The 72,089-nt window shown below is 37.4% G+C and overlaps 2 protein-coding genes across 2 annotated transcripts; both read right to left on the reverse strand.

Annotated features, from left to right (window-relative positions):
• Positions 1-22,868: 22,868 nt before the first annotated feature.
• On the reverse strand, positions 22,869-23,857 carry LOC120359255. The gene has a single exon (XM_039456084.1). The coding sequence runs from the start codon at positions 23,472-23,474 to the stop codon at positions 22,881-22,883; it is 594 nt and encodes a 197-aa protein (XP_039312018.1). The 5' UTR covers positions 23,475-23,857; the 3' UTR covers positions 22,869-22,880.
• A 241-nt stretch (positions 23,858-24,098) lies between these two features.
• On the reverse strand, positions 24,099-24,820 carry LOC120359077. The gene is made up of 3 exons (XM_039455379.1): positions 24,736-24,820; positions 24,512-24,648; positions 24,099-24,428 (listed from the first exon to the last, which is right to left on the reverse strand). Exons 1-3 carry the CDS (start codon positions 24,818-24,820, stop codon positions 24,099-24,101), a joined length of 552 nt encoding a protein of 183 aa, XP_039311313.1.
• Between the last annotated feature and the right edge of the window lie 47,269 nt (positions 24,821-72,089).

Here is a 72,089-nt window from a genome sequence, read left to right on the forward strand (position 1 = left end):
TTTTCATATATCCTACTCTTACCTTCTTTCCTTTTCTTCTATTCCTTTCTGCTTCCCTCTTTATCCACCACTCTACCCTTCTCTCTTTTTCCGTCAAGTCGTCCACGATCGACTCCTTCCTATCCCTCAGCTTCATCTTTCCCTTCATCACATCAATTTTCTCCCTCACACTCGCTAATCTCACCCATACCCCTCCCCCCTTATCTTTATCTTTATTCCTTATCCTCCTCACCCCTTCCACTCTCGCTACCTCCCCCGTTGCCTCCACTATCTTTTCAATCTCTCTTTTTAATTCCTCCTTTCCCTCCTCCTTTACTCTTACTCCCTTTATAATTATATTTCTTTTCCTCTTCTCCCTTTCCCTCTTTTCCCTTTCTAATTCTAGTCTCCTCATCCTTTCTTCTAGTTCCTTCATTTCACTCTTTCCTCTTATCTGCATCTGCTCTATCTCTTCCCCTTTATCCTTCTCCCTTCCTCCCGTCACCTTCTCCGCCCTTCCCCTATCTTTCTCTATATCCTCTACTCTTCTCTCCAAATTGTCTACTCTTTTCCTCATTTCCTCCATCCATTCTCTCATCTCTTCTCTACCGTCCCTCAATTCTCTCAATTCACTTTTCATTTTTTTAAAACCTTCCCTCACCTCCCGTAATATCTCCCTTAGTCCTCCTTCTTCTTGTCTTACCGGCGATCTCTTTACCATATTGCTCCTCTTAAAGATTTCTCCCTTCTCTACTCTTGTCTCCTTCCCCTATTCACCCTTCCTTTTCTCTCCTCTCTTCAACAATTCTAGCAGTGGCGCACTGTTTGATCTTTCCCTCATAAGACTTTTTGCCTTGCTCGGCCTTCCTACTCTTCTCTTTTCCTCTCCATTCCCTTCTACTTCCTTTTCCCTCTCTTTCCCTCCCTTCTTTCCTTCCTCCATCTTGTCTTTCTTCTAACCTGTCAATTTTCCTATTTAAAAAAATTTTTTTTTTTATTTACATATAAGATATTTACTAGAAAAAAAATGACTCTTTTTATATTTAAGATTATCACTTTTAATCTAAGAAAACAATTCAATTAAGTTTAGAAAACGTAAAAATACCAAATTATATGTTAAGATATTATATTGGATACTCAGGAGTTACTCCAATTCAAAATTTCCCGCGACTGCACTTACTCTCTCCTGCTATGCTTTTCACTTCTACCGCCCGATGTCGCTACCCTCCCTCATTTCTGCTTCCTTTCTATTCTCTATACCTGCTCTCCCGTCTAACCTCCAAATCCCGTCCCAACCCTACTATCACTCTTGTCTCACTATTCCCTTACCCCTGCCCTATCCCTTATTCTCCCAATTCCACCTGCTACTTCTCCGTCCTCTCACCCCCTCACACTCCAATCCTGCCCTTCTTCTTCTCAAAAACACAATCTCATCAAACACACCTTACAAACACACGACTATCACTCTCGCTACCGGAAACGGAAGTCTAAAATTCTCAGTATTTAAGTGCCTGAACGATCACATAAAAGTTATGCCCAAATCTAACATAATTATAAATTTATAAAAATGAACCCCAAAATTTTGACCGTTAATCAAAATTTTTTTATAAGACATAAATTTATGTACAATCAATTATCTAAACAGTCCCATAGAAATAACATCAAAATTTTAATTGTTTAAACCCCTATGATATAACAATGATGAAATTTTTACAATGACAAAGGGAGTTATGTATTGGCATCAATACTGTTTTACCTTCTCTAGAAGTACATATTAGTAATACTCGCTCATATTAATAACCATTATAAATTTTTAATTTGTTTAAACAAAATATTGATTTACAATTTTTATAAATTTTACCATACAACTTCTTTTGACCATCTGAATCTAACTATACACCTTTTATTTTGATCAAAAATAATAACTTTTTTATTTATTTAAATAAACAAATTATCAAAAATCCAAAATGTACGTTTGAAAGGCCTTCCATAAAAACGATTTTCGGAATTGGTCTGAACTCTTAATCTCTAACTGTTCCGGAGCTATGATTTTTTGAAAAACTCACCCCGGAACCACCCACAAAATGCACTCCGTAAGAAAGGAGGCAGGGCCGATCTTTATAAACATACTTCCGAACTTAAAATAATTTTTTTTCAAAATCACCTCCTCTGATTAAAACCACCCCCATAAGAAAAATCACCCCTTAAATAATTAATAACATCCCCCTAAGTTTCAAATTTTTCCGACAAATAACTTAGAAGTTACCAATTTTTGAAGTAAATTATTTTATATACCTTACTTTTGGGACACCCTATACATATATAATTACCTCCATGTCAAGATTAAAGGTTAAATAAATTATTAAATTTATTAAAATCATAAAATAACTCCGTAGTTCAATTCTCGCGAAAATAACCCTATTAGTTTAAAAATAAATCCATTTAACATTTTAAAATTATTAACAATTGATACTGACAAAACGAAACTACTATCAAAAACTTTGAAGTAATAAATTGTACTTAAGAATTAAATTTCATCTTTCTAACTCTAATAGTTTATGAGGAAGAAAAATTTCAATTAAGAAATATCATTAATTAATAAAAATTATTAATTATTAAAATTAAGGAATAAAATTATTTTCTAAATTTTTAATATCGCAAATCATACCCACAGATTTATTTTCTGGTTTTTATCCCGTAAAATACGCAAGAATTAAAACATCAAAGATTTATTGTTTATAAAAATCGCTAATTATTAAGTTGAAAAAATAAAAATATTATTTTACTACTCGAGACCAAAAGTTATTTTAACGATTTAAATTTCATGTCTTTAGCTCAAATAGTTTGGACGTAATCCAAAAGTTATCTAAGAAACCTAACGAATTTTTATTGCAAAAACGGTAACATATGAAAAGGTTGCGCTTATACCCTTTATACATATGGACCTAACGATCATCATACATTTTAGAACGGAGCTCTAAGTGACTCCAATTTATTATAAAAAATTCCGTTAATAATAAAACTTTAATTGTTTATAACAACTAAACGGTTGCCCCTACAACTTTGAAACATTATTAAAAAACAAAGAGCTTAACCTAAAGAATGTTGTCCTAAGATTTCAATTTTTTTAGACCAATAGTTCTGACAATATAAAATTTCAAACTTTCACGTTATACGTATGCTTCAGTATGACAAGATGGCGGATACACAGGTACACGAGAAACGCAAAGCCTTATACCTGTAAAATATGAACTTTTCCAATATAACTCTCATTAGATTTCTGCTACGGTCAAATTAAAGACAATATTATTTCATTACTAAAATTTTAATTTTATAATTTTCACTTGAAGGGTTAACGATTAATTCAATTGTTAATTTAAAATTATTGCATAAAGTGTATGTCGAATAAGCTGCAGATCGTTGAAGCTATAAGAACTTGCCAAATTATATAAAATCGAATAAAATAGTCAGTCGTCAGGACGAATCTCATATAATACATAATTAATTATTAAAAATTAAATAAATTTAACAATAGTTTACCTAATAAACAATTTTTATGAATAAACGTTCTTTGCTGAAAAATTAACTATCTCGTAAAATAAAGAGGGAACGTTCGGCATAAAACTCGCTCTTCACCTTAAAATACATCTACAATATGTCACTTTGCTAAATTAAAAATTTATTACAATTAAACCCTTCACCCCCTAACCACCAAACTTGAATACGATTTAGGATAAACATTCAAAAACACGCTTGCAAAATTTCAAGAATTTTTATGTACTAGTTTAAGAGTTATTAAATTATAAAATAAGAGCAACATAAAATCACTTCTCACAGTACGCATATATACTCACACATACACGCATGACATGTAAGTGAGAACCTACTACATGGACAAGTCAAATAAGAAACTTTTTAAATAATGCATATTTAACATTTTTAATACGGGCATATACGAGGTGTGTTCAAAAAATACCGGGAATTTTCGTTTTTTGAAAAAAATATTTATTTATTCGTCTACATTAATGTTGTCGCCTTCAAAATAGTCACCATTAGACATTATGCACTTATGCCTGCGCTTCTTCCAATCCCCGAAACACTTCTCAAACTCGATCTTTGGGATAGCCTTTAGCTCTTTAAGCGATGCGCTTTTAATGTCATCTATGCTTGCAAAACGACGGCCCTTTAAGGTTCTCTTTATTTTTGGAAATAGGAAAAAGTCACACGGAGCCATGTCTGGCGAATATGGAGGCTGGGGCATCATTACAGTATTGTTTTTGGCCAAAAATTCACGAACAAGCAATGAAGTGTGAGCAGGTGCATTATCGTGGTGCAAAAGCCATGAATTGTTTTTCCATAAATTCCATAAAAAATGTCATGGCATGAGCCAATTGATATGCCAGCATCATCAGCGGCTTCTCTGATTGTGATTCGGCGATTGTTCATAACCATTTCTTTCACTTTTTCGACGTTATCATCGGTTCTTGATGTACTGGGGCGTCCATGGCGTTCGTCATCTTCAACGTCTTCACGGCCATCTTGGAAACGATTATACCACTCGTAAACTCTTGTTTTACTCATAGTAGACTCACCATAGGCCTTTGTTAACATTTCACACACTTTGTTACATTTTATGTTATTTTTTACGCAAAATTTGATACAAATTCTTTGATCCATTTTTTTCAGAAACGAAAATCGCCGAGCTCATAAAAACACGTGTAACCTTAGCAGCTGCCAAGGACAAAGTAAACAATGAATACAGCTCAACATTTCAGCATACTTCAGGGGCATGTATACCAACATAAACAAAAAAAAAATTTGACTGTCGGGCTCTCCAAACCCGCGAAATTTAAAAATTCCCGTTAGTAGAATGTATAGGCCGGTTTAAACTATGGGATCTCAGGGGGGTGCGGGGAAGGGGGGCAATATTTCGGGTCGCGCGGGGGGGTCTAACCGGCGATAAGGTCCCTCGGGTGGACCAAACCGGGTGGAAGAGGGGGAGGGGGGGCTTAAAACGGGGGCACGCGTGTAAACCTAACCGGTAGTTCTGCGTAATCAATGTTTATATAAACAGTGATAACGATTCGAGGACCATGTTCTTGACCGACACCTTTGAAATGTGTCGCGTGGAGGCAACTACTGACCATTTAATGTAAACATGGACCATGTACTTGTCACTCTGTTTACATAAACATAATAAATCACACCGCGAGGAGGTGTGTATGACTGTATTTTGAAATCGGAAATGTCTGTCATCACGAGAGGGATAAGCGATACGATGACGAATATTTTGTGGGGTGTGCGCGGCTATTTCCGCGGGGCCCGCCGCCGCCGCCGCCGCCGCTGCCACCCGCTGAAGCTCACGCATGCGCTCTTTCCGTCCCTCGCTCGCTCGCTCGCTCAATTTTCTCGTACACGGTCAAGCATGTGCTTGCGCGTTTATTCTCCCCACCCGCCCGTTTGTTTCTTTCACGCGCCTCCTTAATGTCTACTATCTCGCATATTATTTACTAAGAAAATAGGAAACGATGGATAAGGATAGATTTTCAAATACATTTTAAAGAGTTTTTTAAAATCCTATTTTATTGTTCATGTAATGCTTCGTTCACAATAGTATCAATAGCGTAAGCTATTAATTCACACTCAATTAGTGAATTTGTATCGTAAGATCTGTGCAACATACGTATCGCTTCGCGTTAATTCATGATACAATTCAAGCGCAATAAATTTACTAAATATTTATATCTTTCAGTGGCTGTAATCGTGTTTTGATAAGAGCGTACAACACATGTGCTCGACACAATGTTCCAGGTTGAATATAAATAACATAGTTGCAGGTTTTAGGTAAATACAAGCATCGCGCAACGATAATTTAACAATATTTTCTTCCCGCAGTTATACGAGTTGCACGCAAAGTTCGTGAATCGTTAACGATGATGATGATGATGATGCTTCTGTTAACTGGGCGAGTCGCTCAATATCCACACGTCTCTCGACTAAAGCTTTCCATGTTTTATAAGGTAGAACAATCCGATTGCCGCGCGTATCGCCAATCGACATTTCCACAAAGCAGGAAACAGGTCCCACCATCATAGCAATATCAATCCATTTGTAGGATGTTAAGGTTAGCGGGAACCTTCTACCCAAAATACGCGGCGTATACCGCGATTCCAAAGACGTGCTGAAAAAAACGGAGAGATGAGTAAAACGTACAATAAATGTATAAAACGTAATTTAAATGTAAAGATATTTACGATGTCTCGCATGATTCAGTCTGGATTGGAACGTAATAGTTTGCCATTGTTTATACCGAGAGAGAGATGCGTTGTCTCAGAACCGTTCAAACGAGCGACTGATTCAAAACTGATTATAAATTGCGACGTTTGCAGGAGGATTAAAGCTTCTGCAATTGTAAAGGAGTGGGGGATACTTTTCCCCTCTATCAAACAATTTCATCATCATCGTTATCGCTCGAACGTGTCACGACACGTTTTCGCGATCTGGCAACGTTGTACATGAAACGTGAAACATGACGTACATAAAACATGACGTACATGAAACATGACGTACATGAAACGTGAAACATGACGTACATAAAACATGACGTACATGAAACGTGAAACATGACGTACATGAAACGTGAAACATGACGTACATAAAACATGACGTACATGAAACGTGAAATATGACGTACATGAAACGTGAAACATGACGTACATAAAACATGACGTACATGAAACGTGAAACATGACGTACATGAAACGTGAAACATGATGTACATGAAACGTGAAACATGACGTACATGAAACGTGAAACATGACGTACATGAAACATGACGTACATGAAACGTGAAACATGACGTACATAAAACATGACGTACATGAAACGTGAAACATGACGTACATGAAACGTGACATACATGAAACATGACGTACATGAAACGTGACGTATATGAAACGTGAAATATGAAAAAAACGTTAATCTAAACATGAAAAACGTTAAACTAAACGTGAAAAATATGAAATAACGTCGGAGAAACGTTAAACTAAACATGAAAAACGTTAAACTAAACGTGAAAAAAACATGAAATAACGTTAAACTAAACATGAAGAACGTTAAACTAAACGAGAGAAACATGAAAAAAACGTTGGAGAAACGTAGATGTAATGGAGGGGGGAAAAAAAACGTATCTCGTATATTACGTATGTTTATTTGTGCAATTGTGTCCACCAATTGTAAAGTTTGAATACATTTTGTAAAGCACAATGTTTATTCGTACGGTGTTGCCCACATTGAAAAGTATTAGCATCATCTAGATTATTCAGATTATCAACGTCTTCGTAATCCACATCCAGGCTCTCGATGTATGCGTATTCTCGCCGACTGTCCAGAATCAATTCTCCCAGCCATTCTCGTTTCTCAAGTCCTTTGACGTATACAATCTCCTTGTTGTCAAAATTTTCATTACCCAATACTGCAGTTGTAATCACTTGTCTTGCTTTCCGGTATGGAACCACCCCGTCGGTGCCCCATCTTAGCCCATGATGCATGGCAGTGAGCCAGGAGGCGCAAGATCATTCGGATTTCATCAGCCAATCCCATGGCTGGGGACTGTCAAAGATAAAATGCGCGAGAACGTTTCCCCCTCTAAGAGCAGCAAATTCTTTTACGCGCCGAAATATGAGTTCATCGAAGAAAACAATAAGCTCCGAGAGGCGACGAATTGTCGAAGAATTACACGCGTCAGCTAGACGCAATTTTCCTAGAAGACGTGTTATAATCAAAGGACTCAACGATCTTTGACAAGCTGATATCGTCGAGATGCGTCCCTATTCAAAGTACAATAGAGGTCATAATTACATACTTACCGTCATCGATGCGTTGAGTAAATAAGCCTGGGCAGTACCGCTCAAGAGCAAGGCCGGGCGCGAGACGGTTGACGCAATCGCCAAGAGAATTCGAGAGAGCGGAAGATGCCCGAAAAATTTGCAAACGGATATGGGAAAGGAATTTTATAACGCCGATGTGCAAAAAAGTCTTGAAAAAGCTTGTCATTAATCATTATTCTACATATTTGGTTTTAAAAGCATCGATAATAGAGAGATGGAACCGCACACTTAAGAACGATATGTGGCGTATGTTTACACTTAACGGGTCGCACAATTGGGTCAACGAGCTGCCGCGTCTGGTGTCGGATTACAACAACCGCAGGCATCGTACTATCGGCATGCGACCAGTCGACGTTAATTCGGAAGTTGCTGAAAAACTCCTGGGCACTGTATACTCTCACATAAAAATCATGGGACCCGCGAAATTCATACGTTCATGCGTTGATAAAATTCCATGCAAGCAAAACTTTCTTTAAATAAATCTAATATAAAATCACAGTAAAATATTATAAGTAAAAGCTCTATTTGAATAGTAAGAACTTCTCTTTCTTTTAAACATTCTACAATCACGAAATTACAGTAATAATCTTAATATAATATTATTAAAAATTAACTACTATTTTATTAACAAATCACAGGAAATTTTAAGGTATAACAAAAATAAAAGATGTATTTCACCACCAATAATCGTGTGAGCCAGGAAATAAATGAATAAATATCTCCATTAATTTTTAATCGAATTAAGTAATATATCTACACACATATACACGCACACATCTTTACGCCTATACATGTACAAGCAATAGACAAGCTCCTTTAAATAATAATTTTGCATACTTCCTACCTATACCCCTCAAAAGGCAATATCTTTTTACGTTCAGATTTTAAATTTCGTTAAAATCTATCCGCGCGTTTGAGAAATATAAATTTTTCTTTCTTTAAAATATTTATACATTACACATGCTGCATGCAGTGAAGAAAATCAATAATCTTATTTACACGTGAAAAAGATTCAATTATAAGTCAAAAACTATTAGATCCGGAAACATGAAAATTTACACTCAAGTTCCTTTTAACATTATAATGCTGAATACTAAATCTCAAATTTTTAATTTTATTAGTTTTGAAGATATCGATTTTTAAAGATCGATAATTTTAACACGTAACTTCCATAAGAGAACACATTTAAATTTTTAAAATAATAAATCGCCGGTAAAAAGATGATAATGACGTAACAACCATAATTGTACTATAATAATACATACATTTATTTAAATTCCACAACTCTGTATCAAACCGTTTTCGAACAATTAAGATTTTTATTTTGCGCTCCTGCTATAAGAGTGAGAGAGACGCACTTATGCGTAAACCTATAGTGAAAATTTAATTTCTTTTCCATTTAATTATTCGAAAACTATCAGCCACATTTTTACAAGATTGTACACCTAAGCTAATTGAGCAACTACCTTTCTACTAAAATTATTGTCTTTACGAAATTTTAACTAGAAATTGTTAACAACAAAATTTACTGTTTTATCACAAAAATAACGGAAGATGTCAAAAAGCGACCAGTTTAGTAGATGCACCTTATTTTCCACAACAGGGTGATCTAGGAAATGAGTTGTCAAAACTTCCGATTTATTATTTTAAAATTCGAAATTCATTATAATATTCACACGTACAATACACATGTAAGAGGTTTCACCTCCCCGCGCCTATAAGCTAGCCTATATAAGCGAGCTCTGCGGAGCGTCTTCTCATTGACGGGTGGGATTTCGAGTGAGTAACATCTAATTAGCGCATTGACGGGGGAACTTCCGAGAGCGTAACATCATTGACAGCTCAGTAGTGCATTGACAAGGGAACTTTCGGAAGAGTAACATCTAGTTAGAGTCAGTGTGATCTTTATATCTTGTATTTTACCTGTCAATCCGGTACGTTTATACGTGTCGTCAAACTCTGTTAACATCAGTGCGGAAATTTGTACGCTTTTAGAGGTGATCCGTGGAGTCCTGCACTCTCGAGCCCACCTCTAAATTGCTTGTAATATCGAAGTGAGATATAAAATTTTGTGAACTGAACTTTGCAAATTTTGTTGGCGATCCTTCTTTTCCTGCATTCCGTGTACGTTACTACAACTACAATAGGTCTGAATACTGCATCCTCGGCAGCTGAAAATTTTGGAAAACCGAGGTCTCGCTGAATACACTCCTTTATACAGAGGATCTGATAATTATTATATACGAGGATCGACCGAAATTTACAGTGGGTCTGAATACTACATGCTTGGCAGCTGAAAATTTTGGAAAACCGAGGTCTTGCTGAATACATTCCTCTATACAGAGGATCTGATAATTATTATATAGGAGAATCGACCGAAATTTACAGGTGAGTACAACCTCTTGTTAATACATATGAATATACAAATTTCTGCAAAATAAATCAACATCTAAATCTTGAAGCGAAATAAATTAATGAATAATTTGAATTTGATTACCAACCCATTTCTCCAACATTTGAACATGCTAATGATTTAAATAAAAGGAAGTTGCTAATTTAACAATTTATATAAGGTGTCTCTAAATAACCAGAATTTTGAATATTTTGAGTTGAAGAATTAAATGCAATTACTTGATCTGATCCGATTCCTACCTTCTGATATGATAATTAACAATGATTTATTTGATGATTAATATACCGAGTGTCTAAAAGATAATAACAAAATGTTTTATTAAAGAATAAAATATTAGAATTTCTAAGATTCGAAACTTGAATGAAATAAATTAACTACATGTTGATTTATTTTTATTGTGAATTTAATTTAACTCTCCCATGTAACTGGTCATCTTTTATCCAATATTTCTCTGAAGTACAAAATTTAAAGTGAATAAAATTAATTAAATTAATAGATACTTTTGACTTTTTACAATATTTTATACCATTTATGGAACTAAATCCAGTAATTAAATAAAACTTTAATTGAATAATACTTGACAATTCTTTCATCGAAATAATTTCTTTTATTAAGACGAATAGAATTACAATCAGTACATCTTGTGACCAGTCAATTCCCCCAATTGTGCATGAATTATAAATTGTGCATGAAATATTGAAATTGAGTTGAAGCTATCATAATTGGGAAACCGCGCGATACCCTTATTGCGCCGAATAATTTCGACAAGGGCTTTTGAATAATATCTCAAGTGAAAATACCCCTTTTTTTATTGAATCTATACGATGAGATAATAAATTATACATAATTGAATAATCGACTCTAGAGATAACGCTCTTTCCTAATAACTCTTGCAATATAAAATATTTTATAATAACGACATCATGAGGTGAGTCGAACAAATTAATAGAATATATTACATGAATGAGAGGAAATAAATATTATTACGAAAGCTTCGACAAAATACACTTTTGAAAAATTTGTGATATTGACTTGAATATCAATTTGCTATACATGTATTGTGCATTTTACTTGTGATCATTTATTGAAACTGACATATTAGACAACGAATCGATCTGAATGTTACAATCTGTATTAAATCTGACCCTTGCAATTTGAATTTAATTAACCATTATCACATTTCCCTCGGAATTTTGAATTGTGCTAAAGACTAGAATCAGTGACAAGTGAAAGCGATTAAATGGTGAAGTGACTTGTGAAATTTTAATTTTGAAGGACGCTCCCCCGGGACGTGAAAGCATCAGAAACATAACTATTGAAGTTTCCAACGCAAATTGCAAATGAAATGTTATCTGTGCGTTATCTAACGTGTTTTACGTTAAAACGCGTCAAACAAACGTTGATCTGCATCAGAAACAAAACTATTACAGTTACCAGCACAAATTGCAAATGAATCGTTTTCTATGCGATATCTAACGTGTTTTACGTAAAAACACTTCGAACAAGCATTGATCTGCATCAGAAACATAACTATTAAAGTACCCAAGGAGAATGGCAAATTAATCATTATCTATGCGATATCTAAAATCTTTTACGTTAAAACGCCTCAAACAAGCGTTGATCTGAATCAGAAACGAAACTATTGAAATTCCCAGCGCAAATTGCTAATGAATCGTTATCTATGCGATATTTCACGTGTTTTACGTAAAAACACGTCGAACAAGCGTTGATCTGCATCAGAAACATAACTATTGAATTTTCCAACGCATATAGCAAATAAATCGTTTTCTATGAGATATCTAACGTGTTTTACGTTAAAATGCGACAAACAAGCGTTGATCTGCATCAGAAACATAACTATTGAAGTTCCCAGCGCAAATTGCAAAGAAATCGTTCTCTATGCGATATCTCACGCGTTTTACGTTAGAAACATTGAACAAGCGTAGATCTGCATCAGAAACGAAACTGTTAAAGTTCTTAGCGCGAAATGCATATGAATCGTTATCTACGCGATATCTCACGTGTTTACGTTAAAACGCGACAAACAAGCGTTGATGTGCATCAGAAACATAACTATTAAAGTTCCAAGCGCAAATTGCAAATGAATCGTTATCTATGCGATATCTCACGTGATTACGTTAACCGAGTCGAACAAGCGTTGATCTGCAACAGAAACGAAACTATTGAAGTTTCCAGTGCGAATTGCAAATGAATAGTTATATATGCGATATCAGACTTGTTTTACCTTAAAACGTGTCGAACAAGCGTTGATCTGCATCCAAAACGAAACTATTGTAGTTCTTTGCGCGAATTGAAAATGAATCGTTATCTATGCGATATCTCACGTGTTTTACGTTAAAAACCATCGAAAAAGCGTGGATCTGTACCAGAAACGAGACTATTAATGTTCCCAATGCGAATTGCAATTGAATCGTTGTCTATGCTACATCTCACGTGTTTTACGTTAAAACGCGTCGAACCAGCGTTGATTTGCATTCAAACGAAACTATTGTAGTTCCCAACGCGAATTGCAAATGAATCGTTATCTATGCGATATATCACCTGTTTTACGTTAAACTGCGTCGAACAAGGGTTGATCTAAAACAAAAACGAAACTATTGAAGTTCCCAGCGCGAATTGCAAATGAATCGTTATCTATGCAATATCTCACGCTTTTTACGTTAAACTGCGTCGAACAAGCATTGATCTGCAACAGAAACGAAATTATTGAAGTTCACAGCGCAAATTGCAAATGAATCGTTATCTATGCGATATCTCACCTGTTTTACGTTAGAAATCTTCGAACAAGCGTTGATCGGCTCCAAAAAAGAAAACTATTAAATTTCCAAACACGAACAGCAAATGAATTGTTATCGATGCTATATCTGACGTGATTTACGTTAAAACGTGTCAAACAAGCGTAGATCAGCATCAGAAATGAATCTATTGAAGTTCCCAACGCAAATTGCATGTAAATCGTTACATATGTGATGTGTCACGAGCTTCACTGTTAGAAAACATCGAATAAGCGTTGATCTGCAACAGAAACAGAACTATTGAAGTTCCCAGCGCAAATTGCAAATAAATCTTTATCTATGCAATATCTCACGTGTTTTGCGTTAGAATCCTTCGAACAAGCGTGGATTTGCATCGGAAACGAAAATCTTAGATTTCCTAGCGCGAATTAAATATGTATCGTTATCTATGCGATATCGGACATTTTTTTACGTTAAAACGTGTCAAACAACCGTTGATCTGCATCCAAAACGAAACTATTGTAGTTCCCAACGCGATTTGCAAATGAATCGTAATCTATGCAGTATCTCACCTGTTTTACGTTAATCTGCGTCGAACAAGCGTTGATCTAAAACAGAAACGAAACTATTGAATTTCACAGCGCAAATTGCTAATGAATCGTTATCTATGCGATATCTCACATGTATTACGTTAAACCGCGTCAAACAATCGTTGATCTGCATCAAAAATGAAAGTTATGTTATGTTAATAAATGTAATACACGTGAGATATCGCATAGAGAACTTAAAAATTTAAAATGATTTTTGAGAAACGCAATTTATTGGGTTTTAATGCAGATCAACGCTTGTTCAATGTTTTTTAAGATAATTGAAGTGAAATATCGCATAGAGAACGTTTCGTTCAAAATGCGCGTTGAAGAACGCAAAATTTGGTTATTTTTGTTGATCAACGCATGTTCAATGCTTATTAACATAATAAACGTGAAAAATCGGATAGATAACGTTTCATTTAAAATACGTGTTGAAAAACGCAATTTATTGGTTTTTACTGCTGATCAACATTTGTTCAATGCTTTTTCACATAATACAAGTAAAATATTGCATAGAGAACGTTTCTTTTAAAATGCGCTTTAGATAACGCAATATTTAGGTTATTGCTTATCAACGTATGTTCGATGCTTTTTAACATAATACAACTGATATATCGCATCGAGAACCTTTTATATAAAATGCGCTTTGAAAAACTCAATTTATTGGTATTTACAGCAGATCAACGTTTGTTCAATGATTTTTAACATAATTAAAATGAAATAACGCATAGAAAACGTTTCATTCGAAATACCCGTAGAAGAACGCAATATTTAGTTTATTATTGTTGATCAACGTATGTTCAATGCTTTTTAACATAATACAATTAAAATATTGAAAAGAGTACGTTTCATATAATATTCGCGTAGAAGAACGCAATCTTTTGGTTATAACTGCTTTTCAACGCTTTTTCAAGGCTTATTAACATAGCACGCGTGACATAACGCATAGAGAACGTTTTATATAAAATGCCCTTTGAAAAACTCAATTTCTTGGTATTTACTGCAGATCAACGCTTGTTCAATGCTTTTTAACATAATTGAAGTGAAATATATCATAGAGAAAGTTTAATTCGAAATGAGAGTAAAAGGACGCAATATTTTGGTTATTATTGTTGATCAACGAATGTTCAATGCTTAGTAATATAGTACTCGTGAGATATCGCATAGAGAACGTTTTATGTAAAATGCGCTTTGAAAAACTCATTTTATTGGTATTTACAGCAGAACAACGTTTGTTTAATGCTTTTTAACATAATTGAAGTGTAATATCGCATAGAGAACGTTTCATACAAAATGCGCGTAAAAGAACGCAATATTTTAGTTATTACTGCTGATTAACGCTTGTTTAATGCTTATTAACATAATACACGTGAGATATCGCATAGAAAACGTTATATTCAAAATGCGCGTTGTAAAACGCAATTTATTCGTTTTTAATGCCGATCAATGTTTTTTCAGTGTTTTTTAAGATAATTGAAGTGAAATATCGCATAGAGAACGTTTCATTTAAAATGTGCGTTGAAGAACGCAATATTTTGTTTATTTTTGTTGATCAACCCATGTTCAATGCTTATTAACATAGTAAAAGACAGATATCGCATAGAGAACTTTTCATATGAAATGCGCGTTACAAAACGCAATTTATTGGTTTTTACTGCTGATCAACATTTGTTCAATGCTTATTAATGTAATACACGTAAGATGTAGCATAGAAAACGTTCAATTTGTAATAAACGTTAAATAACGCAATATTATGGTTTTTACTGCAGATCAATGCTTGTTGAATGCATATTAACATAATACACGTTAGATATTGCAAAAAGAACGTTTTATTATTATGCGCGTTTATAAACGCAAATTATTGGTTTTTACTACTGATCAACGCTTTTTCGATGCTTATTAACGCAATACACGTGAGATATCGCATCGTTAACGTTTAATTCGAAATGCACGTTGAATAACGCAATATTTTGGTTTTTACTGCAGATCAACGCTTCTTTAATGCTTTTTAACATAATACGAGTGAAATATCCCCTAAAGAACGTTTTATTTTAATTCGCGTTATCGAACTCAATATTTTGGTTTTTACTTTAGATCAACCCTTGTTCAATGTTTTTTACATAATACGAGTGAAATATCGCATTGAAAACGTTTTATTTTTATTCGCGTTATAGAACAAAATATTTTGGTTTTTATTGCATATCCACGCTTCTTCGATGGTTTCTAACGCAAAACGCGTGAGATATCGGGTAGATAACGTTTCATTTGAATTGTGCGTTGGGAAAAGACAATAGTTTTGTTTCTAATAAAGATCAACGTTTGTTTGACGCTTTTTAACGTAAAACACGTGGGATATCGCATAGAATACGTTGTATTTGTGTTGCGCGCTGTGGAACGGCAATAGTTTTGTTTCTTATACAAATCAATGTTTGTTTGACGCGTTTTAACGTAAAGCATGTAAGATATCGCATAGATAATGTTTCATTTGTGTTGTGCTCTGAAAAACGCAATAGATTCTTTTCTCATGCAGATCAACGCTTTTTCGACGCTTTCTAACGTAAAACACGTGAGATATTGCATAAATAACTATTCATTTGAAATGCACGATGAGAACATCAATAGTTTTGTTTCTAATGCAGATCAACACTTTTTTGACGTTTTTTACGTAAAACACGTAAAATATCGCACAGATCATGTTTCATTTTAAATGCGCGTTGGAGAACGGCAATAATTTTGTTTCTAATGCAGATCAATTTGTTTAAAAGACTTAGAAAATCTTGAAAATCAATTTTCAAAAATTTTCCCCTTTCCAATTTTTCTTTTCTTAAAGGACTTAGAAAAATTACGAAATCAATTTTTTAAAGTGTCCCTCTGTCAAATTTTCTTTTACTCAAAAGAATAAAGAAAAATAACGATAAACAATTTTCTAAAGAGTTCACCTGTCCAGTTTTCCTTTTGCTTAAAAGGTTTAGAAAATTTCTAAATTAGCAAATGTCGGTAACCCACATGTTGGTAATCTTTGTCTATAATCTCTGTTGGTTACCACCCTGTCGGTAACCCATGTCGGTAACTTCCCTGTCGGTAATCCCTGCCCGTAACCTCCCTGTCGGTAATCCCTGTTAGTAACCACTGTTGGTAAACCTTGTCGGTAACTTGCCTGTCGGCAATCCCTGTCGGTAACCTCTCTGTCGGTAATTTTTATCGCTAATCTTGGTCGGTAACCTACTTGTTGGTAACTCCTGTTAGTAACTCTTGTCGTTATTTTTTCTGTCGGTAATCTCTCTGTCGGTAATTTGTTTTATTAACATTAAAGCAGGTGTGACGTTCGGCGACGTTTAAAATTCTTCTTTCCCTCTCTCTTTATGATCAGCAATTGTTTTCGCGAATAACTAACTATTTTTTTTTCCTTTGTACGTTATTATTGTTATGTTATTGCAACCATGAAAAGGCCAAACTAGAATTACGAACGTTTAGTAGCAAGATATCAACTTCCGAACAAACTTTGTTAATATAAGGACAAGTAAGAGACGTTAATAATTACACATCCTCAAGTTAGTACTAACAATAAGGGGGAGCTTTCCAATAAGACGACACAGCATGGCACTGTGTCACACTGTGTCACACGGTAAGTGGGTGCTTATTTTAACACACTTAACTCTAGAGACCGTTAGAGTGAGCCTATTGTTACAATTATACCCTATAAGTTTCTCGGAGATAAATGCAGTTGTAAATTTTCAGTTTTTATATATTCATGTTTAAGTGGCATTATTAAATTATAATTAGAGGTAAGTATAAAAAATATAAAAAATTACAAAAAAAAAATACTTTTTTTTATGGAAGTAGTTCGCGTTCCATTATCGATAACAGCAGTAAACTGGAATAAAATTAATTAACTGTTTACCTTTGCTATAACACTGACAAATTGCTTTGTCTAAATAAAAAAAAGCAATTTTTTTGGCAATAACATTTTTGTGATATATTTAATATTATTTCTTTTGTTCTATTATAGGTATGGATACATTTTTGTAATATTATATATTATTATTACTATTTAAAATAGATGAATAGGAAAGGAAAGGTTATATTCGGCTTAACGGAAATTGTGTCAATCAGCAGCAGCAGCAGCAACAGCAGCAGCAGTTCTTCAGATAGTAGAGATGATAATAAACAATCAGATATTTTATCTGATGACAGTTGGGTAGAAGGAACAATTAAAGATGACTCAATATTCTTTTCATTGATGCAGGGTTTAATATTTGGCAATCGTCGAAATTGTGTCCAAAATTATGTGCATCTTGTAGAATCATGGACAAACATCAAATTTCAAGAGCACTTGCGATTACGTAGAAATACAGTATATCAATTAGTTGGTAAACTAATATTACAATTTAATAGTAGTATAATAGTAATAATAATATATAATTTATTAATCGTATTCATATCAATTATTCTATTGTAATTATTTACTTATTTATTTATTCCATTGCAGATGACATACAAGAATTTGGATTTATTCCGTAGAATTCATTTGGTATGAAGCCAATCACAACAAAAGTGAGCGTTTTTATATTTCTTTAGTTTATGGTCAACACCGAACCCTTAAGAACGATTGCAGATCGTTTTGATTTGTCGATTTCTTCTGTATTTTGCATTGTTCGTAGAGTTGCTGCTTGGCTTTTAACAAAATTAAATGATGTTATTAAATGGCCGCAAGGACATAATATAACGACAATATCTAATAATTTTTTTTTGTTAAAAAATATTCCAAATGTTATAGGAGCAATTAACTGTTCTCATATACGTATTGAAAAACCTCCCGATAACGAAAGCCATTATTATAACCGCAAAAAATATTTTTCGTTGAATTTACAAGCAGTTGTAGATTCTAAAACGAGATTCACTAATGTTTACCGTAGTGAACCTGGTTTATTACATGATGCTCGTGTATTAAGAAGATCACCATTACATTCAATTGCAAGCAGAGAGCAAGAAAGAGTATTTCCTAATAATACGTTCATACTCGGTGATTCAGCATATCCTTTTTTGCCATGGCTTGTTCCTCCGTTTCGAGATAACGGTTATTTAACCCCTCAACAAAGAGAATTTAATTATCTACATTCATCAACTCGCATGAGTGTTGAAAGAGCATTTGGCTTATTGAAGGGAAGGTTTCGCAGAATAAAATTTTTCAATTAATATAAAACTATTAGTTTTGTAACTGATATAACGATCGCGGCATGTATAATTACTGTATTAATGCAAATGATGATCTTGAAATAATGGAAGATGATAATGAACTTATTGTCAACAACAATCATGATAATCCTAAGGAAAATATTCCAAATGAAATTGCACAAGATCGTCAAATGCATTTATTTAACGAATTATTTCCAGAAATGTAATTATTATATTTTTATGACATACTTATTTATTAGCCTTATATAAAAGTTGAATGGTAAATAACGTGAATCTTTTATCGAAACTAAGCACATTAAATCAACTGTACGAAATAAATGTATCAAAACGTAAAAGAAAAAATTTGTTTAAGAAGTTATTTTACGCATTGTACGTTGCACCATTTTCAGTTAATCCGAATCACTGTCTTCTTGGTTTCTTACTTTTTCGCCACTCCTAAGTAACTTTTTAAGTAAATTAATTTTTAATTTTTCTACTTCTATTAAATCTTCATGTCTACGTTCTTTCGATTTTAGTTTTTTTTCTGCTATTTCTTTTTTTAACTGAAGCTGACGTTTTTTTACATTGATTACTTCCACTTTGCTTTGTAGCAATTTTTTGTGCCGCTTAGTTTGTTCCTCTTCTCGATTTTTGGTTGTTTTCAAATAATCTAACTACTGTGTTTGTAACTCCATTTTAGTTTTAGCAAGAGTCGAGCCAATGCTGTTGTAGTCTTATTTGTTAGCTCAATTATGTCAGCAGGTGAAGGTATTAATTACAAAGCTTTGTTAACAACACGTGTCTGCTTTATTGTTCGTCGTGCTCACATACAATGCTGCCAACCTTACTCGATCGCCGCGCACGTTTCTTAATCCTTAAGACTAGTTTCCACTACATCCTCCTTTTTCTAAATTGTTGGTTTTATAATCCTAGTCTATTTGGTCGCTTAACAACTCTCCCGCTTCTTGTCGTTACTACATTTCTGTCTCTTACTTCCCTGTCGTCTGAGTTTACATCTGTGTCGTTAGACATCGATTCGCCACCTGACGCTGTATCATATTCCGCCTCTGAATCGCTACTTATTTCTATTGTCTCGCCTTCTACTACTTCTTCGTCGCTATCTTCCTTTTCTATTTCTACATAACATTTTTTCAGCTCTGTTTTCTTCTCCTTTTCTGCCTGCTTAAACAAACTACGTTTCTGTCCTGTCTCATTATTCTGTATATTTTTAATTATTTTAATGAATACTCTATTTCTGACAAACTCAGATCCGTTATTTGTTTTTACAACATATGTCCTATCTCTGACTTTTTGCACTACAATTCCTGGTATCCATTTCCCTTTTGGTTTTAACTGTACCGCTACTTTTGTTCCATTTTGCAGTTCTACTAGGTTTTTTGCCCCTTTGCTATTAAAATATCTTTGTTGATTTAGTTGATTATTATCTAACATTTTGTGATATCTTTCCTTATTTATTATTTTAGGTTCTAAATCTCTATTGCTACCTGGAATTGTAGTTCGTAATTTCCTACTCATTAATATTTGTGCCGGCAAAAAGTTCTCGGCAACAGTCATATTTCTGTAATACAATAACGCCAGATATATATCTTTGTGATCCTCTAACACTTTTTTGAATATTTTCTTGGCTGTTTGTACATTTCGTTCGGCCATACCGTTAGACTGTGCTTACGTAGGAGAAGACATCTCGTGGGTGAACTCCCATTCAGTGGCAAATTTCTTGAACGCTTGTGATGAGAACTGCGGTCCTCCGTCACTTATTACTATTAACGGTATCCCATGTCTCGCGAACATAGACTTTAAAATGTTTATAACTTTGTGACTACTAGTGTCTTCTCCTAGCGCTTCAATTTCTATGAACTTAGAGTAATAATCTATTACTAGCAAGTATTTTTCCCCTTGCAGTTCAAACAGATCGCATCCTACTTTGTTCCATGATAACATTTTTATTTCATGTGATTTTAACTCCTCCGAGGTTTGTGAATTTGCATATTTTATGCATAAGTGACACGACTCTATCATTTGTTTGATTTCATTATTCATAGTAGGCCAAAAGACAGATTCTTTTGCGAGATACAAGCACCTTTTAATTCCCATGTGATTGTAATGAATTTTATTTAACATTTCTTTTCTTAATTTCTGTGGAATGACTAAACTACACCCTTTAAAGACAAGATCATCGTTTATCGATAATTCCCCTTTGAATTTTGCATATGGCTTTAATTTGTCCTTAAGTTTCCTATGATTTTTCGGCCATCCTTCTATTATGACCTTTTTTAGATCTGTTAATTCTTCATCTTCCCTCGTTTTATCTTCAATTTCTTGTAACTTTTCTTTAGTGACACTTAGTTCTGATACAATAAGACATACTTGTGCTTGTATTTCGTTGTCAAATTCTTCCTCTGTTTGTCCTTTCATATACGCGCGTGACAAAGTATCAGCTATTATTAATTGTTTTCCCGGTTTGTACTTTAAATCTATATCGTATTTCTGTACCTGAAGTAGCATACGTTGTAATCTCGGCGGACATTTACTTATTGGCTTTTTGAATATGGAGATTAGCGGTTGGTGATCTGTTTCAACTACAACTTTCTTTCCGTATATGTATTCATGAAATCTATTTAAACCGAAACATATCGCCGCCATTTCTTTTTCGATCTGCGCATATCTTTGCTGCGACTCTGTTAATGCCTTGGAAGCATAGGCGCACGGTAAATTATTTTGTAGCAAAACTGCTCCTACTCCTGACTTGGAACTGTCTACTGACACTACTGTTTCTTTGTTTACATCAAAGAATTGCAACGCCGGTTTCGATATTAATTTATTTTTTAAAGCTTCTAGGGCCTTTTCTTGTTCCGGTCCCCACGAAAAAAGTACCTTTTTTTTTAAGAGATTTCTTAACGGTGCTGTTTCATTAGAAAAGCTTGGTATAAATTTGCTTACGTAAGTTAGCATACCCAACACGCGTTGTACATCTTCTTTACTTTTAGGTGTTTGCAATTCTTTGATAGCTGTAATTTTACTTTCATCTAGCGCAATTCCTTTCTCACTTATTATATGTCCCAAGTACTTAATATTACTTTTGCCGAATTGACATTTACTTAAATTAAACTTAACTTTATTTTTCCTTGCTGTTTCTAACACTTTTTTTAATCTCTCATCGTGTTCCGTTTTATTTTTACCATAAATGATTATGTCGTCTATATAAATATCGCATCCCTCGCAATCTTGGAAGATCTGTCTGAACCTTGCCTGAAAAACCTCTGGAGCAGACTTTATGCCGTATGGCAGTCTAAGAAACTTATACCGTCCATACGGTGTACCGAATGTGCATAATTTTGAGCTTTCTTCGTCTAAAACGATTTGATAAAACCCACTAGTTGCATCTAGTGTACTGAACACTTTGGCTCCTGCTAATTTAGGTGTGATTTCATCTAGTGTAGGAATTAAACAGTATTCACGCTTTATATTATTATTTAGATCCTTTGGATCCAAACAAATTCTTAGACTGCCATTCGGTTTCCGGGTTATTACTAAGGCATTCACCCAGTCTGTGGCTTCCTCTACTTTTTCTATTATTTTACCTTTTACTAATTCCTCTAGGCATACTTTTAGTTTAGGCAATAATGTAAGAGCTACTCTCCACGTAGGGTGAATTACCGATTGTGCATTCTCTTTTAATTTAATTCGATAGGGCCTCTGAAGACATCCTATTCCTGTAAAAATCTCTCTATATTTATTTGTTAATTCCGAGTAATTATTATTTTCACATATGCTTTCTACTTTCTTTATAATATTTAATTTCAGACACGACGATAGACCTAAAATCGCTGGCGTATTTGTCTTTACCACAAAGAAATCTAGTTTGAGAATTTTGTTATTCTTTTTTACATTTGTTGTCAAGACGCCCATTACTTGTAATATATCACCTGTATACGACTTGAGTATTGTTGCGGTCGGACTAATTTTGACATTATTAATACCTACCGACTTTATATGTTCAATCGACAGTACGTTACACATTGCACCTGTGTCTATTTTGAATTTTATTTTATCGTTATTAATTTCTAACTCTGTGTACCACGCGTTCTCCGTTAATCGCTCCTATAAATAGATATTCTCTTTTGTTGTGAGTTGTAAGAGTGTCTACCTTTTCCTCTTTCTGTTCAATTTCATTTACTTTTTTATTATTTTCTTTACAGACTACTGCAAAATGATTTTTTTTATTACATTTTCCACATACTTTACCGTACGCCGGACAGTTATTTAACTTATGACTTTTGCTGCACCTCGTGCAGTTATTAATTATTTTATCTTTGTTCTTGTAGACACTTTTACCTTTCACCTCCTGTTTTTGACCTTTCGCTTTTTGAGTTTTTATTGTATTTACAGCTCCCGACGTTTCTCCGACAGCTTCCATTTCCTTGCTTTGAACCTTGGCTTTCTCCAACACTTTGCATTTGTGTATGGCCTCCTCTAGGGTCAGCGAGTCATCCTGCAGCAGCTTTTCCCTTATTTCGTTGCTTTGGACTCCACAGATGATCATGCATTTGATTAGGCTGTTCTGTAGGTCTCCCAGCTTACATCTTTGAGCTTGTTCCGTTAATTCTACGACGAACTGCTCTAGCGACTGCCCTTGCTTCTGTCTCAGCATGAAGAACACGTATCTTTCGTACGAGAGATTCTCCTTGGGAAGGAAATGTGCTTCGTACTTCTCCAGAAGTACTGATAATTTATCTTTCTCATCTTCCGATAGGGTGAAGGTTTTGTATATCTTGAAACTTTCTTTACCTATATAGTGCAAGAGTTGTGCACATTGAGTTTCTTGTGGCTTCTTTGACACTTCCGACGCCTTCAGATAATTTTCAAATCAGCTTCTCCACATTTGCCAGCTTTCAGCAACATTCCCCGTCATCCTCATGGGGCTGATGCCTCTTGCGTCTCCCATCCTGCTCATGTCCACGTCGGTGCAACTTTCCCGCTAACAAGATGCTTCTTTTTTAAGTTATGTCGTCCCTGTTCTTCACCGTTTGCCTAATTTTTACTTTCTATCTTTGGCTATACTTTTTTATTTTTTACATTTACTGCGCCATGTTGTAGTCTTATTTGTTAGCTCAATTATGTCAGCAGGTGAAGGTATTAATTACAAAGCTTGTTAACGACACGTGTCTGCTTTATTGTTCGTCGTGTTCACGTACAATGCTGCCAACCTTACTCGATCGCCGCGCACGTTTCTTAATCCTTAAGACTAGTTTCCACTACAAGTGCCATGTCCTGGTCAAAGCCTTTTGACGACTGGTCGAGATTTATGTTCAATAGTTGAAGTATTTGGTCGATTATTTTCATCATTCTTTTTCTGCCGCTTCTGGTGATTTGACAGACTTTCATCAACATTCTCTCTTTTATCGTTAGAATTACTGTCTAATAATATCTTTGATGAGACTGTATGAAGAGCTCTGGCTTCTTTCTCTTGACCTAATATTTCCTCCAACTGGTCGTAAAATTCAAACGACATGTGTGCCCGTCCGGATTTTGCATTATTGTCCACGCATTCCTTATATTTTTTTATGAGCAAGTTAATTTTCCACCTTACTTGATCATTAGTTACCTGTAAAAATAATTAAATACTTAAATATGTCATTCAATGTTCTTAATTAGGATGATAGAAAGGAAATAAAGTTGAATATTTACCTTTATACTCAATTCTTGCAAGCCTTCGGTTATCGCAGTCCATATCTTTGTCTTTTTTTTTGCATTATCAGTCTTATTCAAGTTCATTTTATATGAACTTAAGAGAGCTAGCGTTGATTGTTTATTCCATATTACATCTAAAAAAAATAAATCCCAAAATATGAGTAATATATGACAATTGTGTTAATTAATTAAATTCTATGCAGTTAAAAAAATTAATATACTTTGCTTGCTGACAGAGTTATTTATGTTTTCTTTTTCTGATGTACAGGATATTTCATTCATATGCATCACTGCATAAGGCATCATGTTTGGCTACATATGGCAAAAAAAGTCCATTTACAAATACTTTATCCAAAATTTTTTAAATCATATACTTACATTGATTATTTTCAGGACATGATTCTAATATGAATAACACATTATCGTCATCCATGTATACGTCTTTGTTGATGAAACACTTGTGATTAGGGACTGCATCCCAAGAGGAAATTGTATTTTGACAATGCTTACAAATTATAACTATTTTGTTAAGATTAATTTTTATTAGAAAATAAAACTGAAGTCTATTCTCTGTTTTTTGTTGTCAATTGTAACTTATAACCTTAGAAATGCTTTCTGTACAACTCTCTAAACATGAAATTTCTATAAATAACAATTTTATGTTTAGAATGTGGCAACACTGATACACACGACACGCTAAAACTCACTTTTATTTTGTGTCGTATTGTGTTTCACCGTGTCGTAGTTGGAATACACTGTGCCCGACACTGTGTTACACTGTGTCTCATTGTGTCATTGCTGGAAAGCTCCCAGGATCTCACTAGTGACTCTTAAAGTATCCCTCTTCTCTTCTGACACAACTAAAACATTAAAATTTCGACGGAAGATTATTTAGACCTGACATATTTTTCACAATTAGTTAATTCACCTAACTACAAAATGACGAATCACCTTTATGCAACAAATTTCAAGAATTGCGCCCTAAATCGTACATCCGCATGATAAAATAAACATTTGTATCCTACATTAATTACATAATATCACACTCTGAATATAATAAACATATTCCTATATCTCTAATTCATACCATTTTCAACAAAAAATGAGGTGCTACTCAATTTGACCTATTAACCCCTATCATTGATATAACAATTAATTCATGGTATCATGTCCTCTTGACGGTAATCATAAAATTATGCGTGTATCCGATACCGTTTTTGAAATCCTACGGGCCCTTAAGAACCTTTGCATGTAAACATAAAATCAGAATTAGACATAATATGATATACGAGCAATTATCTAAACAACCAACCGAGAAATTCATTAAAAAATCGTGGTTGATTTTCAAATCGTTATAACTCAAAAACTAGCTATCAGAAATTAAAATAATTTATACCATCATCTTAGTTAAGTCAAGTCATTTATCAGATAGAACAAAAATATCGAACGACCTTGAAATTTTGATGTTGAGGTTGATGTTGATGTTGATGTGTGTGACGATGTTGATGTTGATGTTGATGCTGATGCTGATGCTGATGTTGATGTTGATGTTGATGTTATATATTGACGTTGATGTTGATGTTGATATCAACTTGTCTCTAATTGGTCGATTTTCAGATGCTTATATTTCGGAAACTAACCGTTAGAAAATTGAATGAGTCACACCACCGTCTTAAGTCAAGTCAAGGACTATCAACTGACATCAACTTGTCTCTGATTGGTCAAATTTCAAATGCTTATATCTCGGAAACTTAACGTCAGAAAATTATATGAGTCACCGTCTTTGTCAAGACAAAGGCTACATGATTCTGATCGGTCGATTTTCAAAATCCTTGTATCTCGGAAACTAGCCAGAAAAATAAATAAATCATACCCCTACCTTAATTAAGTCAAGAACTACCATATGAAATAGAAATCTCGGACGACCTTAAAAACCAAAATTTTTGAACTTTTTTAATTTTTGTTTTTGCATCATGTGCGCGCTAATTAAACAAATTTTGTGCACCTCATTCAAATTCAATCCAACCAACTGTTCACGAAATATTACCTAATTTTGGAATTGACTATATATATATACATGAATCTTTATCACCACCCAAGAGGTTGCCATTTGCCCTTGTCTAACCACCCTGATCCACGTATTTAACTATCCTAGTTCTTCAATAATTAAACTATCTTTGTCTAACAATATTTAACCTTATCTGTCTATCTCACATTGAGAGGGGAGATTAAGGATAGAAAGAGACAACCCTATAGGAAAGAGGTAAATCCAGACTCATGACGCACAAATTAAAAAAAAGACAGCATTATAGACCGTATGACGAAAAGAGTGAGACAAACATATTCAAAAAATTTTTGGAAGCTTTTTCACATGAATAAGTTAATTATAAATTACAAAAAAATATTGGCACATCAAGAAAAAGGCCTTTTCCATGAGGTATAATTTTGGTTGCATATAATTAAACATTAACAATGATAATTAAACATTTTCATTTTTCCAGCAAACTATAAGGAATTAATAAGGAATTAAGAAACCCAAAAACGACAGCTATATGCGCCATGCGTCTAACATACGCTTAACGTGTGAAATAAGTTATAAAAAATTACGTACTATTTTATATTAATTTTTAAATATTCTATCGATCTTAGGAATGCCGATCATAGGCTAACTCAGACTGATTCACGCAAACATTTATGATACGTGATACGCACGCTGTCGAAACTGGCACCTCGTAAATCACCTCGACATAAATATTGCCGATACGTGACTTAGCGGATCAAAGCAAGCCGCATATGCAACGCTCGACTTTGATTACATTATATATAAATATTACTGATACGTGACATTGGCTAGGTGACACTCAAACATCGTATAACAATTTAATTACCTTAGTCTAAATCTGTGCAATACGTGACCAAACGTGCTCAGTGAATAGTAGCTTTGTTCAAACACTTACTTAGACCCACTACCAAAGTAAGAGGGGGACAGTTTATTTCGATTTTTTGCCGCATTCACTTCGGCAGCAGAGCTTCCGTGGAGAAATACCCGAGTTGCTCTGCTAGACTTAGAAATTTTTCAACCGTGTAAACCTAGTGTGAGAGTATACGAATATTGGTGTCACTTTGCTGCAACGTCGAACCTCATCTTGACCCCTGTACGCCTGAGCTGCATGGGTCTTACTGCATCTGCTACGTACATCAAAGACGGGAGCAGTCTTGGTCAGTCTGTTTCGAGATCGACTGGCTTGTAATAAGTAAGTTAAAATAATTTTGTGCACTTACACGCGACTACAGTTCTACACTTATAACCACCCTGCAACTGAATCACTTTTGTATACAATATTTTTAAAGATTTATAATAAAAAATTAGAAAAATCACGAAAGTCAATTTTCTAAAATGTCCCCATGTCCAATTCTTTTTTTGCTTAAAGGAATTAGAAAAATGACAAAAGTTAATTTTCTAAAATGTCCCCCTGTCTAATTTTTTTTTTGCTTAAAAGATTTAAAAAAATAACAAAAGTAAATTTTCTAAAGTGCCCCATATCCAATTTTTTTTTGCCATCCCAGCAGGTACCTTCAAAACCCAAAGAGAAAGCAGCTTTCTAGTCCACTACTGAGGTAAGAGGACTTGAAAAATTGTCCCCCTCCTGGGACGTGACAATATTGATTCTAATGTAAATCCACGCTTGTTCGACAATTTTGTACGTAAAACACGTAAAAGATAGAGAAGATAATGTTTCACTTAAGTTGCACGCTGGAAAACGGCAATAGTTTTGTTCCTAATGCAGAACAACGCTTGTTCGACGCTTTTAAATGTAAAACACGTGAAATAAAGCATAGATAAAGTTTTATTTAAAATGCACGCTGAGAACATTAATAGTATTGCTTTTAAAGCATATAAACGCTTGTTTAAAACATTTTACGTAAAACACGTAAGACATCGCGTAGATAAGGTTTCCTTTAAGTTGCGCATAAAGAATGTCAATAGATTCCTTTCTAATGCAGATCAACGCTTTTTCGACGTTTTTTAACGTAAAACTCGTGAGATATTGCATAGATAAACATTCATTTGCAATTCGGGCTGAAAACATCAATAATTTTGTTTCTAAAGCAGATCAACGCTGGTTCAACGCGTTTTAACGAAAAACACATGAGATGTAGCATAGATGACAATTCATTTGCAATTAGCGCTGGAAACTTCAAAAGTTTCGTTTCTGTTGCAGATCAACGCTTGTTCGATGATTTCTAATAGTAAACACGTCAGATATTGCATAGATAATGATTCATTTGCAATTCGAGCTGGGAATTTCAATAGTTTCGTTTCTGTTGCAGATCAACGCAGTTCGATGGTTTCTAACGTAAGATATCGCATAGATAACGATTCATTTGCAATTTGCGCAGGGAACTGCAATAGTTTCGTTTGGGATGCAGATTAAAGCTTGTTCGACACGTTTTAACGTAAAACACGTCAGATATCGCATAGATAACGATAAATTTGCAATTCGCGCAGGAAACTTCAATAGTTTTGTTCCTGTTCCAGATCAACGCTTGTTCGAAGATTTCTAACGTAAAACACGTGAGATATCGCATAGATAACAATTCATTTGCAATTCGCCCTGAGAACTTCAATAGTTTTGTTTCTAAAGCAGATCAACGCTTGTTTGACGCTTTTTAACGTAAAACACGTGAGATATCGCGTAGATAACGATTCATTTGCAATCCGCGCTGGGAACTTCAACAGTTTCGTTTGTGTTGCAGATCAACGCTTGTTCGATGATGACTACTATTAAACACGTCAGATGTTGCATAGATAAGGATTCATTTGCAATTAGCGCTGGAAACTTCAATAGTTTCGTTTCTGTTGCAGATAAACGCTTGTTCGAAAATTTCTAACGTATAACTGGTGAGATTTTGCATAGATAACGATTCATTTGCAATTCGCGCTGGAAACTTCAATAATTTTGTTTCTAAAACAGTTCAACGCTGGTTCAACGCGTTTTAACGTATAACACGTAAGATGTAGCATAGATAACAATTCATTTGCAATACCCGCTGGAAACTTCAATAGTTTCGTTTCTGTTGTAGATCAACGCTTGTTGGAAGATTTATTACGTAAAACACGTGGATATCGCATAGACAACGATTCATATGCAATTCGCGATGGAAACTTTAATAGTTCCGTTTCTGTTGCAGGTCAACGCTTGTTCGATGGTTTCTAACGTAAAACACGTGAGATATTGCATAGATAACGATTCATTTGCAATTTGCGCTCGGAACTTCAATAGTTTCGTTTCAGATGCAGATCCACGCTTGTTTTGACGGTTTCTAACGTAAATCACGTCAGATATCACACAGATAACGATACATTTGCAAATAGCGCTGGGAAATTCAATAGTTCCGATTCTGTTGTAGATCAACGCTTGTTCGATGGTTTCTAACTTAAAACACGTGAGATATCGCATAGATAACAATTAATTTGCAATTCACGAAGGAACTTCAATAGTATCGTTTCTGATGTGGATCCACGCTTGTTTGACGCTTTTTAACGTAAATCACTTGAGATATCGCATAGATAACGATTCATTTGCAATTCGCGATGGGTACTTCAATAGTGTCGTTTCTGTTGCAGATCCACGCTGGTTTGACGCTTTTTAACATAAAACACTTGAGATATCGCATAGACAACGAATCGTTTGCAATTCGCCCTGGAAATTTCAAAAGTTTCGTTTCCGATGCAGATCAACGCTTGTTCGATGTGTTTTAACGTAAAACACGTGAGATATCGCATAGATAACGATTCATTTGCAATTCGCGCTGGGAATTTCTATAGTTATGTTTCTGATGCAGATCAACGCTTGTTTGACGTGATTTAACGTACAACACGTGAGTTATCGCATGGATAACGATTCATTTTCAATTCGCGCTGGGAATTTCTATAGTTATGTTTCTGATGCAGATCAACGCTTGTTTGACGTGATTTAACGTAAAACACGTGAGATATTGCATAGATAACGGTTCATTTGCAATTCGCGCTGGGAATTTCAATAGTTATGTTTCTGATGCAGATCAACGATTGTTCGTCGTGTTTTATTGTAAAACACGTGAGATATCGCATCGATAACGATTCATTTGCGATTCGCGCTGGGTACTTCAATAGTTTCGTTTCTGTTGCAGATCCACGCTGGTTTGACGCTTTTTAACGTAAAACACGTGAGATATCGCATAGACAACGATTCGTTTGCAAATCGCCCTGGAAACTTCAATAGATTCGTTTCCGATGCAGATCAACGCTTGTTCGACGTGTTTTAACGTAAAACACGTGAGATATCGCATAGAAAGCGATTCATTTGCAATTCGCGCTGGGTACTTCGATAGTGTCGTTTCTGTTGCAAATCCACGCTGGTTTGACGCTTTTTAACGTAAAACACTTGAGATATCGCATAGACAACGATTCGTTTGCAATTCGCCCTGGAAACTTCAATAGTTTCATTTCCGATGCAGATCAACGCTTGCTCGACGTGTTTTAACGTAAAACACGTGAGATATCGCATAGATAGCGATTCATTTGCAAGTCGCTCAGGGAACTTCGATAGTTTCTTTTCTGATGCAGATCCACCCTTGATTGACGTTTTTTAACGTAAAACACTTGCGATATTGCATAGATAACGACTCATTTGTAATTCGTGTTGGGAACATCAATAGCTTCGTTTCTGATGCAGATCCACGCTTGTTTGACGCTTTTTAACTTAAAACACGTGAGATATTGCATAGATAACGATTCATTTGCGATTCGCGATGGGAATTTCAATAGTTATGTTTCTGATGCAGAACAACGCTTTTTCGACGTGTTTTAACGTAAAACACGTGAGATAGCGCATAGATAACGATTCATTTGCAATTTGCGATAGATAATTCATTAGTTTCATTTCTGGTGCAAAACCACGCTTGTTTGACGCTTTTTAACGTAAAACACGTGAGATAAAGCATAGATAACGATTCATTTGCAAATCGCGGTTGGAACATCAATAGTTTCGTTTCTGATGCAGATCTGCGCTTGTTTGATGCTTTTTAACGTAAAACACGTGAGATATCGCATAGATAATGATTTGATCGCAATTCGCACTGTGAACTGCAATAGTTCTTTTCTGATACAGATCAACGCTTGTTTGACGCTTTTAAACGTAAAACACGTGAGATACCGCATAGATAACGATTCATTTGCAATTTGCGCTGCGAACTTCAATAGTTTCATTTCTGTCGCAGATCCACGCTTGTGTGACGCTTTTTAACGTAAAACAAGTGAGATATTGCTTAAATAACGATTCATTTGCAATTCGTGCTGAGAACTTCAATAGTTACGCTTCTAATGCAGATCAACGCTTGTTCGACGTGTTTACACGTAAAACACGTGAAATATCACATAGATAACAATTCATTTGCAATTTGCGCTGGTAACTTCAATAGCTTTGTTTCTGATGCAGATCAACGCTCGTTTGACGCTTTTTAACGTAAAACACGTGAGATATCGCAAAGAAAACGATTAATTTGCATTTCGCGCTGTAAACTTCAATATTTTCGTTTCTGATGCAGATCCACGCTTGTTTGACGCTTTTTAACGTAAAACACGTGAGATATCGCATAGATAACGATTCATTTGCAATTCGCGAAGGGAACTTCAATAGTTTCGTTTTTAATGCTGATCCACGTTTGTTTGACGCTTTTTAACGTAAAACACGTGAGATATCGCATAGATCACGATTCGTTTGCAATTTGCGATAGGAATTTCAATAGTTATGTTTCTGATGCAGATCAACGTTTGTTCGACGTTTTTTAACGTAAAACGCGTGCGATATCGCATAGATAGCGATTAATTTGCAATTGGCGCTGGGAACTTCAATAGTTTCGTTTCTGATGCAGATCCACGCTTGTTTGACGCTTTTTAACGTAAAACACGTGAGATATCGCATAGATAACGATTCATTTACTATTCGAACTGCGTACTTCAATAGTTTCGTTTCTGATGCAGATCCAGGCTTGTTTGACGCTTTTTTAACGTAAAACACGTGAGATATCGCATAGATAACGATTCATTTACTATTCGAACTGCGTACTTCAATAGTTTCGTTTCTGATGCAGATCCAGGCTTGTTTGACGCTTCTTAACGTAAAACACGTAAGATATCGCATAGATAACGTTTCATTTGCAATTTGTGCTTGGAACTTCAATAGCTATGTTTCTGATGAAGATCAACGTTTGTTCGACGCTTTTTAACGTAAAACACGTGAGATATCGCATAGATAACGATTCACTTGCAATTCGCGCTGGGAACTTCAATAGTTCCGTTTCTGATGCAGATCAACGCTTGTTTGACGCTTTTTAACGTAAAACACGTGAGATATCGCATAGATAGCGATTCGTTTGCTATTCGCACTGGGATCTTCAATAGTTATGTTTCTGATGCAGAACGACGCTTGTTCGACGCTTTTTAACGTAAAACACGTGAGATATCGCATAGATAGCGATTCGTTTGCAATTCGCACTGGGAACTTCAATAGATTCGTTTCTGATGGAGATCCACGCTTGTTTGACGTTTTTTAACGTAAAACACGTGAGATATCGCATAGATAACGATTCATTTGCAAAACGGGCTGGGAAATTCAATATTAACGTTTCTGATGCAGATCATCGCTTGTTTGAAACATTTTAACGTAAAACACGTGAGATATCGCATAGATAGCGATTAGTTTGCAATTCGCGCTGGGAAATTCAATAGTTACGTTTCTGATGCAGATCAACCCTTGTTTGAAGCATTTTAACGTAAAACACGTGAGTTATCGCATAGATAACGATTCATTTGCAATTCTCGCTGTAAACGTCAATAGTTTCGTTTCTGATGAAGATCCACGCTTGTTTGACGCTTTTTAACGTAAAACACGTGTGATATCGCATAGATAGCGATTCGTTTGCAATTCGCGCTGGGATCTTCAATAGTTATGTTTCTGATGCAGATCAACGCTTGTTCGACGCTTTTTAACGTAAAACACGTGAGATATCGCATAGATAAAGATTCATTTGCAATTCGCGCAGGGAACTTCAATAGTTTCGTTTCTGATGCAGATCCACGCTTGTTTGACGCTTCTTAACGTAAAACACGTAAGATATCGCATATATAACGATTCATTTGCAATTCGCGCAGGGAACTTCGATAGTTTCGTTTCTGATGCAGATCAACGCTTGTTTGACGCTTTTTAACGTAAAACACGTGAGATATCGCATAGATAGCGATTCGTTTGCAATTCGCGCTGGAAAATTCAATAGTTACGTTTCTGATGCAGATCAACCCTTGTTTGAAGCATTTTAACGTAAAACACGTGAGATATCGCATAGATAGCGATTCGTTTGCAATTCGCGCTGGGAAATTCAATAGTTATGTTTCTGATGAAGATCCACGCTTGTTCGACGCATTTTAACGTAAAACACGTGAGTTATCGCATAGATAACGATTCATTTGCAATTCGCGCAGGGAACTTCAATAGTTTCGTTTCTGATGCAGATCAACGCTTGTTTGACGCTTTTTAACGTAAAACACGTGAGATATCGCATAGATAGCGATTCGTTTGCTATTCGCGCTGGGATCTACAATAGTTATGTTTCTGATGCAGATCAACGCTTGTTCGACGCTTTTTAACGTAAAACACGTGAGATATCGCATAGATAGCGATTCGTTTGCAATTCGCACTGGGAACTTCAATAGATTCGTTTCTGATGCAGATCCACGCTTGTTTGACGTTTTTTAACGTAAAACACGTGAGATATCGCATAGATAACGATTTATTTGCAAATCGGGCTGGGAAATTCAATATTAACGTTTCTGATGCAGATCATCGCTTGTTTGAAGCATTTTAACGTAAAACACGTGAGATATCGCATAGATAGCGATTAGTTTGCAATTCGCGCTGGGAAATTCAATAGTTACGTTTCTGATGCAGATCAACCCTTGTTTGAAGCATTTTAACGTAAAACACGTGAGTTATCACATAGATAACGATTCATTTGCAATTCTCGCTGTAAACGTCAATAGTTTCGTTTCTGATGAAGATCCACACTTGTTTGACGCTTTTTAACGTAAAACACGTGAGATACCGCATAGATAGCGATTCGTTTGCAATTCGCGCTGGGAACTTCAATAGTTATGTTTCTGATAAAGATCCACGCTTGTTCGGCGCATTTTAACGTAAACACGTGAGATATCGCATAGATAACGATTCATTTGCAATTCGCGCAGGGAACTTCAATAGTTTCGTTTCTGATGCAGATCCACGCTTGTTTGACGCTTCTTAACGTAAAACAGGTAAGATATCGCATAGATAACGATTCATTTGCAATTTGTGCTTGGAACTTCAATAGTTATGTTTCTGATGCAGATCAACGTTTGTTCGACGCTTTTTAACGTAAAACACGTGAGATATCGCATAGATAGCGATTCGTTTGCAATTCGCGCTGGGAAATTCAATAGTTACGTTTCTGATGCAGATCAACCCTTGTTTGAAGCATTTTAACGTAAAACACGTGAGATATCGCATAGATAGCGATTCGTTTGCAATTCGCGCTGGGAACTTCAATAGTTATGTTTCTGATGAAGATCCACGCTTGTTCGACGCATTTTAACGTAAAACACGTGAGTTATCGCATAGATAAAGATTCATTTGCAATTCGCGCAGGGAACTTCAATAGTTTCGTTTCTGATGCAGATCCACGCTTGTTTGACGCTTCTTAACGTAAAACACGTAAGATATCGCATAGATAACGATTAATTTGCAATTCTCGCTGTAAACGTCAATAGTTTCGTTTCTGATGAAGATCCACGCTTGTTTGACGCTTTTTAACGTAAACACGTGAGATATCGCATAGATAGCGATTCGTTTGCAATTCGCGCTGGGATCTTCAATAGTTATGTTTCTGATGAAGATCCACGCTTGTTCGACGCATTTTAACGTAAAACACGTGAGTTATCGCATAGATAAAGATTCATTTGCAATTCGCGCAGGGAACTTCAATAGTTTCGTTTCTGATGCAGATCCACGCTTGTTTGACGCTTCTTAACGTAAAACACGTAAGATATCGCATAGATAACGATTCATTTGCAATTCGAGCGGGGAACTTTAATAGTTTTGTTTCTTATGCAGATCACCGCTTGTTTGACGTGTTTTAACGTAAAACACGTGAGATATCACATAGATAACGATTCATTTGCTATTCGTGCTGGGAACTTCAATAGTTATGTTTCTGATGAAGATCCACGCTTGTTCGACGCATTTTAACGTAAAACACGTGAGTTATCGCATAGATAACGATTCATTTGCAATTCGCGCAGGGAACTTCAATAGTTTCGTTTCTGATGCAGATCAACGCTTGTTTGACGCTTTTTAACGTAAAACACGTGAGATATCGCATAGATAACGATTAATTTGCAATTCTCGCTGTAAACGTCAGTAGTTTCGTTTCTGATGAAGATCCACGCTTGTTTGACGCTTTTTAACGTAAAACACGTGAGATATCGCATAGACAGCGATTCGTTTGCAATTCGCGCTGGGATCTTCAATAGTTATGTTTCTGATGCAGATCAACGCTTGTTCGACGCTTTTTAACGTAAAACACGTGAGATATTGCATAGATAAAGATTCATTTGCAATTCGCGCAGGGAACTTCAATAGTTTCGTTACTGATGCAGATCCACGCTTGTTTGACACTTCTTAACGTAAAACACGTAAGATATCGCATAGATAACGATTCATTTGCAATTTGTGCTTGGAACTTCAATAGCTATGTTTCTGATGCAGATCAACGTTTGTTCGACGCTTTTTAACGTAAAACACGTGAGATATCGCATAGATAACGATTCATTTGCAATTCGGGCTGGGAAATTCAATAGTAACGTTTCTGATGCAGATCATCGCTTGTTTGAAGCATTTTAACGTAAAACACGTGAGATATCGCATAGATAGCGATTAGTTTGCAATTCGCGCTGGGAAATTCAATAGTTACGTTTCTGATGCATATCAACCCTTGTTTGAAGCATTTTAACGTAAAACACGTGAGATATCGCATAGATAGCGATTCGTTTGCAATTCGCGCTGGGAACTTCAATAGTTATGTTTCTGATGAAGATCCACGCTTGTTCGACGCATTTTAACGTAAAACACGTGAGTTATCGCATAGATAACGATTCATTTGCAATTCGCCCAGGGAACTTCCATAGTTTCGTTTCTGATGCAGATCAACGCATGTTTGACGCTTTTTAACGTAAAACACGTGAGATATCGCATAGATAGCGATTCGTTTGCAATTCGCGCTGGGATCTTCAATAGTTATGTTTCTGATGCAGATCAACGCTTGTTCGACGCTTTTTAACGTAAAACACGTGAGATATCGCATAGATAGCGATTCGTTTGCATTACGCGCTAGGAACTTCAATAGTTTCGTTTCTGATCCAGATCCACGCCTGTTTGACGCATTTTAACTTAAAACACGTAAGATATCGCATAGATAACGATTCATTTGCAATTCGCGCAGGGAACTTCAATAGTTATGTTTCTGATGCAGAACGACGCTTGTTCGACGCTTTTTAACGTAAAACACGTGAGATATCGCATAGATAGCGATTCGTTTGCAATTCGCACAGGGAACTTCAATAGTTATGTTTCTGATGCAGATCAACGCTTGTTTGACGCTTTTTAACGTAAAACACGTGAGATATCGCATAGATAGCGATTCGTTTGCATTTCGCGCTGGGAACTTCAATAGTTTCGTTTCTGATGCAGATCCACGCTTGTTTGACGCTTTTTAACGTAAAACACGTAAGATATCGCATAGATAACGATTCATTTGCAATTCGCGCAGGGAACTTCAATAGTTATGTTTCTGATGCAGAACGAAGCTTGTTCGACGCTTTTTAACGTAAAACACATGAGATATCGCATAGATAACGATTCATTTGCAATTCGTGCTGGGAAATTCAATAGTTACGTTTCTGATGCAGATCAACCCTTGTTTGAAGCATTTTAACGTAAAACACGTGAGATATCGCATAGATAGCGATTCGTTTGCAATTCGCGCTGGGAACTTCAATAGTTATGTTTCTGATGAAGATCCACGCTTGTTCGACGCATTTTAACGTAAAACACGTGAGTTATCGCATAGATAACGAATCATTTGCAATTCGCGTAGGGAACTTCAATAGTTTCGTTTCTGATGCAGATCCACGCTTGTTTGACGCTTCTTAACGTAAAACACGTAAGATATCGCATAGATAACGATTCATTTGCAATTCGAGCGGGGAACTTTAATAGTTTCGTTTCTTATGCAGATCACCGCTTGTTTGACGTGTTTTAACGTAAAACACGTGAGATATCACATAGATAACGATTCATTTGCTATTCGTGCTGGGAACTTCAATAGTTATGTTTCTGATGAAGATCCACGCTTGTTCGACGCTTTTTAACGTAAAACACGTGAGTTATCGCATAGATAACGATTCATTTGCAATTCGCGCTGGGAACTTCAATAGTTTCGTTTCTGATGCAGATCAACGCTTGTTTGACGCTTTTTAACGTAAAACACGTGAGATATCGCATAGATAACGATTCGTTTGCAATTCGCGCTGGGAACTTCAGTAGTTTCGTTTCTGATGCAGATCCACTCTTGTTTGACGCTTTTTAACGTAAAACACGTGAGATATCGCATAGATAGCGATTCGTTTGCAATTCGCGCTGGGATCTTCAATAGTTATGTTTCTGATGCAGATCAACGTTTGTTCGACGCTTTTTAACGTAAAACACGTGAGATATCGCATAGATAACGATTCATTTGCAATTCGCGCTGGGAACTTCAATAGTTTCGTTTCTGATGCAGATCCACGCTTGTTTGACACTTCTTAACGTAAAACACGTGAGATATCGCATAGATAACGATTCATTTGCAATTCGTGCTGGGAACTTCAATAGTTATGTTTCTGATGCAGATCAACGCTTGTTCGACGCTTTTTAACGTAAAACACGTGAGATATCGCATAGATAACGATTCATTTGCAATTCGCGCTGGGAACTTCAATAGTTACGTTTCTGATGCAGATCCACGCTTGTTTGAAGCTTTTTAACGTAAAACACGTGAGATATCGCATAGATAGCGATTCATTTGCAATTCGCGCAGGGAACTTCAATAGTTTCGTTTCTGATGCAGATCAACGCTTGTTTGACGCATTTTAACGTAAAACACGTGAGATATCGCATAGATAGCGATTCGTTTGCAATTCGCGCTGGGAACTTCAATAGTTATGTTTCTGATGCAGATCCACGCTTGTTCGACGCTTTTTAACGTAAAACACGTGAGATATCGCATAGATAACGATTCATTTGCAATTCGCCTAGGGAACTTCAATAGTTTCGTTTCTGATGCAGATCAACGCTTGTTTGACGCTTTTTAACGTAAAACACGTGAGATATCGCATAGATAGCGATTCGTTTGCAATTCGCGCTGGGATCTTCAATAGTTATGTTTCTGATGCAGATCAACGCTTGTTTGACGCTTTTTAACGTAAAACACGTGAGATATCGCATAGATAGCGATTCGTTTGCATTTCGCGCTGGGAACTTCAATAGTTAAGTTTCTGATGCAGATCCACGCTTGTTCGACGCTTTTAACGTAAAACACGTGAGATATCGCATAGATAACGATTCATTTGCAATTCGCGCTGGGAACTTCAATAGTTTCGTTTCTGATGCAGATCAACGCTTGTTTGACGCTTTTAACGTAAAACACGTGAGATATCGCATAGATAGCGATTCGTTTGCAATTCGCGCTGGGAACTTCAATAGTTATGTTTCTGATGCAGATCCACGCTTGTTTGACGTTTTTTAACGTAAAACACGTGAGATATCGCATAGATAACGATTCATTTGCAATTCGGGCTGGGAAATTCAATAGTAACGTTTCTGATGCAGATCATCGCTTGTTTGAAGCATTTTAACGTAAAACACGTGAGATATCGCATAGATAGCGATTCGTTTGCAATTCGCGCTGGGAACTTCAATAGTTATGTTTCTGATGAAGATCCACGCTTGTTCGACGCATTTTAACGTAAAACACGTGAGTTATCGCATAGATAACGATTCATTTGCAATTCGCGCAGGGAAACTCAATAGTTTCGTTTCTGATGCAGATCCACGCTTGTTTGATGCTTTTTAACGTAAAACACGTAAGATATCGCATAGATAACGATTCATTTGCAATTCGCGCAGGGAACTTCAATAGTTATGTTTCTGATGCAGAACGACGCTTGTTCGACGCTTTTTAACGTAAAACACGTGAGATATCGCATAGATAGCGATTCGTTTGCAATTCGCGCTGGGATCTTCAATAGTTATGTTTCTGATGCAGATCAGCGCTTGTTCGACGCTTTTTAACGTAAAACACGTGAGATATCGCATAGATAACGATTCATTTGCAATTTGCGTAGGGAACTTCAATAGTTTTGTTTCTGATGCAGATCAACGCTTGTTTGACGCTTTTTAACGTAAAACACGTGAGATATCGCATAGATAGCTATTCGTTTGCAATTCGCGCTGGGATCTTCAATAGTTATGTTTCTGATGCAGATCCACGCTTGTTTGAAGCATTTTAACGTAAAACACGTGAGATATCCCATAGATAGCGATTCGTTTGCAATTCGCGCTGGAAACTTCAATATTTATGTTTCTGATGCAGATCTATGCTTGTTCGACGCTTATTAACGTAAAACAAGTGAGATATCGCATAGATAACGTTTCATTTGCAATTCGCGCTGGGATATTCAATAGTTACGTTTCTGATGCAGATCAACGCTTGTTTGAAGCATTTTAACGTAAAACACGTGAGATTTCGCATAGATAGCGATTCGTTTGCAATTCGCGCTGGGAACATCAGTAGTTATGTTTCTGATGCAGATCTATGCTTGTTCGACGCTTATTAACGTAAAACAAGTGTGATATCGCATAGATAACGATACATTTGCAATTCGCGCAGGGAACTTCAATAGTTATGTTTCTGATGCAGAACGACGCTTGTTCGACGCTTTTTAACGTAAAACACGTGAGATATCGCATAGATAGCGATTCGTTTGCAATTCGCGCTGGGAACTTCAATAGTTACGTTTCTGATGCAGATCAACGTTTGTTCGACGCTTTTTAACGTAAAACACGTGAGATATCGCATAGATAGCGATTCGTTTGCAATTCGCGCTGGGAACTTCAATAGTTATGTTTCTGATGAAGATCCACGCTTGTTCGACGCATTTTAACGTAAAACACGTGAGTTATCGCATAGATAACGATTCATTTGCAATTCGCGCAGGGAACTTCAATAGTTTCGTTTCTGATGCAGATCAACGCTTGTTTGACGCTTTTTAACGTAAAACACGTGAGATATCGCATAGATAGCGATTCGTTTGCAATTCGCGCTGGGATCTTCAATAGTTATGTTTCTGATGCAGATCAACGCTTGTTCGACGCTTTTTAACGTAAAACACGTGAGATATCGCATTGATAGCGATTCGTTTGCAATTCGCGCTGGGAACTTCAATAGTTTCGTTTCTGATGCAGATCCACGCTTGTTTGACGTTTTTTAACGTAAAACACGTGAGATATCGCATAGATAACGATTAATTTGCAATTCTCGCTGTAAACGTCAATAGTTTCGTTTCTGATGAAGATCCACGCTTGTTTGACGCTTTTTAACGTAAAACACGTGAGATATCGCATAGATAGCGATTCGTTTGCAATTCGCGCTGGGAACTTCAATAGTTTCGTTTCTGATGCAGATCCACGCTTGTTTGACGTTTTTTAACGTAAAACACGTGAGATATCGCATAGATAACGATTCATTTGCAATTCGGGCTGGGAAATTCAATAGTAACGTTTCTGATGCAGATCATCGCTTGTTTGAAGCATTTTAACGTAAAACACGTGAGATATCGCATAGATAGCGATTAGTTTGCAATTCGCGCTGGGAACTTCAATAGTTATGTTTCTGATGAAGATCCACGCTTGTTCGACGCATTTTAACGTAAAACACGTGAGTTATCGCATAGAAAACGATTCATTTGCAATTCGCGCAGGGAACTTCAATAGTTTCGTTTCTGATGCAGATCAACGCTTGTTTGACGCTTTTTAACGTAAAACACGTGAGATATCGCATAGATAGCGATTCGTTTGCAATTCGCGCTGGGATCTTCAATAGTTATGTTTCTGATGCAGATCAACGCTTGTTCGACGCTTTTTAACGTAAAACACGTGAGATATCGCATAGATAACGATTCATTTGCAATTCGCGCTGGGAACTTCAATAGTTATGTTTCTGATGCAGATCACGCTTGTTTGACGCTTTTTAACGTAAAACACGTGAGATATCGCATAGATAGCGATTCGTTTGCAATTCGCGCTGGGAACTTCAATAGTTACGTTTCTGATGCAGATCAACGCTTGTTTGACGCTTTTTAACGTAAAACACGTGAGATATCGCATAGATAGCGATTCGTTTGCAATTCGCGCTGGGAACTTCAATAGTTATGTTTCTGATGAAGATCCACGCTTGTTCGACGCATTTTAACGTAAAACACGTGAGTTATCGCATAGATAACGATTCATTTGCAATTCGCGCAGGGAACTTCAATAGTTTCGTTTCTGATGCAGATCAACGCTTGTTTGACGCTTTTTAACGTAAAACACGTGAGATATCGCATAGATAGCGATTCGTTTGCAATTCGCGCTGGGATCTTCAATAGTTATGTTTCTGATGCAGATCAACGCTTGTTCGACGCTTTTTAACGTAAAACACGTGAGATATCGCATAGATAGCGATTCGTTTGCATTTCGCGCTAGGAACTTCAATAGTTTCGTTTCTGATGCAGATCCACGCTTGTTTGACGCTTTTTAACTTAAAACACGTGAGATATCGCATAGATAACGATTCATTTGCAATTCGCGCAGGGAACTTCAATAGTTATGTTTCTGATGCAGATCGACGCTTGTTCGACGCTTTTTAACGTAAAACACGTGAGATATCGCATAGATAGCGATTCGTTTGCAATTCGCGCAGGGAACTTCAATAGTTTTGTTTCTGATGCAGATCAACGCTTGTTTGACTCTTTTTAACGTAAAACACGTGAGATATCGCATAGATAGCGATTCGTTTGCATTTCGCGCTGGGAACTTCAATAGTTTCGTTTCTGATGCAGATCCACGCTTGTTTGACGCTTTTTAACGTAAAACACGTAAGATATCGCATAGATAACGATTCATTTGCAATTCGCGCTGGGAACTTCAATAGTTATGTTTCTGATGCAGATCAACGCTTGTTCGACGCTTTTTAACGTAAAACACGTGAGATATCGCATAGATAACGATTCATTTGCAATTCGTGCTGGGAAATTCAATAGTTACGTTTCTGATGCAGATCAACCCTTGTTTGAAGCATTTTAACGTAAAACACGTGAGATATCGCATAGATAGCGATTCGTTTGCAATTCGCGCTGGGAACTTCAATAGTTATGTTTCTGATGAAGATCCACGCTTGTTCGACGCATTTTAACGTAAAACACGTGAGTTATCGCATAGATAACGATTCATTTGCAATTCGCGCAGGGAACTTCAATAGTTTCGTTTCTGATGCAGATCAACGCTTGTTTGACGCTTTTTAACGTAAAACACGTGAGATATCGCATAGATAGCGATTCGTTTGCAATTCGCGCTGGGATCTTCAATAGTTATGTTTCTGATGCAGATCAACGCTTGTTCGACGCTTTTTAACGTAAAACACGTGTGATATCGCATAGATAAAGATTCATTTGTAATTCGCGCTGTAAACGTCAATAGTTTCGTTTCTGATGAAGATCCACGCTTGTTTGACGCTTTTTAACGTAAAACACGTGAGATATCGCATAGATAGCGATTCGTTTGCAATTCGCGCTGGGATCTTCAATAGTTATGTTTCTGATGCAGATCAACGCTTGTTCGACGCTTTTTAACGTAAAACACGTGAGATATCGCATAGATAACGATTCATTTGCAATTCGCGCAGGGAACTTCAATAGTTTCGTTTCTGATGCAGATCCACGCTTGTTTGACGCTTTTTAACGTAAAACACGTGAGATATCGCATAGATAGCGATTCGTTTGCAATTCGCGCTGGGAACTTCAATAGTTTCGTTTCTGATGCAGATCCACGCTTGTTTGACGCTTTTTAACGTAAAACACGTGAGATATCGCATAGATAACGATTCATTTGCAATTCGTGCTGGGAAATTCAATAGTTACGTTTCTGATGCAGATCATCGCTTGTTTGAAGCATTTTAACGTAAAACACGTGAGATATCGCATAGATAGCGATTCGTTTGCAATTCGCGCTGGGAACTTCAATAGTTATGTTTCTGATGAAGATCCACGCTTGTTCGACGCATTTTAACGTAAAACACGTGAGTTATCGCATAGATAACGATTCATTTGCAATTCGCGCTGGGAACTTCAATAGTTTCGTTTCTGATGCAGATCCACGCTTGTTTGACGCTTTTTAACGTAAAACACGTGAGATATCGCATAGATAACGATTCATTTGCAATTCGCGCTGGGAACTTCAATAGTTATGTTTCTGATGCAGATCGACGCTTGTTCGACGCTTTTTAACGTAAAACACGTGAGATATCGCATAGATAGCGATTCGTTTGCAATTCGCGCTGGGAACTTCAATAGTTATGTTTCTGATGCAGATCAACGCTTGTTCGACGCTTTTTAACGTAAAACACGTGAGATATCGCATAGATAGCGATTCGTTTGCAATTCGCGCTGGGATCTTCAATAGTTATGTTTCTGATGCAGATCAACGCTTGTTCGACGCTTTTTAACGTAAAACACGTGAGATATCGCATAGATAACGATTCATTTGCAATTTGCGTAGGGAACTTCAATAGTTTTGTTTCTGATGCAGATCAACGCTTGTTTGACGCTTTTTAACGTAAAACACGTGAGATATCGCATAGATAGCGATTCGTTTGCAATTCGCGCTGGGATCTTCAATAGTAATGTTTCTGATGCAGATCAACGCTTGTTTGAAGCATTTTAACGTAAAACACGTGAGATATCGCATAGATAGCGATTCGTTTGCAATTCGCGCTGGAAACTTCAATAGTTATGTTTCTGATGCAGATCAACGTTTGTTCGACGCTTTTTAACGTAAAACACGTGAGATATCGCATAGATAACGATTCATTTGCAATTCGCGCTGGGATATTCAATAGTTATGTTTCTGATGCAGATCTATGCTTGTTTGAACCATTTTAACGTAAAACACGTGAGATATCGCATAGATAGCGATTCGTTTGCAATTCGCGCTGGGAACTTCAATAGTTATGTTTCTGATGCAGATCAACGCTTGTTCGACGCTTTTAACGTAAAACACGTGAGATATCGCATAGATAACGATTCATTTGCAATTCGCGCTGGGAACTTCAATAGTTATGTTTCTGATGCAGATCGACGCTTGTTCGACGCTTTTTAACGTAAAACACGTGAGATATCGCATAGATAGCGATTCGTTTGCAATTCGCGCTGGGAACTTCAATAGTTACGTTTCTGATGCAGATCAACGCTTGTTCGACGCTTTTTAACGTAAAACACGTGAGATATCGCATAGATAGCGATTCGTTTGCAATTCGCGCTGGGAACTTCAATAGTTATGTTTCTGATGAAGATCCACGCTTGTTCGACGCATTTTAACGTAAAACACGTGAGTTATCGCATAGATAACGATTCATTTGCAATTCGCGCAGGGAACTTCAATAGTTTCGTTTCTGATGCAGATCAACGCTTGTTTGACGCTTTTTAACGTAAAACACGTGAGATATCGCATAGATAGCGATTCGTTTGCAATTCGCGCTGGGATCTTCAATAGTTATGTTTCTGATGCAGATCAACGCTTGTTCGACGCTTTTTAACGTAAAACACGTGAGATATCGCATAGATAGCGATTCGTTTGCAATTCGCGCTGGGAACTTCAATAGTTTCGTTTCTGATGCAGATCCACGCTTGTTTGACGCTTTTTAACGTAAAACACGTGAGATATCGCATAGATAACGATTCATTTGCAATTCGCGCTGTGAACTTCAATAGTTTCGTTTCTGATGAAGATCCACGCTTGTTTGACGCTTTTTAACGTAAAACACGTGAGATATCGCATAGATAGCGATTCGTTTGCAATTCGCGCTGGGATCTTCAATAGTTATGTTTCTGATGCAGATCAACGCTTGTTCGACGCTTTTTAACGTAAAACACGTGAGATATCGCATAGATAACGATTCATTTGCAATTCGCGCTGGGAACTTCAATAGTTTCGTTTCTGATGCAGATCCACGCTTGTTTGACGCTTTTTAACGTAAAACACGTGAGATATCGCATAGATAGCGATTCGTTTGCAATTCGCGCTGGGAACTTCAATAGTTTCGTTTCTGATGCAGATCCACGCTTGTTTGACGCTTTTTAACGTAAAACACGTGAGATATCGCATAGATAGCGATTAGTTTGCAATTCGCGCTGGGAAATTCAATAGTTACGTTTCTGATGCAGATCAACGCTTGTTTGAAGCATTTTAACGTAAAACACGTGAGATATCGCATAGATAGCGATTCGTTTGCAATTCGCGCTGGGAACTTCAATAGTTATGTTTCTGATGAAGATCCACGCTTGTTCGACGCATTTTAACGTAAAACACGTGAGTTATCGCATAGATAACGATTCATTTGCAATTCGCGCAGGGAACTTCAATAGTTTCGTTTCTGATGCAGATCAACGCTTGTTTGACGCTTTTTAACGTAAAACACGTGAGATATCGCATAGATAGCGATTCGTTTGCAATTCGCGCTGGGATCTTCAATAGTAATGTTTCTGATGCAGATCAACGCTTGTTCGACGCTTTTTAACGTAAAACACGTGAGATATCGCATAGATAACGATTCATTTGCAATTCGGGCTGGGAAATTCAATAGTAACGTTTCTGATGCACATCATCGCTTGTTTGAAGCATTTTAACGTAAAACACGTGAGATATCGCATAGATAGCGATTAGTTTGCAATTCGCGCTGGGAAATTCAATAGTTACGTTTCTGATGCCGATCAACCCTTGTTTGAAGCATTTTAACGTAAAACACGTGAGATATCGCATAGATAGCGATTCGTTTGCAATTCGCGCTGAGAACTTCAATAGTTATGTTTCTGATGAAGATCCACGCTTGTTCGACGCATTTTAACGTAAAACACGTGAGTTATCGCATAGATAACGATTCATTTGCAATTCGCGCAGGGAACTTCAATAGTTTCGTTTCTGATGCAGATCAACGCTTGTTTGACGCTTTTTAACGTAAAACACGTGAGATATCGCATAGATAGCGATTCGTTTGCAATTCGCGCTGGGATCTTCAATAGTTATGTTTCTGATGCAGATCAACGCTTGTTCGACGCTTTTTAACGTAAAACACGTGAGATATCGCATAGATAGCGATTCGTTTGCAATTCGCGCTGGGAGCTTCAATAGATTCGTTTCTGATGCAGATCCACGCTTGTTTGACGTTTTTTAACGTAAAACACGTGAGATATCGCATAGATAACGATTCATTTGCAATTCGGGCTGGGAAATTCAATAGTAACGTTTCTGATGCAGATCATCGCTTGTTTGAAGCATTTTAACGTAAAACACGTGAGATATCGCATAGATAGCGATTAGTTTGCAATTCGCGCTGGGAAATTCAATAGTTACGTTTCTGATGCAGATCAACCCTTGTTTGAAGCATTTTAACGTAAAACACGTGAGATATCGCATAGATAGCGATTCGTTTGCAATTCGCGCTGGGAACTTCAATAGTTATGTTTCTGATGAAGATCCACGCTTGTTCGACGCATTTTAACGTAAAACACGTGAGTTATCGCATAGATAACGATTCATTTGCAATTCGCGCAGGGAACTTCAATAGTTTCGTTTCTGATGCAGATCAACGCTTGTTGGACGCTTTTTAACGTAAAACACGTGAGATATCGCATAGATAGCGATTCGTTTGCAATTCGCGCTGGGATCTTCAATAGTAATGTTTCTGATGCAGATCAACGCTTGTTCGACGCTTTTTAACGTAAAACACGTGAGATATCGCATAGATAACGATTCATTTGCAATTCGGGCTGGGAAATTCAATAGTAACGTTTCTGATGCACATCATCGCTTGTTTGAAGCATTTTAACGTAAAACACGTGAGATATCGCATAGATAGCGATTAGTTTGCAATTCGCGCTGGGAAATTCAATAGTTACGTTTCTGATGCAGATCAACCCTTGTTTGAAGCATTTTAACGTAAAACACGTGAGATATCGCATAGATAGCGATTCATTTGCAATTCGCGCTGGGAACTTCAATAGTTATGTTTCTGATGAAGATCCACGCTTGTTCGACGCTTTTTAACGTAAAACACGTGAGATATCGCATAGATAACGATTCATTTGCAATTCGCGCTGGGAACTTCAATAGTTTCGTTTCTGATGCAGATCAACGCTTGTTTGACGCTTTTTAACGTAAAACACGTGAGATATCGCATAGATAGCGATTCGTTTGCAATTCGCGCTGGGATCTTCAATAGTTATGTTTCTGATGCAGATCAACGCTTGTTTGACGCTTTTTAACGTAAAACACGTGAGATATCGCATAGATAGCGATTCGTTTGCAATTCGCGCTGGGAACTTCAATAGTTTCGTTTCTGATGCAGATCAACGCTTGTTTGACGCTTTTTAACGTAAAACACGTGAGATATCGCATAGATAACGATTCATTTGCAATTCGCGCTGGGAACTTCAATAGTTACGTTTCTGATGCAGATCAACGCTTGTTTGAAGCATTTTAACGTAAAACACGTGAGATATCGCATAGATAGCGATTCGTTTGCAATTCGCGCTGGGAAATTCAATAGTTATGTTTCTGATGCAGATCCACGCTTGTTCGACGCTTTTTAACGTAAAACACGTGAGATATCGCATAGATAACGATTCATTTGCAATTCGCGCAGGGAACTTCAATAGTTATGTTTCTGATGCAGATCGACGCTTGTTCGACGCTTTTTAACGTAAAACACGTGAGATATCGCATAGATAGCGATTCGTTTGCAATTCGCGCTGGGAACTTCAATAGTTACGTTTCTGATGCAGATCAACGCTTGTTCGACGCTTTTTAACGTAAAACACGTGAGATATCGCATAGATAGCGATTCGTTTGCAATTCGCGCTGGGAACTTCAATAGTTATGTTTCTGATGCAGATCCACGCTTGTTCGACGCATTTTAACGTAAAACACGTGAGTTATCGCATAGATAACGATTCATTTGCAATTCGCGCTGGGAACTTCAATAGTTTCGTTTCTGATGCAGATCAACGCTTGTTTGACGCTTTTTAACGTAAAACACGTGAGATATCGCATAGATAGCGATTCGTTTGCAATTCGCGCTGGGATCTTCAATAGTTATGTTTCTGATGCAGATCAACGCTTGTTCGACGCTTTTTAACGTAAAACACGTGAGATATCGCATAGATAGCGATTCGTTTGCAATTCGCGCTGGGAACTTCAATAGTTTCGTTTCTGATGCAGATCCACGCTTGTTTGACGCTTTTTAACGTAAAACACGTGAGATATCGCATAGATAACGATTCATTTGCAATTCGCGCTGGGAAACTTCAATAGTTTCGTTTCTGATGCAGATCCACGCTTGTTTGACGCTTTTTAACGTAAAACACGTGAGATATCGCATAGATAGCGATTCGTTTGCAATTCGCGCTGGGATCTTCAATAGTTATGTTTCTGATGCAGATCAACGCTTGTTCGACGCTTTTTAACGTAAAACACGTGAGATATCGCATAGATAACGATTCGTTTGCAATTCGCGCTGGGAACTTCAATAGTTTCGTTTCTGATGCAGATCCACGCTTGTTTGACGCTTTTAACGTAAAACACGTGAGATATCGCATAGATAGCGATTCGTTTGCAATTCGCGCTGGGAACTTCAATAGTTTCGTTTCTGATGCAGATCCACGCTTGTTTGACGCTTTTTAACGTAAAACACGTGAGATATCGCATAGATAACGATTCATTTGCAATTCGCGCTGGGAACTTCAATAGTTACGTTTCTGATGCAGATCAACGCTTGTTTGACGCATTTTAACGTAAAACACGTGAGATATCGCATAGATAGCGATTCGTTTGCAATTCGCGCTGGGAACTTCAATAGTTATGTTTCTGATGAAGATCCACGCTTGTTCGACGCATTTTAACGTAAAACACGTGAGTTATCGCATAGATAACGATTCATTTGCAATTCGCGCAGGGAACTTCAATAGTTTCGTTTCTGATGCAGATCAACGCTTGTTTGACGCTTTTTAACGTAAAACACGTGAGATATCGCATAGATAGCGATTCGTTTGCAATTCGCGCTGGGATCTTCAATAGTAATGTTTCTGATGCAGATCAACGCTTGTTCGACGCTTTTTAACGTAAAACACGTGAGATATCGCATAGATAACGATTCATTTGCAATTCGGGCTGGGAAATTCAATAGTAACGTTTCTGATGCACATCATCGCTTGTTTGAAGCATTTTAACGTAAAACACGTGAGATATCGCATAGATAGCGATTAGTTTGCAATTCGCGCTGGGAAATTCAATAGTTACGTTTCTGATGCCGATCAACCCTTGTTTGAAGCATTTTAACGTAAAACACGTGAGATATCGCATAGATAGCGATTCGTTTGCAATTCGCGCTGAGAACTTCAATAGTTATGTTTCTGATGAAGATCCACGCTTGTTCGACGCATTTTAACGTAAAACACGTGAGTTATCGCATAGATAACGATTCATTTGCAATTCGCGCAGGGAACTTCAATAGTTTCGTTTCTGATGCAGATCAACGCTTGTTTGACGCTTTTTAACGTAAAACACGTGAGATATCGCATAGATAGCGATTCGTTTGCAATTCGCCCTGGGATCTTCAATAGTTATGTTTCTGATGCAGATCAACGCTTGTTCGACGCTTTTTAACGTAAAACACGTGAGATATCGCATAGATAGCGATTCGTTTGCAATTCGCGCTGGGAACTTCAATAGATTCGTTTCTGATGCAGATCCACGCTTGTTTGACGTTTTTTAACGTAAAACACGTGAGATATCGCATAGATAACGATTCATTTGCAATTCGGGCTGGGAAATTCAATAGTAACGTTTCTGATGCAGATCATCGCTTGTTTGAAGCATTTTAACGTAAAACACGTGAGATATCGCATAGATAGCGATTAGTTTGCAATTCGCGCTGGGAAATTCAATAGTTACGTTTCTGATGCAGATCAACCCTTGTTTGAAGCATTTTAACGTAAAACACGTGAGATATCGCATAGATAGCGATTCGTTTGCAATTCGCGCTGGGAACTTCAATAGTTATGTTTCTGATGAAGATCCACGCTTGTTCGACGCATTTTAACGTAAAACACGTGAGTTATCGCATAGATAACGATTCATTTGCAATTCGCGCAGGGAACTTCAATAGTTTCGTTTCTGATGCAGATCAACGCTTGTTGGACGCTTTTTAACGTAAAACACGTGAGATATCGCATAGATAGCGATTCGTTTGCAATTCGCGCTGGGATCTTCAATAGTAATGTTTCTGATGCAGATCAACGCTTGTTCGACGCTTTTTAACGTAAAACACGTGAGATATCGCATAGATAACGATTCATTTGCAATTCGGGCTGGGAAATTCAATAGTAACGTTTCTGATGCACATCATCGCTTGTTTGAAGCATTTTAACGTAAAACACGTGAGATATCGCATAGATAGCGATTAGTTTGCAATTCGCGCTGGGAACTTCAATAGTTACGTTTCTGATGCAGATCAACCCTTGTTTGAAGCATTTTAACGTAAAACACGTGAGATATCGCATAGATAGCGATTCGTTTGCAATTCGCGCTGGGAACTTCAATAGTTATGTTTCTTATGAAGATCCACGCTTGTTCGACGCTTTTTAACGTAAAACACGTGAGATATCGCATAGATAAAGATTCATTTGCAATTCGCGCAGGGAACTTCAATAGTTTCGTTTCTGATGCAGATCCACGCTTGTTTGACGCTTTTTAACGTAAAACACGTGAGATATCGCATAGATAGCGATTCGTTTGCAATTCGTGCTGGGATCTTCAATAGTTATGTTTCTGATGCAGATCAACGCTTGTTCGACGCTTTTTAACGTAAAACACGTGAGATATCGCATAGATAACGATTAATTTGCAATTCTCGCTGTAAACGTCAATAGTTTCGTTTCTGATGAAGATCCACGCTTGTTTGACGCTTTTTAACGTAAAACACGTGTGATATCGCATAGATAGCGATTCGTTTGCAATTCGCGCTGGGATCTTCAATAGTTATGTTTCTGATGCAGATCAACGCTTGTTCGACGCTTTTTAACGTAAAACACGTTAGATATCGCATAGATAAAGATTCATTTGCAATTCGCGCAGGGAACTTCAATAGTTTCGTTTCTGATGCAGATCCACGCTTGTTTGGCGCTTCTTAACGTAAAACACGTGAGATATCGCATAGATAGCGATTCGTTTGCAATTCGCGCTGGGAACTTCAATAGTTATGTTTCTGATGAAGATCCACGCTTGTTCGACGCATATTAACGTAAAACATGTGAGTTATCGCATAGAAAACGATTCATTTGCAATTCGCGCAGGGAACTTCAATAGTTTCGTTTCTGATGCAGATCAACGCTTGTTTGACGCTTTTTAACGTAAAACTCGTGAGATATCGCATAGATAGCGATTCGTTTGCAATTCGCCCTGGGATCTTCAATAGTTATGTTTCTGATGCAGATCAACGCTTGTTTGACGTTTTTTAACGTAAAACACGTGAGATATCGCATAGATAACGATTCATTTGCAATTCGGGCTGGGAAATTCAATAGTAACGTTTCTGATGCAGATCATCGCTTGTTTGAAGCATTTTAACGTAAAACACGTGAGATATCGCATAGATAGCGATTAGTTTGCAATTCGCGCTGGGAAATTCAATAGTTACGTTTCTGATGCAGATCAACCCTTGTTTGAAGCATTTTAACGTAAAACACGTGAGTTATCGCATAGATAGCGATTCGTTTGCAATTCGCGCTGGGAACTTCAATAGTTATGTTTCTGATGAAGATCCACGCTTGTTCGACGCATTTTAACGTAAAACACGTAAGTTATCGCATAGATAACGATTCATTTGCAATTCGCGCAGGGAACTTCAATAGTTTCGTTTCTGATGCAGATCAACGCTTGTTGGACGCTTTTTAACGTAAAACACGTGAGATATCGCATAGATAGCGATTAGTTTGCAATTCGCGCTGGGAAATTCAATAGTTACGTTTCTGATGCAGATCAACCCTTGTTTGAAGCATTTTAACGTAAAACACGTGAGATATCGCATAGATAGCGATTCATTTGCAATTCGCGCTGGGAACTTCAATAGTTATGTTTCTTATGAAGATCCACGCTTGTTCGACGCATTTTAACGTAAAACACGTGAGTTATCGCATAGATAACGATTCATTTGCAATTCGCGCAGGGAACTTCAATAGTTTCGTTTCTGATGCAGATCAACGCTTGTTGGACGCTTTTTAACGTAAAACACGTGAGATATCGCATAGATAGCGATTAGTTTGCAATTCGCGCTGGGAAATTCAATAGTTACGTTTCTGATGCAGATCAACCCTTGTTTGAAGCATTTTAACGTAAAACACGTGAGATATCGCATAGATAGCGATTCGTTTGCAATTCGCGCTGGGAACTTCATTAGTTATGTTTCTTATGAAGATCCACGCTTGTTCGACGCATTTTAACGTAAAACACGTGAGTTATCGCATAGATAACGATTCATTTGCAATTCGCGCAGGGAACTTCAATAGTTTCGTTTCTGATGCAGATCAACGCTTGTTTGACGCTTTTTAACGTAGAACACGTAAGATATCGCATAGATAAAGATTCATTTGCAATTCGCGCAGGGAACTTCAATAGTTTCGTTTCTGATGCAGATCCACGCTTGTTTGACGCTTCTTAACGTAAAACACGTAAGATATCGCATAGATAACGATTCATTTGCAATTTGTGCTTGGAACTTCAATAGTTATGTTTCTGATGCAGATCAACGTTTGATCGACGCTTTTTAACGTAAAACACGTGAGATATCGCATAGATAGCGATTAGTTTGCAATTCGCGCTGGGAAATTCAATAGTTACGTTTCTGATGCAGATCAACCCTTGTTTGAAGCATTTTAACGTAAAACACGTGAGATATCGCATAGATAGCGTTTCGTTTGCAATTCGCGCTGGGAACTTCAATAGTTGTGTTCCTGATGAAGATCCACGCTTGTTCGACGCATTTTAACGTAAAACACGTGAGTTATCGCATTGATAACGATTCATTTGCAATTCGCGCAGGGAACTGCAATAGTTTCGTTTCTGATGCAGATCAACGCTTGTTTGACGCTTTTTAACGTAAAACACGTGAGATATCGCATAGATAACGATTAATTTGCAATTCTCGCTGTAAACGTCAATAGTTTCGTTTCTGATGAAGATCCACGCTTGTTTGAAGCTTTTTAACGTAAAACACGTGAGATATCGCATAGATAGCGATTCGTTTGCAATTCGCGCTGGGATCTTCAATAGTTATGTTTCTGATGCAGATCAACGCTTGTTCGACGCTTTTTAACGTAAAACACGTGAGATATCGCATAGATAGCGATTCGTTTGCAATTCGCGATGGGATCTTCATCAGTAATGTTTCTGATGCTGATCAACGCTTGTTCGACGCTTTTTAACGTAAAACACATGAGATATCGCATAGATAATGATTCATTTGCAATTCGGGCTTGGAAATTCAATAGTAACGTTTCTGATGCACATCATCGCTTGTTTAATGCATTTTAACGTAAAACACGTGAGATATAGCGTAGATAGCGATTAGTTTGCAATTCGCGCTGGGAAATTCAATAGTTACGTTTCTGATGCAGATCAACCCTTGTTTGAAGCATTTTAACGTAAAACACGTGAGATATCACATAGATAGCGATTCGTTTGCAATTCGCGCTGGGAAATTCAATAGTTATGTTTCTGATGAAGATCCACGCTTGTTCGACGCATTTTAACGTAAAACACGTGAGTTATCGCATAGATAACGATTCATTTAAATTCGCGCAGGGAACTTCAATAGTTTCGTTTCTGATGCAGATCAACGCATGTTTGACGCTTTTTAACGTAAAACACGTGAGATATCGCATAGATAACGATTAGTTTGCAATTCTCGCTGTAAACGTCAATAGTTTCGTTTCTTATGAAGATCCACGCTTCTTTGACGCTTTTTAAAGTAAAACACGTGAGATATCGCATAGATAGCGATTCGTTTGCAATTCGCGCTGGGAAATTCAATAGTTACGTTTCTGATGCAGATCAACCCTTGTTTGAAGCATTTTAACGTAAAACAAGTGAGATATCGCATAGATAGCGATTCGTTTGCAATTCGCGCTAGGAACTTCAATATTTATGTTTCTGATGAAGATCCACGCTTGTTCGACGCATTTAATCGTAAAACACATGTGTTATCGCATAGATAACGATTCATTTGCAATTCGTGCAGGGAACTTCAATAGTTTCGTTTCTGATGCAGATCAACGTTTGTTCGACCCTTTTTAACGTAAAACACGTGAGATATCGCATAGATAGCGATTCGTTTGCAATTCGCGCTGGGAACTTCAATAGTTTCGTTTCTGATGCAGATCCACGCTTGTTTGACGTTTTTTAACGTAAAACACGTGAGATATCGCATAGATAACGATTCATTTGCAATTCTCGCTGTAAACGTCAATAGTTTCGTTTCTGATGAAGATCCACGCTTGTTTGACGCTTTTTAACGTAAAACACGTAAGATATCGCATAGATAACGATTCATTTGCAATTTGTGCTTGGAACTTCAATAGTTATGTTTCTGATGCAGATCAACGTTTGTTCGACGCTTTTTAACGTAAAACACGTGAGATATCGCATAGATAACGATTCATTTGCAATTCGCGCTGGGAAGTTCAATATTTTCGTTTCTGATGCAGATCAACGCTTGTTTGACGCTTTTTAACGTAAAACACGTGAGATATCGCATAGATAGCGATTAATTTGCAATTCGCGCTGGGATCTTCAATAGTTATGTTTCTGATGCAGATCAACGCTTGTTTGAAGCATTTTAACGTAAAACACGTGAGATATCGCATAGATAGCGATTCGTTTGCAATTCGCGCTGGGAAATTCAATAGTTACGTTTCTGATGCAGATCAACCCTTGTTTGAAGCATTTTAACGTAAAACACGTGAGATATCGCATAGATAGCGATTCGTTTGCAATTCGCGCAGGTAAATTCAATAGTTTTGTTTCTGATGCAGATCCACGCTTGTTTGACGTTTTTTAACGTAAAACACGTGAGATATCGCATAGATAACGATTCATTTGCAATGCGCGCAGGGAACTTCAATAGTTTCGTTTCTGATGAAGATCAACGCTTGTTTGACGCTTTTTAACGTAAAACACGAAAGTTATTGCATAGATAACGATTCATTTGCAATACGTGATTGGAACATCAATAGTTATGTTTCTGATGCAGATCAACGATTGTTCGGCGCTTTATAACGTAAAACACGTGAGATATCGCATAGATAACGATTCATTTGCAATTCGCGCTGGGATCTTCAATAGTAATGTTTCTGATGCAGATCAACGCTTGTTCGACGCTTTTTAACGTAAAACACGTGAGATATCGCATAGATAAAGATTCATTTGCAATTCGAGCTGGGAAATTCAATAGTAACGTTTCTGATGCAGATCAACCCTTGTTTGAAGCATTTTGACGTAAAACACGTGAGATATCGCATAGATAGCGATTCGTTTGCAATTCGCGCTGGGAACTTCAATAGTTATGTTTCTGATGCAGATCAACGTTTGTTCGACGTTTTTTAACGTAAAACACGTGAGATATGGCATAGATAACGATTCATTTGCAATTCACGCTGGGAACTTCAATAAATTCGTTTCTGATGCAGATCAACGCTTGTTTGACGCTTTTTAACGTAAAACACGTGAGATATCGCATAGATAGCGATTCGTTTGCAATTCGCGCTGGGATCTTCAATAGTTATGTTTCTGATGCAGATCAACGCTTGTTCGACGCTTTTTACCGTAAAACACGTGAGATATCGCATAGATAGCGATTCGTTTGCAATTCGCGCTGGGAACTTCAATAGTTATGTTTCTGATGAAGATCCACGCTTGTTCGACGCATTTTAACGTAAAACACGTGCGTTATCGCATAGATAACGATTCATTTGCAATTCGCGCAGGGAACTTCAATAGTTTCGTTTCTGATGCAGATCAACGCTTGTTTGACGCTTTTTAACGTAAAACACGTGAGATATCGCATAGATAACGATTAATTTGCAATTCTCGCTGTAAACGTCAATAGTTTCGTTTCTGATGAAGATCCACGCTTGTTTGACGCTTTTTAACGTAAAACACGTGAGATATCGCATAGATAGCGATTCGTTTGCAATTCGCGCTGGGATCTTCAATAGTTATGTTTCTGATGCAGATCAACGCTTGTTCGACGCTTTTTAACGTAAAACACATGAGATATCGCATAGATAAAGATTCATTTGCAATTCGCGCAGGGAACTTCAATAGTTTCGTTTCTGATGCAGATCCACGCTTGTTTGACGCTTCTTAACGTAAAACACGTAAGATATCGCATAGATAACGATTCATTTGCAATTTGTGCTTGGAACTTCAATAGTTATGTTTCTGATGCAGATCAACGTTTGTTCGACGCTTTTTAACGTAAAACACGTGAGATATCGCATATATAACGATTCATTTGCAATTCGCGCTGGGAAATTCAATAGTTTCGTTTCTGATGCAGATCAACGCTTGTTTGACGCTTTTTAACGTAAAACACGTGAGATATCGCATAGATAGCGATTCGTTTGCAATTCGCGCTGGGATCTTCAATAGTTATGTTTCTGATGCAGATCAACGCTTGTTTGAAGCATTTTAACGTAAAACACGTGAGATATCGCATAGATAGCGATTAGTTTGCAATTCGCGCTGGGAAATTCAATAGTTACGTTTCTGATGCAGATCAACCCTTGTTTGAAGCATTTTAACGTAAAACACGTGAGATATCGCATAGATAGCGATTCGTTTGCAATTCGCGCAGGGAACTTCAATAGTTTCGTTTCTGATGAAGATCAACGCTTGTTTGACGCTTTTTAACGTAAAACACGAAAGTTATTGCATAGATAACGATTCATTTGCAATACGTGCTTGGAACATCAATAGTTATGTTTCTGATGCAGATCAACGATTGTTCGGCGCTTTATAACGTAAAACACGTGAGATATCGCATAGATAACGATTCATTTGCAATTCGCGCAGGGAACTTCAATAGTTTCGTTTATGATGCAGATCAACGCTTGTTTGACGCTTTTTAACGTAAAACACGTGAGATATCGCATAGATAGCGATTCGTTTGCAATTCGCGCTGGGATCTTCAATAGTAATGTTTCTGATGCAGATCAACGCTTGTTCGACGCTTTTTAACGTAAAACACGTGAGATATCGCATAGATAACGATTCATTTGCAATTCGGGCTGGGAAATTCAATAGTTACGTTTCTGATGCAGATCAACCCTTGTTTGAAGCATTTTAACGTAAAACACGTGAGATATCGCATAGATAGCGATTCGTTTGCAATTCGCGCTGGGAACTTCAATAGTTATGTTTCTGATGCAGATCAACGCTTGTTCGACGCTTTTTAACGTAAAACACGTGAGATATCGCATAGATAACGATTCATTTGCAATTCGCGCTGGGAACTTCAATAGTTTCGTTTCTGATGCAGATCAACGCTTGTTTGACGCTTTTTAACGTAAAACACGTGAGATATCGCATAGATAGCGATTCGTTTGCAATTCGCGCTGGGATCTTCAATAGTTATGTTTCTGATGCAGATCAACGCTTGTTCGACGCTTTTTACCGTAAAACACGTGAGATATCGCATAGATAGCGATTCGTTTGCAATTCGCGCTGGGAACTTCAATAGTTATGTTTCTGATGAAGATCCACGCTTGTTCGACGCATATTAACGTAAAACACGTGAGTTATCGCATAGATAACGATTCATTTGCAATTCGCGCAGGGAACTTCAATAGTTTCGTTTCTGATGCAGTTCAACGCTTGTTTGACGCTTTTTAACGTAAAACACGTGAGATATCGCATAGATAGCGATTCGTCTGCAATTCGCGCTGGGAACTTCAATAGTTATGTTTCTGATGAAGATCCACGCTTGTTTGACGCTTTTTAACCTAAAACACGTGAGATATCGCATAGACAGCAATTCGTTTGCAATTCGCGCTGGGAACTTCAATAGTTATGTTTCAGATGCAGATCAACGCTTGTTCGACGCTTTTTAACGTAAAACACGTGAGATATCGCATAGATAACGATTCATTTACAATTCACGCTGATAAATTCAATAGTTACGTTTCTGATGCAGATCAACCCTTGTTTGAAGCATTTTAACGTAAAACACGTGAGATATCGCATAGATAACGATTCATTTGCAATTCGCGCTGGGAACTTCAATAGTTATGTTTCTGATGCAGATCCACGCTTGTTCGACGCTTTTTAACGTAAAACACGTGAGTTATCGCATAGATAACGATTCATTTGCAATTCGCGCAGGGAACTTCAATAGTTTCGTTTCTGATGAAGATCAACGCTTGTTTGACGCTTTTAAACGTAAAACACGTGAGATATCGCATAGATAACGATTAATTTGCAATTCTCGCTGTAAACGTCAATAGTTTCGTTTCTGATGAAGATCCACGCTTGTTTGACGCTTTTTAACGTAAAACACGTGAGATATCGCATAGATAGCGATTCGTTTGCAATTCGCGCAGGGAACTTCAATAGTTTCGTTTCTGATGCAGATCAACGCTTGTTTGACGCTTTTTAACGTAAAACACGTGAGATATCGCATAGATAGCGATTCGTTTGCAATTCGCGCTGGGAACTTCAATAGTTATGTTTCTGATGAAGATCCACGCTTGTTTGACGCTTTTTAACCTAAAACACGTGAGATATCGCATAGACAGCAATTCGTTTGCAATTCGCGCTGGGAACTTCAATAGTTATGTTTCAGATGCAGATCAACGTTTGTTCGACGCTTTTTAACGTAAAACACGTGAGATATCGCATAGATAACGATTCATTTGCAATTCACGCTGATAAATTCAATAGTTACGTTTCTGATGCAGATCAACCCTTGTTTGAAGCATTTTAACGTAAAACACGTAAGATATCGCATAGATAACGATTCATTTGCAATTCGCGCAGGGAACTTCAATAGTTTCGTTTCTGATGCAGATCCACGCTTGTTTGACGCTTCTTAACGTAAAACACGTAGGATATCGCATAGATAGCGATTCGTTTGCAATTCGTGCTGGGATCTTCAATAGTTATGTTTCTGATGCAGATCAACGCTTGTTCGACGCTTTTTAACGTAAAACACGTGAGATATCGCATAGATAACGATTAATTTGCAATTCTCGCTGTAAACGTCAATAGTTTCGTTTCTGATGAAGATCCACGCTTGTTTGACGCTTTTTAACGTAAAACACGTTTGATATCGCATAGATAGCGATTCGTTTGCAATTCGCGCTGGGATCTTCAATAGTTATGTTTCTGATGCAGAACGACGCTTTTTCGACGCTTTTTAACGTAAAACACGTGAGATATCGCATAGATAGCGATTCGTTTGCAATTCGCACTGGGAACTTCAATAGTTATGTTTCTGATGCAGATCAACGTTTGTTCGACGCTTTTTAACGTAAAACACGTGAGATATCGCATAGATAGCGATTCGTTTGCAATTCGCGCTGGGATCTTCAATAGTTATGTTTCTGATGCAGATCAGCGCTTGTTCGACGCTTTTTAACGTAAAACACGTGAGATATCGCATAGATAACGATTCATTTGCAATTCGCGCAGGGAACTTCAATAGTTTTGTTTCTGATGCAGATCAACGCTTGTTTGACGCTTTTTAACGTAAAACACGTGAGATATCGCATAGATAGCGATTCGTTTGCAATTCGCGCTGGGATCTTCAATAGTTATGTTTCTGATGCAGATCCACGCTTGTTTGACGCATTTTAACGTAAAACACGTGAGATATCGCATAGATAGCGATTCGTTTGCAATTCGCGCTGGAAACTTCAATATTTATGTTTCTGATGCAGATCTATGCTTGTTCGACGCTTATTAACGTAAAACAAGTGAGATATCGCATAGATAACGTTTCATTTGCAATTCGCGCTGGGATATTCAATAGTTACGTTTCTGATGCAGATCAACGCTTGTTTGAAGCATTTTAACGTAAAACACGTGAGATATCGCATAGATAGCGATTCGTTTGCAATTCGCGCTGGGAAATTCAATAGTTATGTTTCTGATGCAGATCTACGCTTGTTCGACGCTTTTTAACGTAAAACACGTGAGATATAGCATAGATAACGATTCATTTGCAATTCGCGCAGGGAACTTCAATAGTTATGTTTCTGATGCAGATCAACGCTTGTTCGACGCTTTTTAACGTAAAACACATGAGATATCGCATAGATAGCGATTCGTTTGCAATTCGCGCTGGGAACTTCAATAGTTACGTTTCTGATGCAGATCAACGTTTGTTCGACGCTTTTTAACGTAAAACACGTGAGATATAGCATAGATAGCGATTCGTTTGCAATTCGCGCTGGGAACTTCAATAGTTATGTTTCTGATGAAGATCCACGATTGTTCGACGCATTTTAACGTAAAACACGTGAGTTATCGCATAGATAACGATTCATTTGCAATTCGCGCAGGGAACATCAATAGTTTCGTTTCTGATGCAGATCAACGCTTGTTTGACGCTTTTTAACGTAAAACACGTGAGATATCGCATAGATAACGATTCATTTGCAATTCGAGCTGGGAAATTCAATAGTAAAGTTTCTGATGCAGATCATGGCTTGTTTGAAGCATTTTAACGTAAAACACGTGAGATATCGCATAGATAGCGATTCGTTTGCAATTCGCGCTGGGAACTTCAATAGTTATGTTTCTGATGCAGATCAACGTTTGTTCGACGCTTTTTAACGTAAAACACGTGAGATATGGCATAGATAACGATTCATTTGCAATTCGCGCTGGGAACTTCAATAGTTTCGTTTCTGATGCAGATCAACGCTTGTTTGACGCTTTTTAACGTAAAACACGTGAGATATCGCATAGATAGCGATTCGTTTGCAATTCGCGCTGGGATCTTCAATAGTTATGTTTCTGATGCAGATCAACGCTTGTTCGACGATTTTTACCGTAAAACACGTGAGATATCGCATAGATAGCGATTCGTTTGCAATTCGCGCTGGGAACTTCAATAGTTATGTTTCTGATGAAGATCCACGCTTGTTCGACGCATTTTAACGTAAAACACGTGAGTTATCGCATAGATAACGATTCATTTGCAATTCGCGCAGGGAACTTCAATAGTTTCGTTTCTGATGCAGATCAACGCTTGTTTGACGCTTTTTAACGTAAAACACGTGAGATATCGCATAGATAGCGATTCGTCGGCAATTCGCGCTGGGAACTTCAATAGTTATGTTTCTGATGAAGATCCACGCTTGTTTGACGCTTTTTAACGTAAAACACGTGAGATATCGCATAGACAGCGATTCGTTTGCAATTCGCGCTGGGAACTTCAATAGTTATGTTTCTGATGCAGATCAACGTTTGTTCGACGCTTTTTAACGTAAAACACGTGAGATATCGCATAGATAACGATTCATTTGCAATTCACGCTGGGAAATTCAATAGTTACGTTTCTGATGCAGATCAACCCTTGTTTGAAGCATTTTAACGTAAAACACGTGAGATATCGCATAGATAACGATTCATTTGCAATTCGCGCTGGGAACTTCAATAGTTATGTTTCTGATGAAGATCCACGCTTGTTCGACGCATTTTAACGTAAAACACGTGAGTTATCGCATAGATAACGATTCATTCGCAATTCGCGCAGGGAACTTCAATAGTTTCGTTTCTGATATAGATCAACGCTTGTTTGACGCTTTTTAACGTAAAACACGTGAGATATCGCATAGATAACGATTAATTTGCAATTCTCGCTGTAAACGTCAATAGTTTCGTTTCTGATGCAGATCCACGGTTGTTTGACGTTTTTTAACGTAAAACACGTGAGATATCGCATAGATAGCGATTCGTATGCAATTCGCGCTGGGAACTTCAATAGTTTCGTTTCTGATGCAGATCAACGCTTGTTTGACGCTTTTTAACATAAAACACGTGAGATATCGCATAGATAGCGATTCGTCGGCAATTCGCGCTGGGAACTTCAATAGTTATGTTTCTGATGAAGATCCACGCTTGTTTGACGCTTTTTAACCTAAAACACGTGAGATATCGCATAGACAGCAATTCGTTTGCAATTCGCGCTGGGAACTTCAATAGTTATGTTTCAGATGCAGATCAACGTTTGTTCGACGCTTTTTAACGTAAAACACGTGAGATATCGCATAGATAACGATTCATTTGCATTTCACGCTGGTAAATTCAATATTTACGTTTCTGATGCAGATCAACCCTTGTTTGAAGCATTTTAACGTAAAACACGTAAGATATCGCATAGATAAAGATTCATTTGCAATTCGCGCAGGGAACTTCAATAGTTTCGTTTCTGATGCAGATCCACGCTTGTTTGACGCTTCTTAACGTAAAACACGTGAGATATCGCATAGATAGCGATTCGTTTGCAATTCGTGCTGGGATCTTCAATAGTTATGTTTCTGATGCAGATCAACGCTTGTTCGACGCTTTTTAACGTAAAACACGTGAGATATCGCATAGATAACGATTAATTTGCAATTCTCGCTGTAAACGTCAATAGTTTCGTTTCTGATGAAGATCCACGGTTGTTTGACGCTTTTTAACGTAAAACACGTGAGATATCGCATAGATAGCGATTCGTTTGCAATTCGCGCTGGGATCTTCAATAGTTATGTTTCTGATGCAGAACGACGCTTGTTCGACGCTTTTTAACGTAAAACACGTGAGATATCGCATAGATAACGATTCATTTGCAATTTGCGTAGGGAACTTCTATAGTTTTGTTTCTGATGCAGATCAACGCTTGTTTGACGCTTTTTAACGTAAAACACGTGAGATATCGCATAGATAGCGATTCGTTTGCAATTCGCGCTGGGATCTTCAATAGTAATGTTTCTGATGCAGATCAACGCTTGTTTGAAGCATTTTAACGTAAAACACGTGAGATATCCCATAGATAGCTTTTCGTTTGTAATTCGCGCTGGAAACTTCAATATTTATGTTTCTGATGCAGATCTATGCTTGTTCGACGCTTATTAACGTAAAACAAGTGAGATATCGCATAGATAACGATTCATTTGCAATTCGCGCTGGGAAATTCAATAGTTACGTTTCTGATGCAGATCAACCCTTGTTTGAAGCATTTTAACGTAAAACACGTGAGATATCGCATAGATAGCGATTCGTTTGCAATTCGCGCTGGGAACATCAGTAGTTATGTTTCTGATGCAGATCTATGCTTGTTCGACGCTTATTAACGTAAAACAAGTGTGATATCGCATAGATAACGATTCATTTGCAATTCGCGCAGGGAACTTCAATAGTTATGTTTCTGATGCAGAACGACGCTTGTTCGACGCTTTTTAACGTAAAACACATGAGATATCGCATAGATAGCGATTCGTTTGCAATTCGCACTGGGAACTTCAATAGTTACGTTTCTGATGCAGATCAACGTTTGTTCGACGCTTTTTAACGTAAAACACGTGAGATATAGCATAGATAGCGATTCGTTTGCAATTCGCGCTGGGAACTTCAATAGTTATGTTTCTGATGAAGATCCAAGATTGTTCGACGCATATTAACGTAAAACACGTGAGTTATCGCATAGATAACGATTCATTTGCAATTCGCGCAGGGAACATCAATAGTTTCGTTTCTGATGCAGATCAACTCTTGTTTGACGCTTTTTAACGTAAAACACGTGAGATATCGCATAGATAAAGATTCATTAGCAATTCGAGCTGGGAAATTCAATAGTAACGTTTCTGATGCAGATCAAGCCTTGTTTGAAGCATTTTAACGTAAAACACGTGAGATATCGCATGGATAGCGATTCGTTTGCAATTCGCGCTGGGAACTTCAATAGTTATGTTTCTGATGCAGATCAACGTTTGTTCGACGTTTTTTAACGTAAAACACGTGAGATATGGCATAGATAACGATTCATTTGCAATTCGCGCTGGGAACTTCAATAGTTTCGTTTCTGATGCAGATCAACGCTTGTTTGACGCTTTTTAACGTAAAACACGTGAGATATCGCATAGATAGCGATTCGTTTGCAATTCGCGCTGGGATCTTCAATAGTTATGTTTCTGATGCAGATCAACGCTTATTCGACGATTTTTACCGTAAAACACGTGAGATATCGCATAGATAGCGATTCGTTTGCAATTCGCGCTGGGAACTTCAATAGTTATGTTTCTGATGAAGATCCACGCTTGTTCGACGCATATTAACGTAAAACACGTGAGTTATCGCATAGATAACGATTCATTTGCAATTCGCCCAGGGAACTTCAATAGTTTCGTTTCTGATGCAGATCAACGCTTGTTTGACGCTTTTTAACGTAAAACACGTGAGATATCGCATAGATAGCGATTCGTTTGCAATTCGCGCTGGGAACTTCAATAGTTATGTTTCTGATGAAGATCCACGCTTGTTTGACGCTTTTTAACCTAAAACACGTGAGATATCGCATAGACAGCAATTCGTTTGCAATTCGCGCTGGGAACTTCAATAGTTATGTTTCAGATGCAGATCAACGTTTGTTCGACGCTTTTTAACGTAAAACACGTGAGATATCGCATAGATAACGATTCATTTGCATTTCACGCTGGTAAATTCAATATTTACGTTTCTGATGCAGATCAACCCTTGTTTGAAGCATTTCAACGTAAAACACGTTAGATATCGCATAGACAGCAATTCGTTTGCAATTCGCGCTGGGAACTTCAATAGTTATGTTTCAGATGCAGATCAACGTTTGTTCGACGCTTTTTAACGTAAAACACGTGAGATATCGCATAGATAACGATTCATTTGCATTTCACGCTGGTAAATTCAATATTTACGTTTCTGATGCAGATCAACCCTTGTTTGAAGCATTTTAACGTAAAACACGTGAGATATGAGATATCGCATAGATAACGATTCATTTGCAATTCGCGCAGGGAACTTCAATAGTTTCGTTTCTGATGCAGATCCACGCTTGTTTGACGCTTCTTAACGTAAAACACGTGAGATATCGCATAGATAGCGATTCGTTTGCAATTCGCGCTGGGATCTTCAATAGTTATGTTTCTGATGCAGATCAACGCTTGTTTGACGCTTTTTAACGTAAAACACGTGAGATATCGCATAGATAACGATTAATTTGCAATTCTCGCTGTAAACGTCAATAGTTTCGTTTCTGATGAAGATCCACGGTTGTTTGACGTTTTTTAACGTAAAACACGTTTGATATCGCATAGATAGCGATTCGTTTGCAATTCGCGCTGGGATCTTCAATAGTTATGTTTCTGATGCAGAACGACGCTTGTTCGACGCTTTTTAACGTAAAACACATGAGATATCGCATAGATAGCGATTCGTTTGCAATTCGCACTGGGAACTTCAATAGTTATGTTTCTGATGCAGATCAACGTTTGTTCGACGCTTTTTAATGTAAAACACGTGAGATATCGCATAGATAGCGATTCGTTTGCAATTCGCGCTGGGATCTTTAATAGTTATGTTTCTGATGCAGATCAGCGCTTGTTCGACGCTTTTTAACGTAAAACACGTGAGATATCGCATAGATAACGATTCATTTGCAATTTGCGTAGGGAACTTCAATAGTTTTGTTTCTGATGCAGATCAACGCTTGTTTGACGCTTTTTAACGTAAAACACGTGAGATATCGCATAGATAGCGATTCGTTTGCAATTCGCGCTGGGATCTTCAATAGTAATGTTTCTGATGCAGATCCACGCTTGTTTGAAGCATTTTAACGTAAAACACGTGAGATATCCCATAGATAGCGATTCGTTTGCAATTCGCGCTGGAAACTTCAATATTTATGTTTCTGATGCAGATCTATGCTTGTTCGACGCTTATTAACGTAAAACAAGTGAGATATCGCATAGATAACGATTCATTTTCAATTCGCGCAGGGAACTTCAATAGTTATGTTTCTGATGCAGAACGACGCTTGTTCGACGCTTTTTAACGTAAAACACATGAGATATCGCATAGATAGCGATTCGTTTGCAATTCGCACTGGGAACTTCAATAGTTACGTTTCTGATGCAGATCAACGTTTGTTCGACGCTTTTTAACGTAAAACACGTGAGATATAGCATAGATAGCGATTCGTTTGCAATTCGCGCTGGGAACTTCAATAGTTATGTTTCTGATGAAGATCCAAGATTGTTCGACGCATATTAACGTAAAACACGTGAGTTATCGCATAGATAACGATTCATTTGCAATTCGCGCAGGGAACATCAATAGTTTCGTTTCTGATGCAGATCAACGCTTGTTTGACGCTTTTTAACGTAAAACACGTGTGATATCGCATAGATAGCGATTCGTTTGCAATTCGCGCTGGGATCTTCCATAGTTATGTTTCTGATGCAGATCAACGCTTGTTCGACTCTTTTTAACGTAAAACACGTGAGATATCGCATTGATAGCGATTCGTTTGCAATTCGCGCCGGGAACTTCAATAGTTTCGTTTCTGATGCAGATCCACGCTTGTTTGACGTTTTTTAACGTAAAACACGTGAGATATAGCATAGATAACGATTAATTTGCAATTCCCGCTGTAAACGTCAATAGTTTCGTTTCTGATGAATATCCACCCTTGTTTGACGCTTTTTAACGTAAAACACGTGTGATATCGCATAGATAGCGATTCGTTTGCAATTCGCGCTGGGATCTTCAATAGTTATGTTTCTGATGCAGATCAACGCTTGTTCGACGCTTTTTAACGTAAAACACGTGAGATATCGCATAGATAAAGATTCATTTGCAATTCGCGCAGGGAACTTCAATAGTTTCGTTTCTGATGCAGATCCACGCTTGTTTGGCGCTTCTTAACGTAAAACACGTGAGATATCGCATAGATAGCGATTCGTTGGCAATTCGCGCTGGGAACTTCAATAGTTTCGTTTCTGATGCAGATCCACGCTTGTTTGACGTTTTTTAACGTAAAACACGTGAGATATCGCATAGATAACGATTCATTTGCAATTCGGGCTGGGAAATTCAATAGTAACGTTTCTGATGCAGATCATCGCTTGTTTGAAGCATTTTAACGTAAAACACGTGAGATATCGTATAGATAGCGATTAGTTTGCAATTCGCGCTGGGAACTTCAATAGTTATGTTTCTGATGAAGATCCACGCTTGTTCGACACATTTTAACGTAAATCACGTGAGTTATCGCATAGAAAACGATTCATTTGCAATTCGCGCAGGGAACTTCAATAGTGTCGTATCTGATGCAGATCAACGCTTGTTTGACGCTTTTTAACGTAAAACACGTGAGATATCGCATAGATAGCGATTATTTTGCAATTCGCGCTGGGATCTTCAATAGTAATATTTCTGATGCAGATCAACGCTTGTTCGACGCTTTTTAACGTAAAGCACGTGAGATATCGCATAGATAACGATTCATTTGCAATTCGGGCTGGGAAATTCAATAGTAACGTTTCTGATGCACATCATCGCTTGTTTGAAGCATTTTAACGTAAAACACGTGAGATATCGCATAGATAGCGATTAGTTTGCAATTCGCGCTGGGAAATTCAATAGTTACGTTTCTGATGCCGATCAACCCTTGTTTGAAGCATTTTAACGTAAAACACGTGAGATATCGCATAGATAGCGATTCGTTTGCAATTCGCGCTGAGAACTTCAATAGTTATGTTTCTGATGAAGATCCACGTTTGTTCGACGCATTTTAACGTAAAACACGTGAGTTATCGCATAGATAACGATTCATTTGCAATTCGCGCAGGGAACTTCAATAGTTTCGTTTCTGATGCAGATCAACGCTTGTTTGACGCTTTTTAACGTAAAACACGTGAGATATCGCATATATAGCGATTCGTTTGCAATTCGCGCTGGGATCTTCAATAGTTATGTTTCTGATGCAGATCAACGCTTGTTCGACGCTTTTTAACGTAAAACACGTGAGATATCGCATAGATAGCGATTCGTTTGCAATTCGCGCTGGGAACTTCAATAGATTCGTTTCTGATGCAGATCCACGCTTGTTTGACGTTTTTTAACGTAAAACACGTGAGATATCGCATAGATAACGATTCATTTGCAATTCGGGCTGGGAAATTCAATAGTAACGTTTCTGATGCAGATCATCGCTTGTTTGAAGCATTTTAACGTAAAACACGTGAGATATCGCATAGATAGCGATTAGTTTGCAATTCGCGCTGGGAAATTCAATAGTTACGTTTCTGATGCAGATCAACCCTTGTTTGAAGCATTTTAACGTAAAACACGTGAGTTATCGCATAGATAGCGATTCGTTTGCAATTCGCGCTGGGAACTTCAATAGTTATGTTTCTGATGAGGATCCACGCTTGTTCGACGCATTTTAACGTAAAACACGTGAGTTATCGCATAGATAACGATTCATTTGCAATTCGCGCAGGGAACTTCAATAGTTTCGTTTCTGATGCAGATCAACGCTTGTTGGACGCTTTTAACGTAAAACACGTGAGATATCGCATAGATAGCGATTCGTTTGCAATTCGCGCTGGGATCTTCAATAGTAATGTTTCTGATGCAGATCAACGCTTGTTCGACGCTTTTTAACGTAAAACACGTGAGATATCGCATAGATAACGATTCATTTGCAATTCGCGCTGGAAACTTCAATAGTTTCGTTTCTGATGCAGATCAACGCTTGTTTGACGCTTTTTAACGTAAAACACGTGAGATATCGCATAGATAGCGATTCGTTTGCAATTCGCGCTGGGATCTTCAATAGTTATGTTTCTGATGCAGATCAACACTTGTTCGACGCTTTTTAACGTAAAACACGTGAGATATCGCATAGATAACGATTCATTTGCAATTCGCGCAGGGAACTTCAATAGTTTTGTTTCTGATGCAGATCCACGCTTGTTTGACGCTTCTTAACGTAAAACACGTGAGATATCGCATAGATAGCGATTCGTTTGCAATTCGCGCTGGGAACTTCAATAGTTATGTTTCTGATGAAGATCCACGCTTGTTCGACGCATTTTAACGTAAAACACGTGAGTTATCGCATAGATAACGATTCATTTGCAATTCGCGCAGGGAACTTCAATAGTTTCGTTTCTGATGCAGATCAACGCTTGTTTGACGCTTTTTAACGTAAAACACGTGAGATATCGCATAGATAGCGATTCGTTTGCAATTCGCGCTGGGATCTTCAATAGTTATGTTTCTGATGCAGATCAACGCTTGTTCGACGCTTTTTAACGTAAAACACGTGAGATATCGCATAGATAGCGATTCGTTTGCAATTCGCGCTGGGAACTTCAATAGATTCGTTTCTGATGCAGATCCACGCTTGTTTGACGTTTTTTAACGTAAAACACGTGAGATATCGCATAGATAACGATTCATTTGCAATTCGGGCTGGGAAATTCAATAGTAACGTTTCTGATGCAGATCATCGCTTGTTTGAAGCATTTTAACGTAAAACACGTGAGATATCGCATAGATAGCGATTAGTTTGCAATTCGCGCTGGGAAATTCAATAGTTACGTTTCTGATGCAGATCAACCCTTGTTTGAAGCATTTTAACGTAAAACACGTGAGATATCGCATAGATAGCGATTCGTTTGCAATTCGCGCTGGGAACTTCAATAGTTATGTTTCTGATGAAGATCCACGCTTGTTCGACGCATTTTAACGTAAAACACGTGAGTTATCGCATAGATAACGATTCATTTGCAATTCGCGCTGGGAACTTCAATAGTTTCGTTTCTGATGCAGATCAACGCTTGTTGGACGCTTTTTAACGTAAAACACGTGAGATATCGCATAGATAGCGATTAGTTTGCAATTCGCGCTGGGAACTTCAATAGTTTCGTTTCTGATGCAGATCAACGCTTGTTTGACGCATTTTAACGTAAAACACGTGAGATATCGCATAGATAGCGATTCGTTTGCAATTCGCGCTGGGAACTTCAATAGTTATGTTTCTGATGCAGATCCACGCTTGTTCGACGCATTTTAACGTAAAACACGTGAGATATCGCATAGATAACGATTCATTTGCAATTCGCGCAGGGAACTTCAATAGTTTCGTTTCTGATGCAGATCAACGCTTGTTCGACGCTTTTTAACGTAAAACACGTGAGATATCGCATAGATAACGATTCATTTGCAATTCGCGCAGGGAACTTCAATAGTTTCGTTTCTGATGCAGATCCACGCTTGTTTGACGCTTTTTAACGTAAAACACGTGAGATATCGCATAGATAACGATTCATTTGCAATTCGTGCTGGGAACTTCAATAGTTATGTTTCTGATGCAGATCAACGTTTGTTCGACGCTTTTTAACGTAAAACACGTGAGATATCGCATAGATAGCGATTCGTTTGCAATTCGCGCTGGGAAATTCAATAGTTACGTTTCTGATGCAGATCAACCCTTGTTTGAAGCATTTTAACGTAAAACACGTGAGATATCGCATAGATAGCGTATCGTTTGCAATTCGCGCTGGGAACTTCAATAGTTGTGTTTTTGATGAAGATCCACGCTTGTTCGACGCATTTTAACGTAAAACACGTGAGTTATCGCATTGATAACGATTCATTTGCAATTCGCGCAGGGAACTTCAATAGTTTCGTTTCTGATGCAGATCAACGCTTGTTTGACGCTTTTTAACGTAAAACACGTGAGATATCGCATAGATAACGATTCATTTGCAATTCTCGCTGTAAACGTCAATAGTTTCGTTTCTGATGAAGATCCACGCTTGTTTGACGCTTTTTAACGTAAAACACGTGAGATATCGCATAGATAGCGATTCGTTTGCAATTCGCGCTGGGATCTTCAATAGTTATGTTTCTGATGCAGATCAACGCTTGTTCGACGCTTTTTAACGTAAAACACGTGAGATATCGCATAGATAGCGATTCGTTTGCAATTCGCGCTGGGATCTTCAATA

Source organism: Solenopsis invicta, chromosome 12, assembly GCF_016802725.1.
Source record: "Solenopsis invicta isolate M01_SB chromosome 12, UNIL_Sinv_3.0, whole genome shotgun sequence".
Lineage (NCBI taxonomy): Eukaryota > Metazoa > Arthropoda > Insecta > Hymenoptera > Formicidae > Solenopsis > Solenopsis invicta.

What these genes read in the sequence shown, in the direction of transcription:
- LOC120359077 (XM_039455379.1), bottom strand. Translation starts at nt 24,820, where the DNA reads ATGATGCCTTATGCAGTGATGCATATGAATGAAATATCCTGTACATCA. An exon ending in TAACTCTGTCAGCAAGCAAA is followed by an intron (nt 24,649 to 24,735) that starts GTATATTAATTT and finishes TATTTTTTTTAG; the next exon opens with ATGTAATATGGAATAAACAA. An exon ending in TGCAAGAATTGAGTATAAAG is followed by an intron (nt 24,429 to 24,511) that starts GTAAATATTCAA and finishes TTATTTTTACAG; the next exon opens with GTAACTAATGATCAAGTAAG.
- LOC120359255 (XM_039456084.1), bottom strand. Translation starts at nt 23,474, where the DNA reads ATGCTGAGACAGAAGCAAGGGCAGTCGCTAGAGCAGTTCGTCGTAGAA.